Genomic DNA, 71,331 nt, shown 5'->3' with positions numbered 1-71,331 from the left:
ATATATACACATATATACATACTAGAGGCCCAGTGCATGAAATTTGTGCATGGGGGTTGGGTGTGTCCCTCAGCCCAGCCTGCACCCTCTCCAATCTGGGACACCTCTCACAATCCAGGACTGCTGGCTCCCAACCGCTTGCCTGCCTGATTGCCCCTAACTGCTTCTGCCTGCCAGCCTGATCACCCCCTAAACACTCCCCTGCCAGCTTGATTAATGCCTAACTGTCTTCCCCTGTTGGCTTGGTCGCCCCTAACTGTCCTCCCCTGAAGGACTGGTTGCCCCCAACTGCCCTCCCCTGCAGGCCTGGTTCCCCCTAATTGCCCTCCCCTGCAGGCCTGATCGCCCCCAACTACCCTCCCTTGCAGGCCTGGTCCCTCTCAACTGCCCTCTCCTGCTGGCCTGATTGCCCACAACTGTCCTCCCCTGGCAGTCATCTTGTGTCCACATGAGGGTGGCCATCTTGTGTGTTGGAGTGATGGTCAATTTGCATATTACCTCTTTATTATATAGGATGTGTATACACATATATAACATGATACACAAAAATGATATGTATAGTTCAGCCCTGGCTGGTTTGGCTCAGTGGATAGAGCGTCAGCCTGCGGACTGAAAGGTCCCGGGTTCGATTCCGGTCAAGGGCATGTGCCTTGGTTGCGGGCACATCCCCAGTGGGAGGTGTGCAAGAGGCAGACCTCCCACTGGGATGACAGAGAGCTAGAAACATCGATGTTTCTCTCTCATCGATGTTTCTAGCTCTCTGTCCCTCTCCCTCTCTGTAAAAAATCAATAAAATATATATTTTTTAAAAAATGATATGTATAGTTCAAAGAATAATAAAATAACACACCCATGTTGTCACTGCCCCGTTTAAGAAAATGAACATGACCTTTCAAGGCCTTCAGGGATGATCCCCACCACCTCTTCCAAAAATAACTGCTTATTGTAGTCTTCAAGTTCCCTTTCTCCCCATAACAGTTTTATCTACAAATGAGTGTGTATTCCTAAATCATATTGTTCAGTTTTACATGTCTTTGAACTTAGATCATGCTTATTTGTCTATAATATGCTGTTTTACTCCACATTACATATCTGAGGGTCCCTAAGCTATTCCATCTGGTTATAGTTCACTCATTTTTCCCTGCTGTGTAATAGTCTGTAACTTGAATAAACGATAATTTATATGACCATCCTTGTGTCAATGGACATTTGGGCTATTTTCAGTTCTCATTTTGTTTTAGGGAAATTTTTATGCAGCAATAGATAAGGACTTCTGCTTGCTCTGTTGCTGTTCAGCTTATCTACTACAGCATAAAAGTTCCCCCAGAACTTTGTGGTTAAAACAACTATCATTTTTATTACATCGGATGATTGTTGTAAGTCATAAATTCATGGCTAGCAGGTTCTTCTGCTCCATATGGCTTCGCCTAGGCAGATTGGTGGTCATCAGCTGATGGCTGAGCTGGGCTAAAGGGTCAAAGACAGTGAAGCTCACTCATCTGTCTGAATGTGGATGGGCTGGGCTTAGGTGAGCCCCCCTCCATGAAGTCTCTTCTGAAGGGTAATCAAACTTCTTGCATAGCTTCTCAGGGCTCCAAAAAAAGAGAGTTTCAAGAGGCCCAGACAGAAGCCCCCAGACTTTTTATGACTCACGCCTCAGAAGTTCTAGTGTCACTTCCACCATATCCCATTAACCAAGTAAGTCACTAAGCACAGTCTAGATTCAAGAAGTGAGGACTTAGACTCTGCTTCTCAATGAGAGGAATGTCAGAGAATCTGCATCCATCTTTCACCCACCACAGTTGAGTTCTGTTTGCTTTGTCAACGGGCAACCCTATTCACATGGATCCTCTAGATCTAATTTAGCTTCCCAATCTTATGTTCCTAGGCATCTTTCAACTTCCACATTTTCCAATTTTTCACTGTAAACCTTTTCAAAATTCAATCACCTGACTTGGGAAAATCAGATTCTGAACTTCCCACCCAGGTTGAGGCTATTCTCTGAGTAAGTGATGGGTTAATTTTATTTTATTCTCCACCACTTCCCCCAATCTGGCTTGTAACACTTGATTTAAATTTTGCTTTTTATCTGCCTCTCCAGTTACAATTTTACAGTCATTATATTACATCCTTTATTGGGAAAGCTCAGAGGTTGCCAGATCCCAGTGTGTCAGCACGAGGCATATCAGACATCGGAGGGCATGCCAGTAGACTGGACTGAAGGCATAGGATCTACTAACTTGCAGAAAGGTCCTATCCCCCCAGCAGGCAGCAGAGTGCCTGGGTCTAAAGGGCTGGCCATGGGCTGGGGGAGCGGTTATTTTAGTAGTAAAATAACCAATAATGAATGAGCCAATAAATTAAGTCCAGGTGTCTCGAGCGGCCTCCACAGTAGTGGCCTTTATACACAATTAGGAGGAGGAGGTTAGGGAGCCCCCAAAATGAATTAGGCTCCAGCTTTATTAACAGACAGCTCATAGGTAAATTTAAATTAGCTTTTAAAAAATAGTGTGGTATTTTCTCCAGATTGAGTTTGTGAACAAAGATTCACACTGGTCTCAGCTGGAGCTTCAATACTATTTGCCAATCCTCTTACTATCCTTTGGTGAAACGCCCTCTTACCCCACCTACCATCCCAGTAACTATTAATATACTTCTACCATTATCCTCAAGGCCTCTGCTCTCACATTTGCAACTGATGGCCTTATTTCCTTCTTCTCAAAGAACTCCATTTTCTCTCCCTCTGCCTCCCAAATGGAGCTATGTCCACGTGCACTCTTCCCTCCAGGGTCAGAGGGCATGGGGGCTGAGGCAGCTTCCAGTTAATGCAAAAAAACATTTAGATAAGAGGTTGAGGCTGTAGGGCAGTTTGCTGACCACAAAGTAATTAGAGATAATTTTAAGTTTTCCTTTTTGCTTATCTTTATTTTCTAAATCTCCTATAATGAAAATAGATTATTTGTGTTAAAATACATCAATGTGTTTAAAAAACCATGCCATGCTATGTGGTGTACCTAAAAAGGCTTGCAAAATAAATTCATTATGAGTGAACTTGTCAAAGACAGACTTTGAATTAGAAATGGCTGCTGTCCAAGGCTCTGTTTTCCCATCTGTAAAGCGGAGTAATTAATATTCATCAGTCATTATATTGTATAGCTTGATACTTGCAAAATTCTTGTAATTGTGAGTTGCCTATGCTCCCGCTGGGTAGTCTGTTATTTAAGTTGTACTTTTGTTCCCTGCTCTTGAAGCAGATATAATGCACAGCTGTTTCTTCACCTATTCAGGTTTCTGTGAAGGAACACCTGCGTAGAATGTACCTAAGGAGTTATTTCTTTGTTTTTTGATAATTACAGCACTGCTATGGTGATGGCTGACATCTGGATTCACTTTTGAAGACGTTGCTGCGTTTTCCTGGCTCCTGGGAGATTCGTGAACTATAATGCGTGAGATGGAAAGTGGTGATGTGCTTCCTTTTGCAACAGCAGTTTCACTCCGGCTTACAACTGTTATTTCCCCATCGCAATGAGTGAGAGCTGCCACTCTGTTACTGCTGCTGAGAGATCAGGGGAACTGACTTGAGCCCCAGAAATTTAATATGCCATATAATGCCTGATTTATTTTGATTCTGGCTTTGACTTGAACTGATAAACCCACCTGGGACTGCTCTGCAGAATCAATATCCAGGGATTCAAACATTTTTATAAACTGGTTCTGAAATAATTTCTATTTGGGGAGCAGGAAAGCCCAAGCTCACCTAAGTATTCCCACTCTTCATAGAGACGGAGAAAGTTGGCAAAAGCATTCTAATATTTATATAAATCCTCAGAACTATAATCCTCAAACTCCGCTCGATGATAGCCCAATAAGCTTCTCTAGGATTTGCTTTCTAGAATTATTACATTATTACTGCCTCTTCCTTAACGTTCTTCTTGACCTGTTACTCACAGGTCAAAATACCAATGAAGACCCATACATCAGTCAGGGCTCACAGGGGTGGCTATTTTAGTAGTAAGCAGAATGAGCCAATAACTTAAGTCCAGGTGTCTTGAGGGGCCTCTATAGCAGTGGCCTTTGTACAATTAGGAGAGGAGGCGGTTAGGCAGCCCCAATAATGCATTGATCTCCAGCTGCCACTCCCGTGCCCAGCGAGGCCCCTTCTACACTAGGAGGTTAACCTTTCAAGCACTGCCATCCCCAAATGGCAGATGCCTTTCTCAGCAAATTGGTTTTCAAGCAGAATCTTTCCTTCCTCAAGCCAGTAACTTCCAAACCTATGTCTCACGCAGGTGTGCTGAGTGTTGAAGCCTGGTCACGTGTGCCCTCGCTGTGAGTCTGGAGGTTTTGTTTTCAGAGGTCACCTTGGGAAAAGCATTTACTGTAGATGAAGATTGGAAATGCCCTAAACATAGCAAAATGTTCACATCCTGGGCAGCCAGAAAATAGGAAAACGTTTACAACGGGAGAGAATCAGTATTTGTTGAGAGTATGTGCTAAGTGCCAGGTACTTTAGATATTATTTAATATGCAACAAGAGAGATTTTAACCCTATTTTAGTAATAGAAAAACTGAAATTCAAATAAATTGTTCCGACCCCAGTTCGTATTGTTGGTAAAATGGAGGACATAGATTCACATCCAACAGGCTTTTTTCCTTCAGAATTCTTCCTTGTGTCATAAGGTGAGTCTAAGTTTCCATTTTGTGAGCTCTGATGGAATGTGAGCAGTGGTGTGCCAGCAGTGGGGTGGAGGGAGAGAGGAGCACAGCTCTAGCAGCAGGCAGAAATGGGTACTGAGCTACAGGAAAATTTAAAGACAAAAACGAAACAGACTAAAAATATGTCCACCATATAATTATTACCGTCATCAACACCATTGTCATGTGACAGCAATTCTAGAGAATGTCAGCAATAAAATATTCCTTTTTGCTGGGACATCCCCTCTTCTTGGTACACAAGTATATATAAGAAGCTGTCAACTTAATTTTCAAGTTTTTTTTAAAGAGCATGTTGTTTAGAACTTGTAATCGAAATGCCACAAAGTTTCATGGCCTACTTAAGGACATTATATACCAAAGTCCTTATCTTTTAATATTATTTCTAAGGAAAAATGAGTTCTAATTTTTACTTCAGAAGTACATCTCTCCCAAGTTTGGCAGTGTGAGCAGGGATCTTTTATCTTCTGGTAGCAGCAGAGGCTTTGGTAGTAAGAGTCCTTTTGGTAGTAGGGGCTGTCTGGCAAGATGGCTGTTAATGATGAGGAGGAAAGAGATAGATCCCAGAAATTTATACAGTGGGAGAGGAAAAAGTATCTCTTTAAATTGGCATGAGAAAGTTACTGTTTGGATGAATCCCCAAGTGTAGAGAATGAGATCTTAAAGAATTACTTTACCCCATCACCAAGTCTTATAAATTCTATCTCCTGAATATCTTTCAAATATGTTCTCTTTTCTCCTTGGCTGTTCAGATCCTAATACTATTTTACTAGACTACTATAACATCCTGCTAGCTGGCCTTCCTTCCTGTCATTAGTCTCAGCTAATTCCAATTCATGGTCGCTACAGCTGGTCAGTGATCCACCTAAGCATGAGATCCCAATCCCAGACTTCCCTTGCTTAAAGACTTACTTTGACTTTCATGCCCACAGGATAACAACGCAAACTCTCTTGCAAGACTCAGAAACTTCTTTAAGATATACCCCTTCTGCCTGGCCAGCATGCCTCAGTGGTTGAGCGTCAACCTATGAACCAGGAGGTCACAGTTTGATTCCCAGGTCAGGGTACATGCCCGGGATGTGGGCTTGATCCCCAGTGTGGGGCATGCAGGAGGCAACCGATCAATGATCTCTCTCATCATTAATGTTTCTATCCCTCTCTCTCTCCCTTCCTCTCTGAAATAAAAACATATTTTAAAAAAAGATATTCCCCTTCCCTACCTTTCTTTCATCCTTTGCCATACTTTTACTCAGATACTGTAGTAGAGCTAATCTGGACTACTTGCTCTCCAAATGTGTGATGCTCTTTCAGGCTTTTGTATATGTTTTTAATTTAGAGGACATAACTTCTATGTGTTTTCCTCTGATAAGTCTTCTCTCTTTCCCAAACTCAAACTGCATTAAATACTCCATACTCTGCTCTGTCACATAATACTAGAGGGTATACATTCATATTAAACTTAAATTACATAAAAGAAATTGCATTCTGCTCTGGCTTCTCCAACTAGACTAGAAGCTTTTTTGAATGTCTTTTATCTTTGCCACTCCAGCATTTGGTGATGTTTTGGTACAGATATTATGTGCTCAATAATTTTTTAAGTGAATGCTAGGTTCCACACAGCATACAAGATATCAAGAAGGTGACAGTCTAGTGGTAATGACAAGTCAAATTCACATAACTGAAAAGCAAGGTATAAGATGTGACACAATTGAGGGTGAAATGAAGGAAGATCTCAATTCCAGTTTTAGGGTGAGGTGGGGGTACACAATTGAGAAAGCTGAGGGAGAAGATGACCTTTGAGATGACTCTGCCCCCCAAAATTCAATGCTTGAGATGCAGCAAGTATAAGGAACAGGTTAGGTCACATGCTGTTATAGTAAATGGTGGGAGCAATAGAAGATTACAGAGTATTCACACTGAGATATAAGAGAGTATTGTGAAAAAGATGGAGATGCTAGGCTTTAAATGTGGCTAAGGAGTCAGTATTTATTTTAGAAGACAACTATAGTGTAACTCGTGGCCCGGTGTACGGATTTGTACACATTGAAAGGAAATTAATTAGAAGAAATATTTTAATATTGCTATTTGCCCTTTCTCTATATAGAAGTGTCAACCAAATTCACAATCAACAAAGACAGATGGAAACACACGCATGCGATTGGCGCCAGCGAGAGCTTTATATGTATTGCACATGTGCGAGTCAACTTAACCCTTTATATATATAGAATAAACTTGCTTAATTAGACCTGCTTCCTAATTTAGCTAAACTTTTTCCAGCCCAGTGAAGCACCTCAAGTTCTCTTTCAGGTAATTGTCAGCAACACAGCAGCAAATTATCAACATGAAGCAGATTATCATTGTAGATCATGCAGGGAGAACAAAGGGTAAAATATTTAACTGCAGCAGTGTTTGACTATATTCTGAGCAGTGAGAAAACCTGACGTTATTTCCAAGGTCCACCATTTCTTCCTTTTTTTCAGTTGCCAGGCCTAAGCCTCCACTCAAGCTACAAAGTTTCAATTATAGAAGGTAAACAAATTCAAACAAATGGCGGCAGAATGGAGCTTGAGAGAGCAGGCCAGGGTTGCCGCCGGCAACAGGGGAAGCAAAGCTTTCTGAACACCCTGGCCGGGCCCACCCGCTTAAGGCAACCAAGTTTCAATTATAACCCCAACACAAATGGCTGCGGCCTCGGAGGGAGCCCCAGGCTTGGCTCCACTCCAGGCTACAAAGTTTCAATTGTAGAAGGAAAATAAATTCCAGATACCAGGGCCTCCGCTTGCAAACCACCACAGGCCCCTCGCTCAGGCCGCCCCACACCCCAAGGGAACCCCCACCTGATCCGGGACACCCTTCAGGGCAAACCAGCTGGCCCCCACCCCTGTACCAGGCCTCTATCCTATCTAATAAAAGAGTAATATGCAGATTGATCATCACTGCAACACACAATATAGCTGCCCCCATGTGATCAAAGATTCTGCCCCCATGTGGACACAAGATGGCCACCACAAGATGGCCAGCAGGAGAGGGCAGTTGGGAGGCACCCGGCCTGCAAGGGAGGGCAATTGAGAAGGACCAGGCCTGCAAGGGAGGGCAGTTGGAGGTGATCAACCCTGCAGGAGAGGGCAGTTAGGGGTGACCAGGCCAGCAGAGGAGGGAAGTTGGGGGCAAACAGGCTGGCAGCAGAGTGGTTAGGGGGTGATCAGGCTGGCAGGCAGAAGCGGTTAGGGGCAATCAGGAAGGCAGGCAGGCGAGCAGTTGGGAGCCAGCAGTCCTGGATTGTGAGAGGGATGTCCGACTGCCCGTTTAGGCCTGATCCCACACGGGCAGTCGGACATCCCTTGAGGGGTCCCATATTGGAGAGGGTACAGGCTGGGCTGAGGGACAACCCCCCCCTTCCGTGCACGAGTTTCGTGCACCGGGCCTCTAGTATAAAATAAGTACCTATGCCCCCTTTTGGCTGAACTTCCCTGGCCCACCCTCGGACCAGCGAATTTCACCCAGGGAGCACAAGAGTAAAACCTCCCCCCTTTTAATCGCCTGGACTCTCTGTGTCTGGTCTCCTGCGTGGCAAACCTCTCAGTCTAGAAACCCCTCACCTGACAGGCGAGCCTACAGAACCCGCCCAGGGTGCACTCAAAGCCCTGCTCCCTTCACCGGACAGCGGTCTTCGGGCCGCTCCTGCTGCCGCGCATGCGCCACACCTGCCGCGCATCTGCGCAGTGTCTTGGGTTCCTTCTTTCTTTGCGGTCCTCCGGCTCTTTCCCAGACTTCCGTTCGAACTTCCCGGCTGTGGCAGAAGCCACCAATCAAAAACGTCCTTCCTCAAGCCACGCCCCTCCACCGTCTCCTCCGGGAACCCGGGTCGGATTTCACGCACACCCGGCCTTCCAGACGCACGCTGCGCGCAGACGTAAGCCTCGGACGCCGTCATCGCCCCCGCGCCCGCTCTCGCCGGGCGCTCCCGCAGACCGTTGGGCGGCCCGCCGAAGCCCCTCCCTCAGAGCCTTTCCCCCCCGCCCTCCCGCCAACCGTCCCTGCGGCGGCGACTCATGTGGGGGTTCGGGCTCCTGCGGTCGCCGCCGCTGCTGCTCCTGCTGCCGCAGCTCGGGCTCGGGCTCGCCGCCTCCCGCTCTCAGGCCGGAACCATGGACTTGAGCGGCTGCGGCTCTGCGCGGAGCTCCCCCGAGGCCGAGGGGCGCCCCCGGTGCCTGCAGCTGTCCGCGGTGCCGGGGTCCGACCCGCAGCGCAGCAACGAGCTGCTCCTGCTGGCGGCGGAGGGGCCGGAACGGCGGGATCTCTCGGGGGACCGGGCGCCGGAGGAGCCGCAGCCGTCGCCCCAGCATCACGTCGTCTACTTCCCCGGGGATGTGCAGGTAACGGGCCTGCTGGCACCTGCCCTGCCCCTAGGCTCCCTCCGCGCGGCCGGCGCCGGCTCTGCCCTCGCCTGAACGCGGGGTGGCTCTGCACTTACTCCACGGAATCCCCCCTCCACACCCCGACCCAGGAGGAAGGTGTCCTTGGAGAGCTACGGCCGCCGGAGAGCCAGCAGTCAGTCCAGGTTTCAAGGGAGTAGAATTTGAAACAGAAAGGATGGGACATAATATACGGAGTGGCCAGATTATGATGATCTCTGAACGCATAATCTGGCCACTCACTGTATATCCTATGTAATAAAAGGCTAATATGCAAATTGTCCCCTCCACCAGGAGTTCCACCAGTAGGCAGGCCGGCCAACCGCTCATGTCCCCTCCCCCTGGCCAGGCTGGCCGGACCCCACCCATGCACGAATTCATGCACTGGGCCTCTAATATAGATAGAGATAGAGATAGCGATAGATACACACACACAGAGTGGCCAGATTATTATGCGTTCAGAGATCATCATAATCTGGCCACTCAGCGTATATATTCATTCTGTGACTTGGTTTCTCAGTGGATTGTGTGTGCGCGGGTGTCCTGAGCAGGAGACAGAGATGGCTTTTACATTAACGTAGCCAGAGGGTGCCAGGGGCAGTTATTAAAAAGCAGACAAGTCAACAACAAAAATAAACGTCAAGCGTATGACACTCAGTAACCCTCAGAAAGGGGGGATGGGTGGAGAAAAGGGACAGGCATTGCCAAGCATGTCAGTATTTTGGTGCTCACCTAAATCCTGTGCTTTCCTTTTTTGTGTGATGGCATCTTTATTACTCATTTTATAGCTGCAGGCAGATAACCGTGGATATGTTGTCCTGGAAAGCTGGGTGTCAAAACCTAGATCTTAATCTAGAACTGTGTTGTCTAATACGGTAGCCATTAGCTATATGTGGCCATTTAAGTTAAATAGGTTAGAAACCCATTTCCGCAGTCACACCAGCTGCATTTCAGGTGCTCAGGTGCAGCTAAGGTTTGTGTGCTGCATAATGAGTAAGGCAAACAAGAACGGCTCCATCATCAAAGTTCTACAGGACACTGTAGGTGTGGACGGGTAAGCTAGAATATGCCTAGATGTGTTTCTTATACCATGAAAACTATTAATTTAGTTTTTGAAATTGATGCTTTAAAATGATAGAGCAACAAACTTTGTGCCTCCAGTCAAATGGTGATGAAGGTATCTATAGTTTTTTTTTCTTGTTCTCAAAGTAATCGACTGATCTAGTTGACTGCTAATATCACTATAAAAAAACTAATATTTAGATTGAAGAGAAGTTTAATTTACTCAATCAATGCTCTATTGGTCAGTTTAGGAAAACAGCATGGCATTGCTAACAGAGACCTCCAGATTGTGGACCACCTATAATGCGCCTCTATTAATGATGATGATAATATAACCTTTATTGAACACCCACTAAGTTTTTTTTAAGTGTGCCAGCCAGAATACAGTACAAATCTTCAGGTGAGGTCTAAAAAAATGCTAAATACACTTAGAGTAAGACCTTCTTTTGCTTTGACACTATCCATTTATTTTATGTAGCTGAGATTCCATTAGATTTTTGGACAGAGATATACTGTTGATTTATTCAGAGTATGAAGTGCTCTGAAAATCCAGGTCTTTTATAGAAGAAATAGAGGATAAAGCATTAAAAGGCTTTAGGCCAGATTTCCTAGATTTTAACCCTGATTCTGCAATTTTTAGCTATTAAATCTTCTGACCAATTGCAGCTACCTCAACCATAAAATAGGAATAATAATTTATAGGATATCAATGATAATTAAATATGTGAATACATAATGAATTACAGTGTCTTCTCATCTTTCTGATGACCTCTTTAATCATGGGGTACCCTTGTACTCAGTTCTTGGGCTTTTTCTCTGTGTACCTTTATTCCCTTAGTGCTCTCGTTCGGACCTGTGGCTTTACATACTACTTGTACTTTGACAATCTTCAACATTTGTGTATATAACCTGGACATATACCGCAGACTTTAGACTTAACAGCTGCATGCATAATTTCATTTTGGATATTTCATAGATATCTCAAACCTAAAATCTATGGGTCTTTGCCCCTAAACCTGTTCTTCCTGTCTTCCTCATCTCAGTTAATGAAGACTTCACTTTTAGTTGCTCAGGTTAGATATCTTGCAGTTATCCTTTAGTCCTCTCTTCCACACCTCCGATCTTAATCCATTAATAGAGTGGCTTCACGTTCTTCATGTATCTAAAAGTGATCAGAATAATCATTGAAAAATGGAAGTCAAATCAGGACACCCCTGTCTGCTCAAAACTCCAATCGTTGCCTATCTCACTCAGAGTAAAAGCCAGAGGGCCTCCGGCCCCTTTCCACCTTGCTGCTTTCCTGCCTGTGTCCTTTTTCTCTTACTCCGCTCCAGCCACACCAGCCTTCTTCAAACTGCTCAGGGCAGGCAACTTCACCTCAAAAGCTTTGAAGGTACTGCCTTGTAGGAACAGTCTTCATGCAGATATTTGTAGGATTCGTTACCTTACCTGTTTCAAGTCTTTGCTCAAAAGTTGCCTTTACAATGAAGCCTTTCGACCATCTTGTTTAATAAACATATTAGTTACTCATTTTGATTTTTATCTGTCTTCCACCACTTCAGGTCCTTCTCAACTATCACTTTATTAAATAACTAGAGGCCCAGTGCACAAAATTCATTCACAGGTAGGGTCCCTAGCCGCTGCCAGCCAGAGCCTGCCTTCTTTCTGTGCCGCCCGATGGTCAATACATGACATAGCTAGCGATCCAACTCCCGGTTGGTTGAACTCACTAGGGGACACTTTGCATATTAGGCTTTTATAGAGAAAGAATAATAATCTGTTTTTTAAAAATAATCTTCCACTCTCTCCAAAACCTTATATTCCTTTTTACCTGCTTCGTTTACTATGCTCCTTTGCACTTATCACTATATAATTTTTTGTTTTTTAAATGTTTTATTGTTATTTTTCAGAGAGCGAGGAAGGGAGAGGGAGAGATCAGCTGCCTCCTGCATGCCCCCCACTGCACTGGGGATCCAGCCTGCAACCCAAGCATATGCCCTGTCTGGGAATTGAACAGGCCACCTCTTGGGGCATGGGACAGTGCTCAATCACTGAGCCACACCTGCTGGGCCTCTCTAATGTTTTGTACTGTCCAGCCAGCCACTAACCACTTGTGTCTGTTGACTGCTTGAAATGTGTAATCAAGGAAATAGATTTTTAATTGCATTTAACTTTAAATCTAAAAACTGATACTCAAGTCAGTTTCTGGAAAATTTTTAAATATATTTGAACAACTGGGTATGTGAATCTACTTTTTCACCTGTAAATTTTATGAAATCTAAATTCAGACTAAGTATTTCCAATGAAAATGTAGCATCCAAATTGAGATGTGCTGTAAGTGTATAAAATATACACTGGACTGCAAAGACTTACTAAGAAAAATAAATGTAATAATATCTCAGTAATTTTTTATATGAATTACATGTTGAAACAGTAATATTTTGGCTATATCATGCTCAAAATGTATTTTTAAAAATAATTTTCATTTGTTAACTTTTTAATGTAGTTACTAGGAAATTTTGTGTAGCTCGTATTACATTTTTGTTGGGCAGTGTTGCTCTCCTTACTAACGGAGTTGTGTGTTGTGTATCTCCGTACTTAGAATGGGAGCTCCATGTGGACAGTAGTCTGTCCTGATCCATACCCAATCATTAGCTATCCAATAAATTTTATAGAATAAGTGAATAAATTTGAGTGAATTTCCCTTTAAAAAAAACAAATATGAATGAAAATTAAGAGGAAAACAAAATTTACCTGCATGTCCTAGAACCTAAACGAATAGTTATTAGTACTTACAGAATGCTTATAAAGAAACAAGATCCAATTTTAAAAGGGCAAAAGATACAAACTTGCAGAAGTAGAAATCCAGATGCCTAATAAATAAACAAACATTAAATTATGAATATTCTTTGATGTAGTTTTTCTATAGCTAGGAATTTATTTTTAAGGATGTAATCAGATGTTTAAAAAGATTTTTCTGTAATGTTCATTGCAATTTTATAAAACAAGAATTGAAATCAAACATTTAGCATTAGGTTGCTAGAGTAATCCAAATAGGAAGGGGTTCAGGATAGTAGCTTTAATAGGAAAGTATTTTTAAATCCTGTGCTCAAAAACTCTGCTTAATAAGCCAAATTTTTATTTTCAGTTAATGTGTTAGGAATAATAGATTGTATGTATATGAAATAAAATTTACTAAAAATATCTATAATCCTTCTGAAGTTTTTTATTATTTAAACTCCTACATGCTATTTAGCTATTAGGTCTTATAAACTTGTCTTCTCAGGGATTTGAGGCTTAAACTGAAGAAGTAATTTGTTCAAAATTTTATAACTAAAAAGTAATGACAGATTTATAGGTTTCATTTATAGTATATTAACCATAGGTTATAACATCTCAACTTGCTCTACAATAAAAATAGGGAACTATTTTGTGGAGATAGTTTTGTATAAATGTGTATTTAATGTTTGTTTCATCTTTCTTACTTTTCAGAATTATCATGAAATTATGACTCACCATCCTGAGAATTATCAGTGGGAAAACTGGAGTCTAGAAAATGTTGCCACCACTTTAGCCCACCGATTTCCCAATAGTTATATTTGGGTGATAAAATGTTCCCGAATGCATTTGCACAAATTCAGCTGCTATGACAATTTTGTGAAAAGTAATATGTTTGGTGCTCCAGAACACAGTACTGACTTTGGAGCTTTTAAGCACCTTTATACATTATTAGCTAATGCTTTTAACTTATGTCGGAACAGTTTGCTATCAAAGAAGAATGTGAAAGACTTGAATAAGGATTCCAAAGCATCTAATTGTAGATCCAGTTCTTCTCATACTAATGGTTGCCAGGGAGAAAAAGAGAGCCCCTGTGCAAACTTTGATGAGGCTGCCCTGAGTTTTTATCCACCATCACTAAATGGCGCTTCTTTTACTTTGATTGGATTCAGCAAAGGTTGTGTTGTTTTGAATCAGTTGCTTTTTGAATTAAAAGAAGCTAAGAAAGACAAGAACATAGAAGCTTTTATCAACAGCATAAGAACAATGTACTGGCTGGATGGTGGACATTCTGGAGGAAGTAATACTTGGATTACTTACCCAGAAGTCTTGAAAGAATTTGCACAAACAGGGATTATTGTTCACACCCATGTAACACCTTACCAAGTACGTGATCCAATGAGATCTTGGATTGGAAAGGAGCACAAGAAATTTGTTCAGATACTTGGAGATTTTGGTATGCAGGTGACTAGCCAAATTCACTTTGTAAAGGAAGCTCCTTCCATAGAGAATCACTTCAGGGTTCATGAAGTATTTTGAGACTACGAGAATATTAATGTAATACTTGCTCAGTGGAGGAGAAAAAGCACTTTGAGTTTTAGAAATTCAGATAATGAGATGTAATTCATAGATAATACATCCATTTTTAGGGGGGAGGGAACACACATTCCTAAAATATGCGTATAATGTGCAATAGTATTTCTTGCCTCTGAATGTGAACAGTTTTTAATTTGGACTGGATCAGAATTAGTTTGAAATCTAAAAGGTGGTTTGTGATAATCCTATGAAGAGATATATAAGACCCTTAATGATGAAAGTTACAATTAGTCCTTATTAAAGGTAATTAAAATTGTTATTGTTGGAAGTAGTTTGTTTTCTGACGAATGTTTAAAACTGATTTTGGTGGCATTTTAACAGTAGCTGGCGATTTTGGCACTGAAAACTTTTGAGTAGAAACACTCCATTTCTCTTCAAACAAAGCCAAAGCCCATGGATATTTTCCATCATTTTGGAGTAACAACCCTGCCTTTTTGTTTTGTAAATTCATGGAATCATTCTTTAGTGTGCCACCAAGTGGTTTTTTTTCAAGACTCAAAATATATTTGTTTCCAAATATCCAAGAATGTGCAGTAGTTAAAAGTTTGGTTTTTAAAAACATTACACTTAAGCATTGTGGCTAAATTTTTAATTGACAACTTTTGGCTAAGACATTTTGGAGTTTCTTAAATCTTGGCTGTAAACCAGTTCTTTGGGGAAAATTGTTTTAAAATGAACATAATTCTGTATATTGGGTAAAAATATATTACAGATTGTAATTTTTTTCACATCAGTCTTTTGAGAGAGTTCAACTTAGGTGAAATAAATATATAACACTATTTGTTAGTGTTCAGTTGACAAGGGGATGGATTCTATAGATCTAAGTCAGTGTTTCTCCAAAAGCATGATTTTGCCTGCCAAAAGAAAGCAGCTCTCTGGCCAGAATGCAAAAATTATATTGCTATAAGAAAAGTTACAAGGGAAAGTTTGAAGACACGATTTAATTTTGGCTCAAAAAGTGAATTTGCTTAACACTGCTACATAGTTTGGGTGAGGTTTCCTTCTTCCTGTTTCTCTTGACCTAGATAAATACATTTTGAGAAACCAAGATCTAATTAATGTCAATCAACATTAAAACATAGCTGTGTGATTAAAAGGTGAGTAGTCACTTTATTTATAATTAGCATTTCAGGGAATGAAAGCAGGGAAGTAACACTGCTTTCAGAATGGAAAAAGACTGAAGCTTAATATCTTAATAAATTTATAAAACAATATATTGAAAATGTTAATATTTTGTGTTTTTCCCCCAGAATTGTATTTTAATGACTATAAACACATTCCAAATATTCAGGGACTTATTTATCAGAAAGGATTCTTACCAAATGTGTAAAAATAACATCCTTTAATTATATAAATTACAAAATAGTATCAAGGTGGTTGTTTTTTTGTTTTTTAAGGACAAAATAGTTTTATATTGCTTCAATTTCTTTAAATACCTGCTGTTTCTTTTGAGACCAAAAATTTATAACAAGGAAATGAGTCAGCCTGATTCCAGCCTTTTATTACCTTAAAGCACCATAATTGATTGGTTTCTTTTAATGTGTCCTAATCCTTGGTTAAGTTAATGTGTATCTGATGTAAACTAAGTTACTGAATGCTCTAATGAGGAAGGAAAGGCATTTCTATGATTAAAGTGGAAAAAGTAGGACTTTCAGCAGGATTCATTACAAAAAGCTGAGATATTTAAAAATATGGGTTCTTTAGCTATCCGCTCATGTGAGTGTTTGTTACATGTTCAATGGACATTAAAAATAAGTCACTGGACACCTGGAACTATCATCACATCAAAATGAAAGTGTTGAAAAGTAGAGTTTTTTTTGAATTAAAATATATTCAAGTTGATCCATATTCAAGTATTTTAATACTTCAAATTTGTTCTTTCCACATCTGTTTAAAACTATTGTTACATGTTCGTATATTCTTTTGGATTGTGCCTTTGTGTTTGTGTCATGAGTCAACTGAGAAAAGTAGTCATACAAATAATGTGAAAGTTACTGCCACAGCATGAATGTACAATTATATTAAATTTAATCCACAGAAGTCTGTTTTGATGTGTTTTATGTTATTAGATTTGTTAAAACTTCAGATCATTATTTCTCTCCACTTTGCCAGTTGGGTTTGTATGTATTTTCATTAACCCCCGTGGTTTTTTCAAATGAGTAACTTTGAACATTTCCTATAAAAGTATCACTTCTGTATATTGCTCTATAAAAAGTAGCATAATTTCCATTTCTCCTATTGGATTTCCTAGAGAACAAAATCAAAAATAAGTTCTTCCTTTTCTGTGCTAATTATTTCAGATATCTGTATTCCTTTAACTGTCAAGAGACTTGATTAGAATATGGTATTTTTTTTTATTTCATTCATGTAATATCCAAGCACCCACCCAAGGACAAGGAAAGTCTAAGCACTAAGGATATAATACAGACAAAACAGTCCTAGCTTGTGAGTACAGCTGTGTATACTACAGATCTAGTATAAGGTCTAAGAGGTAAAATATGAAACAAAAGGTATTCTTAAAATAACCATTGTTACATTGTACTTTAAGAGCCTTTAAGAGAAACATGCTTTAGACAGGTTAAGATACACAGGTAGATTGACCTCATATGTAAATTTAGATTGCTTTTTAAAAAGGCGAGAGATCTAGTAGCCTTAGTAGAGTCAGGCATAATTTAGGTGGTCATTTTGGTATCATTGAATGGAACTTTAAAAAGGAGAATACAACTTGGGTGCATTTAAGACATCCAAACACTTCAAGGCCTGTATGCTTAAAATAAGACTTGAAGGTAGCACCGTATCTGTGGCTGACTGCCAATCTATGTTAGTTCCTCCTGACTACATCTGTTTTTCAGCACAGAGGAGTCACGGCAGTACAGTTCCTATTCCATCCAGACCTGCATTCCAGCTTCCTGCATTTTTTTTTTTTTTTTTTTTTTTGGTCAAATTCAGCTCAGATATCTGTTGGCAACTTTAGATAGGTGAGAGAAAAGCCTTGTTAGTAAAGTTCTTTCCAAATGTTCGCATAACTGCTAGTCAAAAGAACAGAAAGATACAAAATAAGCCTGGTTGATTTTGTCTCCCTTGTTTTGTCCATGGAAGTGACCAAATTTGAAAACAATTACTGAATAAAGAGAATTCCAGTATAATTATGTACCAAGACAAATACAGTTAATATTCATGAAAAGCTAATAATTACAATCTAACTTCAAAATCTCAAAGATGCCTAGAAAGTTCAGAGTAATTTTTTATATACTTTTTCTTAACTATTTATTGTAATTTGCTTTTTATACCTGAAATTAATCCAACTCTAAACACAGGATATGAGTAAATGAATTATTTCTCAAAAGTGGAAATTATTTTCTCCATAATTAAAATGCACCAAATTTATATACTCAGATTGCTTTAGATGGGCACATCTGTGTTCAGTAAGTACATTGTCAATGACAGTGCAAATAATTACTAGGTCCAAAACAAAGAATGGCACAGATCTACATATAATGGCTCATTGTCTCTAATGAGGACATTGGGATCTCGCATGTATTTGTTCTTAAAAATTCTTTTTTAAAATAAGGAACAGATGGAAAAGCATTTAGTGGGGAAAAGCATTTAGGTGAAACTTTAGCCTAAATTAAAACTGATTTATTTTATGACATTTAAAAACTGAGAAAAGGGGCAGGCCTGATTTACACTGGGTGCTAAGAAAAACCAGGATCAGATTAAATATTTGGGGTGAATCACAAAACTATTCATCCAAATTATCATCATTTAATACACTTGTTCTCAATCCTGACTATGCATCAAACCCCAAACACACTGATTCCAAGACTAAAGTTGGGATCCAGGCATCTGTTTTAAAAATCTCTAAAGATTAATGTAGTAGACATTGTTGGTTGCCCACCTTCTTTTTTCTTACCAGAATCCTGACTTAAACAATTATCCATTCTGCCCACATGTGCCTCAGAGGACAAGAATTCTACTTGCAGCTCCAGTAAAGCAGACTGGCTTAAGGGTCATTTCAGGATAGGTCCAAGCCATTTTAGATCAGTAAGACCCAAGGATTTGGTGGCAAATTTTGGGAAAGCTTTCTTATACCAAGAAAAGGCTGCTGGAATACAGCCTGACTCCTCCACTGCATGTAAATGAAGGTGTCGCACAAGGCCTGAACTGCTATTGGCAATCATCCCACGAAGGTGGCCAGCCTCAGGATGATGCCAGTGCTGCAGTTGAAAACAGGAGGAAAAACCCAAGAGATTCTTAATGACACTACTGAGTCACTGGGCCACAAATACTGAAGCCCGCCCTAGCTGGTTTGGCTCAGTAGATAGAGCATTGGCCTGTGGACCGAAGGATCCTGGGTTCGATTCCAATCAAGGGCATATACTGTATTTTTCCATGTATAAGATGCCCCTCACTTTTCCAACCCAAATTTAAGAAAATCAGTATTTTAAACATTTTGCTGGTTTTCCTCTTAAGGCCTTTTTTGGATCTTAAGTTGTTTCTGTATTCTCCACTGTCTGATCATATACTCAGTGGGAGGAGGTCCAAATTCTCTCTCTGCAGCTCTTTCCATACTCTTTTGCATAGTTGATTACATTCAGTTTGAATTTTGCGTAAGACAATCGCTTACTGGTATTTATCTTTTTATTTTTTGACATCTTTATGGGCTCAGAAAGCTCCGGTCCCTGTTGCATCTGTGCATTCTCCACTTCCACCTCCAATCACGGCATCAGTTGATGTACAATAATAAGGTGACCAGATTTTAACATTGGTAAAGCGGGACACCATTGACCGGGGGTGGGGGGTAGGGGTTCTTGATTAAAAATTTGGTCTATATAGAGCAACAAAAATTTTCATAGAACGCAAAAATAGTATTGTAATATATTTTTTAAATTTCAATGTAAGTACAATTTACAAATATTATAAATAAAAAATTATGTATAGTATTATTTATTCTTTGGCATATTTCTCATTTGAGTGAATTTTTTTTTAGTAGATTGCTGTCATTGTTTAAAAGGTCATGAATTTGCCGTAACGTAAGTCGTGTCACTTTCAAGGCCGGCGCTAGACTTTTTGCCACCACTATAATATAAATAATACGAGTACTGTCTGCTAAATTCAAGAAAATTTATGTATTTATGAAATAAATTACCTAAATTATCTGAATAGCTGATTTGTAGTGACATCACTTGTTTAACTAGCTTACTAGCACGCAGTACGATGTGTATCGTCTGAGAGATAGTTACAAAATGTTTTCGTTGTTGCCAATCCCCAAAAATGCCATTGTTCATTAAGTCCAAACAATGGTGGTCGAATTCTAACAACTGATCAACAATGCAAACTTTGATAAGCAGTTCTCGATAATCAGTTCTCAACAATTATTTGTTATTATTAAAGTTTAACATTATAAAATTAATAAAAATAATACAAAACTCATATCCTGGCTAAATAGCCACATGGCCGCCGAAAACCGTATATTCCCTTCCCGTTCTCCCACCGTTCCCTAGCTTGTCATGCATTCTTTCCAAAAATCGGGACTTTTTTAAAACGCCGTGGGACGCGGGACAAATTGTTAAAAATCGGGACTGTCCCGCCAAAAGTGGGACGTCTGGTCACCTTAAACAATAAGCTTGTGATTGGAGGAAGCCTGTTTGACAAGGTATGGGCAGCTACGCACCTGCGCGGCTCCTTCCTCAGCTGACTTCCGTGTATAAGATGCCCCTAGTTTTTCAGTCTAACGATTTTAGAAAAAATAGCATCTTATAGACAGAAAAATAGGGTACCTAGGTTGCAGGCTGGATCCCTGGCCCTGGTCAGGGAGCATGCAGGAAGCAACCAATCCATGTGTCTCTCAAATTGTATTTTTTATCTGTCTCTCCCCCTCCCTTCTCTAAAAATCAATGGTAAATTTCCTCAGGTGAGGATTAACAACAACAAAAAATATCGAGGCCCAATGTATTAATACATTTTGTCATTTTAAGTTAAAATTTTAGTTATTTGAATCTGAAAGCAAGAGGGATCCCAGAACAGCAATCTGTGAACCATAACAATCTGTATAAAAACCACACAAACACTCCTTTGAACTTATTTAATATGCAAATCTGAAATTGATTTACCTTTACTCTTTTAACAACAAATCTAATTTTTCTTGTTATATTTTTCTAATATTTGAGCTGAACTGTATTTAAAAGTTTATATTCATTGCATTCACTTCATTATTTACTCAAAGTTTTTGCTATAGGCTTTGTCTTGAATGTGTAAGACCATTCGCCGTGCATAGAAGTCCCTGTATTCCTCTGGTAATTCAGCCAGTGTTTTTAAGGCTCTGTCCAAAATTTGTGCAGCTCTTGATGCTGCTGTGAGATCTTTGTTTCCATAGGTATCTGTTTTATCATAGCATTCAGATGGAAGGTGTTTCCAAAAGACATTCACTCCCACTCCAAACTCTTCAGAAATTACATTATGGAACCATAAAGCTGAAGAAAAATTTTTAAAAAGTTAAAAATAAAACCTACAGTTAAAAAAAATACACCACCAAAATGTCACTGAAATATCACAAATTGCATACAACCAATGTAAGAAATAATTCTTGTAACTAGACCCCTTCGTTAGCACACTCCCAGCTTTTAACAGAATCATTGTAACTTTTATGAATTGCCAACCAATTTAAAGTGTCAATAGCACAAACCTACATTTAAAATCTTTTCAAATAGCAATTTTTCCTTTTTAACTTGAAAGACATAATAAAGTTATATTTGTTTTACAGATCTGTAATTTGGAGCTGTATTTTGTTACTTGTTGACACTTCCTGAGTCCCACAACCACATCAAATGTATGTTTTGTACACAGAACATTTCAATTATTTGAGGAGTATATTTGACCTTTTCTGACTTAGCACAATACCTTTGTTCTCAAAGACTTCCTATTCAAGCTGCATTTGCTTTATAACTTGCTTAAATTTGCATTCATTCGCCGTGCATAGAAGTCCCTGTATTCCTCTGGTAATTCAGCCAGTGTTTTTAAGGCTCTGTCCAAAATTTGTGCAGCTCTTGATGCTGCTGTGAGATCTTTGTTTCCATAGGTATCTGTTTTATCATAGCATTCAGATGGAAGGTGTTTCCAAAAGACATTCACTCCCACTCCAAACTCTTCAGAAATTACATTATGGAACCATAAAGCTGAAGAAAAATTTTTCTTTCATTGTAGCCTCCCCAGTTTTATATTTCTAATGCAATCATAATCGTATTTTTTAGTTCCTTTACAATCTATATATATAAAAGCCTAAGTGACCGTTATGACCGGTCAACCGAACAATCAGTTGCTATGACCCACACTGACCACCAGGGGGCAGACATTCAATACAGGAGCTGCCCCCTGGTGGTCAGTGTGCTTCCCTTTGTCCCTACGCCCGGCCAACCTCCCATAGTCCCTCCCCGTGGTGGGCCGGCCCTGATCGGCCCCAATCAGCCTCAATCGCCAGCCAGGCCAAGGGACCCCACCTGTGCCCAAATTCGTGCACTGGGCCTCTAGTAAGTATATAAAACTAAAGCAAATACAGAGGTGGGCAAAAGTAGGTTTACAGTTGTGAGTATGCGAAAGTTTATTCTTGTGTTATTTATTACTAGTGGCCTGGTGCACGAATTTGTGCACATTGAAAGGAAATTAATTAAAAGAAATATTTTAATATAGCTATTCACCTTTTCTCTATAGAAGTGTCAACTAAATTCACCGCTTTTCTCTATAGTAGAAGTGTCAACTAAATTCACAATCAACAATGACAGATCAAAACACACGTGCAACTGCCACCAGCGAGAGCTTTATATGTATTGCACATGCGCAAGTCAACTTAGCCTTTTATACATAGAGAATAAACTTGCTTAATTAGACCTGCTTTCTGATTTAGCTAAACTTTTTCCAGCCCAGTGAAGCACCCCAACTTCTCTTTCAGGTAATTGTCAGCAACACAGCAGTAAATATCAACACAAAGCAGATTATTATTGTAGTCTAGAAGCCTGATGCACAAAATTCGTGCAAGAGTAGGCCTTCCTTCCCTCCGGCACCCAGGATCCGGGCTTCCCTCCGGCCACCGGCAGGCACCTGGGACCTGGGCTTCCCTCGCAGCCCCAGCTTTGTCCGGAAGGTTGTCCAGAAGGATGTCTGGTCTAATTGGCATATTATACTTTTATTATTATAGAAGATTATTCAGGGAGAACAAAGGGTAAAATATTTAACTGCAGCAGTGTTTGACTATATTCTGCGCAGTGAGAAAACCTGAAGTCATTTTCAAGGTCTACCATTTCTTCTTTTCAGTCAGGTCAAGTTTCTAAACTTTCTAAATCTCCGTTTTCCAACTAATGAAAAAATAGGATTCCATTGAGTCTGCTATATACCTACTCCAGGACTTCTGTGAGGATGAGATGAGGCATGGGAAAATGCTTCACAGACATTTGGTTAGTGTAAAATGTTTGCACCTGGCTATAAAATAAGTCATGTTCCTGGGCTGAAGAAACTGCAAGGAGGCTAGTCGCTAGGGAGAGGAAGCCGGGCGTTGCTATGTGACATCATTACCCGGTGCCCACAGCGACCGTTTCTGGGCTGGGCTGGGCTGTGGGCCGCATTTTGTGCCATGGGGACTTGGCAGCGTTGGCTGCGATTTGGTGGGCTGTCGCTCCAGGGTGGTGGCAGGGCCTTTGTCCCACTTGGGGGAAGCCCAATGTTGGTTTGTAGGCACCAGGTCCATGGTGCCATTTCTTTGTAAATGGCCAATGCACGTCATGGCAGCTCCTGCATTGAGCATCAGCCCCCTGGTGGTCAGTGTGTGTCATAGCGACCAGTCGGATGGTCAGACACTTAGCATATTAGCTTTTTATAGATAAAAATTGTATTATAACTGTAAACCTACTTTTGCCCACCCCTGTATTTTAGTGATCTTTTTCATATATAGCTGATTACTTTTTTACTTCATTAGAAAGTTTACATCTTTGTCTTCAACTGAGTAAACATTTCAAAATATAGGTGCTACAAGAATATTAAAGCAATACCACACTATAACAAAGATGAAATAACTAATCACATCCAAAAAATGTCTCAGTTAGTGAAAGGATGAAAGGAAGAAAGGAAGATATTTAAGATGTTAAATTTTAGAAACAAACTCAACGAATGCTCATAGGAAAAACAAAACCTTAAAGTGTTTTGATTTGCAAAACTAGTTTTTAAACATGGTTTTAATATTAACCACTCTTTCTTTCAGAACCTTTTTTCTTTATTCAATATAACAGGAAAAATTATAACCATTCTGTTAATTTAAATCCAAAGATGGGGCTTTGCTTTATTTCAAAATATATGCAAATGTTTATTTTTATTTCCCTCTTTAAAAAGGTTGTACACAGAATAAGGGAAAACTACACAGCCCTTAATCATGCTCTAAAGATAAAAAATTAAATAATGGCAATAGACTTACAGACTACTGTGCTGGTTGTTCAGTAAATATAAGAATCAGAAGTCAATGTATCAAACTTTATAGACAATCAATTATGTGAAGGACACTGTATCAAGCCCCTTGGGGAATACAAAGATTAAAAAAACATGGTTCCCTGTCTTCAAGGAATTTATAATCTATCTGCAAGTGAGATCAGCATATTTTTAGTAATACTTTACTTAATTCTATCAATAAAGAGAGGTATTAATGATTATAAAAATATTAACTTAGAAATGGGAAAATTATATAGAGAATTTGTTAATACAACCATTTAATCTTAATTATGATTTTTCTAAATTTCAGGTATTTACTTCAGAATAATCCTATATAATAAAAGGCTAATATGCAAATTGTCGCCTTGGGAGTTTGACTGATCGGGAATTTGACTGCTCACTATGGCGTGCGCTGACCACTGGGGGAGCAGTGCGGAACGAAGGAAGGCCCCAGCCGGCAGCCGGCAGCCGGGGGAAGGAAGGCCCCGATTGGCCGGCCCTGTTCGCCAGCCAGGCCTAGGGACCGTAACTGTGCATGAATTTCATGCACCAGGCCTCTAGTGATTATAGACATTAATTACATCACTGGTTAGCAGCAACAACTAATGTCTACTTATAAATAAAGTAATACATTCAAACTGTAGAAAATAATGCACACAAGATATCACAGGTGTTAAAGATTATAACATTTTGATATTTAATAAAATCTCTAATCTATTTTGGCTTTGAAATACATTTTCATTTCTTGGTAAATACTTAAATGACAGTTCTAAAATACATAAATATTTTAAAAATAAAATGATTAAAAAGAACAACCAGACAGAATCTTTTCCCAGATATAAATCATCTTCCTTGATGTCATTTAGTAAGGTATAATAATATATTTATAGGTTGCCTTCAAAAAATAAGATTTAATTTTATAAGAATTTGCCTAAGCATACTTTAAAACACATACACACAATTGTGTATAAAAATCATCTTGTATAGGCCAACATACATATAACAAATATATTTTTGGACTAAAAAATCATATAATGGGTAATCAATAGAGCACAGATTTTATAAATAGTAAATTACAGAGGTCCAGAAATCTTACCAGGAATGAATAATACATCTCCAGCATGAAGGGAACATTCATACCTTCTAGCCTTGGAAAACAGTGGGTATTTAGCTAAGTCTGGGTCATCTATATTCAGTACTTCTGATTTAGTACCTGAAATGTTCCAAAAAAGGATAATACAAGTTGAGCAAAGTTAGCCTTTTTGTAAAAGTAATTACAAATATAAATTTGAAAATTATTCTTTTCTGTATAATGACTTTCTATACCCATACTGTGAAAACAATTACTATTCTCCTGAAACCTAATACATTTTCCAGTGACTCATCCCTTATGTATGACCACTGCCATTCATGTAATACAATTAAGAAAATGTACAAATCTCATTCTTCATATAGCCTATCGTTACATGTATACACATACACAATGGAGTACAATACATTTTAATCAGGAAGAAGCCCTAAAATGTTTTCCTATGAGAACACAGAGATTTCTCAAAAAAAGTATTGAATAAACCAATCTTTAAAAACTAAAAACTTTATAAAAAAGAAAATACCTGATAAATATAAATACTGGGCATCTCGAGGACTGAACAGTACAACACGCTTTTTTCCTGTCACTTGTATTAAGAAATTATCCATTACCTGGAAAGCAATAAGAACTTATGAATAAACGGTATCTAAAATTCACATCAACAAAACCAATGGTATTCCAAACAGTGAACTATAAATCCTATCCTTCAATAAGATTTGGCTCACATTATGTAAAATCTTAAGAGTAATGTTCTAATGTAACAATGAAACATTTGTATTAAACACCACTGTTCATTTACAGTATTAAAGGTATTTCTGTAGCACTGCCCTAAAATGGAAGGACTGGCAAGCCGTTAGGAAATGTGAAGTCCAAGTTATGTGCCCTTCCTCACCATACGGCAGCGAGGGCAGTTACACCTAGCTGAGGCTCCCTCGTTGGTTTTATTACTTATCTGTCCAGGAATGCTGAAGGCCAGTATTCAACAACCAATAAAAGCACTTAGAAATATCAGGTGTTGGAAAAAACAAGGTACTGCGGCAACCACTGCTCTTTCAATAACTTAATATGTGGCCATAATTTGTTTATAGCAGCAGTCGCCAACCGGAGGTCCGCGGACCACTGGTGGTCCATGAGGTCTGAAAGGTTGGCAATCGCTGGTTTAAGGAAACCTTTGGAGCAGCAGTCACCAACCGGTGGTCCGTGAGGTCCGAAAGGTTGGCAACTGCTGGTTTATAGGCATCTTAATTTTAAATTATTTCTATAGGACTATAACCTTGCAAATTTTCTTGACATACTTATTACTGGAGTAATCATGACTCTTCCTGTGTATGCAAGGGTGCATTTTGTTGGTAGAGATTGTGAAAAATGTTAAAAGCCAGAGCTACATAATTTTCAACTAAGGAATTAAAATAAATACAAACACGATGTATTCATTATTATTTACATACTAGAGGCCCGGTGCACAAATTTGTGCACGGGTGGGGTTCCTCAGCCTGGCTGGTGATTGGGGCCGTTTGGCTATCCCTCTCACAACCTGGGACCGCTGGATCCTAACCGCTCACCTTCCTGCCTGCCTGATTGCACCTAACCACTCTGCCTGCCTGCCTGATAGCCGCTAAACCCTCTGCCTGCCTGCCTGATCACCCCAACCCCTCTGCCTGCCTGCCTGATCACCCCTAACTGCCTCTGCCTGCCTGCCTGATTGTCCCTAACCACCTCTGCCTGCTTGATTACCCCTAACTAGCTCCCCTGCTGGTCTCATTGCCCTCAACTGCTCTCCCCTGCCAGCCTAATGGCCCTCAACTGTTCTCCCCTGCTGGCCTGATCTCCCCTAATTGCTCTCCCCTGCCATACTGATCACCCCCAACTGCCCTGCCCTGCCAGCCTGATTGCCCCTAACCCCTTGCCGACCTGATCTCACCCCCAACTGCCCTCTCCTGCCGGCCTGATCACCCCTAACTGCCTCTGCCTCGGCCCCCACCACCATGGCTTTGTCCGGAAGGAAGTCAGATGTCCAGAAGATGGCCGGTTGACCCAGTCCAGGTAGCATATTACCCTTTTATTAGTATAGAATATATAGAATAGGATTGCTTAAATGCGGGGGGAGGGGGGAAGGAGCCTTTTTCAGCAGGAGAAGATGCTCTTGGCAGACAAAAATACATAATCCTTATATCTGGACCGATAGCCAGCCATATGCACTATAGTGCCAAACCGGTTATTAAAAAATTGAACTGTTTTCTTACACCTTACACCAAACAGCTGTTGCCCTTAAAACCCCTCCTCAGCCCCCACCTTAGGTTCTGCCTTTGCAGTTCACCCAGATTAGGTTCTGACTGGTTGGTTTCTATGACAGTCAGCATCTCTGGACCTATCTCCAGGCCTGATCTGCAGCCACTGCAGCAGCAGCAGGTAGTTAGGCCTCTAGCCCGGCCCTGGGACAGAGGCTAATGAGCTTGCTATGCCCGCCTTGCCCCACTCACCCACCTGCTGGCCTGCCTGCCCGCCAGCCACCAGCCTTGCTTTGATAGGAGCCTGTGGGCTGCGGGGGAGGGACCTAGAGGTGCTCCATGCACTTCCTGGTGACTGGTCGTCCATCTGGTTGTTTAGGTTGTGATGGTCCCTGGCCTTTTATAATGTAGATAGATCATTTCTACCTAAGCATTTTTCCTTTTACCATTAACCCGTATATAAACCTTGACTATATAATAACCGAAGGGTGTCCCAAAAATTGTATGCACACTTTAACAGCTGATAATTTTGAAAATGAACTGTATGTTAATAAACAGTGACTTTATAATCATTCAAAGTCTGTATACCAGTTGGTAGCTCAATTTTGAAAATAATCTGTATGTTAATAAACACTGACTTTATAACCATTCAAAGTGTGTATAATTTTTTTGGGGGGACACCCTGTATACTACTACTATCCTTTGACTTATTTTTAAGGAAAGCTTTATGATATTCCATAACTCGATATAAAAAGGATACTACTTAAAAATAAAAATATAATCCGAGAATTCAGTTAAAATGTATTTGAGTTATCACATCATTTTCTCATCACATCATAACCTTTAAAAAACAATATGCTAGGATTTTGCCTGTCTCAATTATAAAGTTACTATGTTAAAATCCTCTCAAGAGATCGTTAGCTGAATTACAAAACATGCTTATAAAAATTAATATAGTTGGTACTCAGAACTTTTTTAAAAAAGAATTCCTTTATCTTTATAAACATATTAGGTATTGCTTTAGCTTCTTCAATTTCTCCACCCAACAGCAAACTATACACAATACCAGATTTTTAAAGTTTGTAAAACATTTCTATCCATTAAGCAAATAAAATTATAATACCATAGAATAAATTATTAAGATCAATAATCTACACATCTTGCTACTCAACAAACAGATACCTGACATTCTCAGGGGATATATACCTAAGACCTTCTGATAATTGAAAATGGCTGTCCACAAGCTTCTTACTCATACCACAACCTTATCACTTTTTCTACTTCCACCATCTTCCTCCTCAGCTGGTGGCCATTTCTCACGTGTTAACAAAACAAAAACACCTAATAAAACTTTATATATGACTAGAGGCCTGGTGCACGGATTCGTGCACATTGAAAGGAAATTAATTAGAAGGTGACTGGCGGGGAGGGACTGGGAGAGACGGGCCGGACACGCCCTGGAGCCAACCTCCCACGGTCCCTCCCTGGTTGGCTGCACCTGGGGCAGTGCCAGGGCTCGAAGGGCGTCTAAAGAGTGAGTGGAGTCCCTCCAGCAAGTGGGGTCCCTCGGCCTGGCCTGCAGGGATCGTGCCAAAACCAGCAGTCCGACATCCCCCAAGGAGTCCCGGAGTGCGAGGGCACTCTGCAAAGTTGCTGTCGCTTGGCGGCTCCTGCGTTGAGTGTCTGCCCCCCAGTGGTCAGTGCGCATCATAGCCACCGGCCAGTCAACTGGTCACTTAGCCTTTTATATATATAGTTGGTGAATCAAGAACAAGACCACTGAGAAGGCAAATGTGATAAACTAGGCTTTGGTGTTAGCTAACAATTCACTTCCATACCACCACCTTGCAGAGCACCGGTTTTCAACCTCATGTTTAGCAAATTACATATCAAAGATATTTAGGGTAGCCCACAGAGCTGAAACTGTGACTGTTAAATCTATCAATGCTAAACATCTATAGTAGCTTAGGTTTCTTATCTGTGTAGCATACATCATAGTGGGTCCAAAGTTGTAATCCCGGTGAGCTAATTCGAAAAACACTGGAAAAGAACTGCTCCTCTTTGAAGAATTTTGGAAACTTAATATCTCCTTCCAATAAAGGAAACTGCTTTCTGATATCTGCAACATCCTGCATTGAGAGGCACACAGTAAGAATTTTAATAAAACAACATTGGCACAATGCTTATTTTATCTAAGACTGCCATCAGAACCCATGATATAAAAGAGAAATGGAGTGAAACTCTGCTCACTGCTTTAAAATACTAGGACATGACCATAGCCACCAATTAAGTAATACACACTGTGTAAACAAGACTGCAGATTTAACACTATTTAGCTTAATATGCTTCATTTATAGATAGGCTCTTCCTACTTTAAGCAATATTCATACAGTTGTATCTAATATTAAGTATTTTAACGTTAGGAGTCATCAACTTGAATGTTATCAACTATGTAAACCTGTGGTCTAACTGAGGAAGGAGAACGAAGGTAAAGAACTAATGTAATCTTACTTAATCATTTTAGGGATACCCTTTAGCACTACAGCCATATAAATTACACTCTGAATGCATGTCAAAGCTGATTTAATGAGTTATTCAGAATTTTTATAATTATTTAAGATTATATTTTATTAGGTGAATTGCAATCTGTAAAATATACAGTAGAAAGAATTTCTTAATTGTGTACAGATTACCAGTAGATGACTTTAAACACTAAGATTCTATGGTCCTACTTTAAAAACTAAATTATCAACTTTTAATAATCATACTTATTCAAATCATTAAGAATGAAAAGGATAAAACAGATCATATGACAGGCAGCAAGTATAAAAATTATAGTGCCAGTTTTTATATATACATCCATTTAAGCTTGAATCAATTGTTTCACATTCAGAATTCTTACCTTTCTAGGGTCTTCCCCAAGTGACCGTAAGTAGTACTTTTCATCCTTAAACATCCCAAAGAAAAATAACATCAATACTCACTTAGAAATATTAGAAAGTAAAGATGAAAGGAAAAAGGTATTAAAATCTAACCCAGTGAAGTCATTTTCCATAAAGTTACATTTTCTTACCCTTTCTACTAATGCTCTCTGGTGGCCATATGAAGAAAAATCTTTACATGCTGCTTGTAATAATGATTGAATCCACAAAATATAAGTAAAAGAAATTCTAAAAGCAATATACACATACCACATCTAAAGCCACATTGTTCAATTTAGACTTTATACTCCAAATTATTTAGACTCAACAATGTCTTACGACTTAAAAGAATTCCCATTTGGACAACACACATGATCTCAAGGTATTGCTGAGTGCCAACAAAAAAGTTCTTTAATATAATACAAATGTACAATAGGGGATAAGTAAAATATACTTTTAATAATTTTTTTAAATTTTGAATTGTATTTTATCAAGCTAAGCCTATCCCTGATTATATAAATTCTCAAGCCAAATTCTTAAGAGTCAGCTCATGTATGTGAATTAGAAATGTCACTTTATAGCAGTAAATTTGATACAATACAAAGTCACCAATTATACTGCACCGAGTAGCTATAATAAGGAATTGTTTGAATTAGAAAACATTTCTGTTGCCTACATTTCCTATGAGAATTAGATAACTGAGATATACTGGGTCAAGCACAGGGGCATTCTGCCGTTTTTATATCCACATTGACTGTTAATAACACAAACTTCATTTACTTCATTAAACTTTATTTACTTTTATAAATGTACCAGAGGCCCGATGCACAAAATTCGTTCAAGGGGCTCGGCCCTCGCAGCCCCAGCTTCGTCCAGAAGGACGTCTGGCCTAATTAGCATATTACGCTTTAATTATTATTGATCAGAAATTTAAACTTTCAAATTCATTGTTTTTATATTTTTAGATAGTACCATATCAAGTAAATTCTATGAATTTATTAGTGGCTAGACAGGTTTCAAAATATGTTCTTCAAAATTCTAAGAGTTTTCTACCAGTTCTAGTATTTCAGAATTTAAATAAATTCATGTGGCAGATACAGAGACACACTTCTCAGACCCCCCTTCAAGAAAGAGTGTGACACAGCTGCCAGCTGTTGGCTCCTTCAGGTCCACCTCACTTTCTGAACCAACGTCCTGCTCTTCTTGCAGTTCCCCCAACTAATGACTGAGCACAAGGGTAAACGCCGAGACGCTGCTACCCGACAAGGACTCCTCCAACAGGCAGTCTGGCTCGGGAATTCCATGATATTTAAACTGAATTAAAGGTGGATTATAGTGTAAATAAGTAGACTTTTCTGAATAAATGTTAAATTTTAAAAAAATCACACAGACAGTAACTAATAATAAAGAAATAGTTCTCCATTAGCATTTGAACTTGGTATATCAAACCAAGCATTTTCAATGGAAGTAATACTAATAGCTAACATTTAGTGAGCAGTTTCTAGTCAGCACTGTGCTAATAATTACTCTACGGATTAGATTTGGTGGATTGTACTGTTATGATTCATATTTTATAGCTGAGTACACTGAGGCACAGAAAAATAATTTGGCCAAGGTTTGCGACCTAATAAATAGTAGAACTAATATCTATGGCATATACAACCAAGTTGTGAGAGGCTATTAGAGAATGATACAGCTCTTGTATATAAAATATTCTCTTATAAGAAAATCCACTTAGTATATAGACATTAATGTTTTCTAAAGAAAATGTTAGAACCAATTACCTCTGAAATAAAGAATTCTTTATGCTTTTCTTCAGCTGCCCTCTGAACCAACTTGTCAAAAGGTAAAGTTCTGAAATAAACACAAAAGAATCCTTGGACTTAACAATAAATTAATTAATAATACTCTAATCATTATACATTATAGGGATTTGTTGTAGTTGGATATGACCTGTTTTACAATATTCATAATTTTTATTATGACCTATTATGTGGAATTCTAAATTTTCAAAATTCATTTAGCACTGTGCTTATTTGACCTAGGTTGTCTGATATTCCTATTTCAAAAATTAAAGATTTTTAAATCTATGGTACAGATGGATCCTTCTCATATGAGAATATCCTCCTATTCCAAGTTTCTGTTAGAAAAATGTTCCTATGGTGTTTGGTACCTTTGGAAATACACACTTTCAACCTCTTGTGATGATGGGCAACTACGAATACGGCTCCTTTGGAAGAGACTAAGCAAAGGGTTGATGAAGGTCAAGGGTCCCCCCTCCTCCCTCTCCCCCCTCCTGGTCTTCCCGCCTTTTGGCGTCTGCACAGAACACAGAAGCTTGTAACACTACTCTCATCCTCCTGAACCACGCTCTGTCATTTTAAGCTTCTGGGGAATATCTCAAGAATTCCAGTGAAGTGACAATGTTTTATTCTTCAATATTTCTACCCAAATGCTTGGCTTTGTCCACCTGGTTGAAAAGGCTGAACATTGTAAAAGCAGTGTGTTTCCTTGACCTCACATTCTTGAGCCTTGAGTTATTTTTTCTCTAGGTCCCATCCTATCCCTTCAAGAATCAAAAGTACTGCCCCTACAGAAAGATGATCCCTTATCAGTAGCATTAAGACAATCAAGTCCTCAAAAGCATCCAGGTCAAAAGCCCCTCTCCTCCTCCAGCAATGAACTCCAGCCTCCAAACCTGATTAAAAGTTATAATCTTTTCACTTTTACTTCCCCCTGAAATCTGTACTGGCAAGATGGGGAGAAAGGGTTGGGCCTACTTTCTCCTAGCAATGTTTTCCTACAAACATTAGGAATGTTTTCCTTAACATACTGGTTAAGATAAATGCGGAATGTCAACTGTGACATCAGGTAATACTGTTTATTGGTGAACTATGCCTGGCTAGAGAGCTGGTGGTGGACTACAAATATTGGTAGGAAGCAGGGGATTTGGCATCCTTATGTGCAGTGTAACTCTTGCAACCGAGTATGTCCTTAGAGAAACCTACATAAGTTCATGAGTTGTTTGTGATACTGGTGTCTAAACTAGGGCTCACCTCTATAGTCTTGTTCCCTTACAACAAAGCTGTTATATTTGGTGAGCCAAAAAATGGCTCCCGGATTGGCATAAGGACTCCTACTGATACTATCCTGCTAGAATGCTTTTTTTCTGAAAATCCAAGTGAATCTGATGCCAGATTATGGACTCGTGGATCCCGTGAGCATGAATGTCAAGTGAACTCGAGGACACTGCTGGTCCTGTAGAGTGAGCACTGTGAGGCAAAGGAGTCTGCCATCTACCCAGACCAATCTTCCACTATAGTGTCTGCCTCACGTTATAAACAAATTTACTTATCATCCTCCATTCAGTTTTTCCATCGCTCACCTCACCATATACCCTTCATTCCTACCAAAGCTTCTTTGAAGAGTCGGGAGGAATGGGGGAGCCTCTCTGGCCCAGAGCCACCTCTGTAACTGGTGCAGTTGCCTAGGCTTAGGTTTTTACTAAGGAGAACCCAGAAATGTTTCCAGACCTTTACAAGGCCAGGGCAGATAGAGTGGTTCAGGCCACAGTAGAGCAGGGGTGCCCCAGCCACTTTCTCCCTTAGGCACTGGTACCCGTCACAGGTTCTGCAGAAGCAAAGCTGAGAGAGGGGATATGAAGTGTATGAACTGGCAAGTGCCTTGGCCTTGAGATCTTATCTACCTCATGCACGTTTCAAAAAAACAAAACACCTGCTACTCAAGTTCCATGTGTCTGGACTAACATAGAGACTAGGAAGGGAGGTAGTATCAAAGAGGGGGTAGAAGCAGGGCTCTGTGGAGGCAAGCAAGTCTGGGTGTAAGTCATGGTTCCATCATTTCAACCTATATGATCTTGGGTAAGTTACTTAACATTAAACCTCCGTTAGCTCATTATTATTAAATTGAAGTGAAAATACTGATAAATGGATGAGAATTTCTTACTTTCTAGTCTGTGGCTTAGATGCCTTCCTTCTTTCCTACTCCCATAACTGCCAAAAATAATCTATTTTTTTCTTGCACTAAGAAAATATTCTTGTAGCTTTTTAGTAGCTCTAGTGAAAGGTTTGGAGGAAGCTGGGATAAGAACTATTACATAATGTATGTGCTTCAAAAACAAGTTTTGAAAAGTTTATAGGACATGACAAAACATCAAGGCAATTCAAGAAGAAGTTTCAATAACCACTTGCTATGGCATTGGACTCTCTGGAAAATAAACATCATTAACTGCAGGCTGAAAAACGCTTATCATTCCAGCACTTTCTCCCACTTTCTTGATTTAATGAAAGTTCTTAGACTTGGGAAAACTCATGGCAATTAAATTCAATTCATGGTCTATTAAAAACCAACACTATAATGGTGAGTATTCAAAGGATAAAAAACTGAGAAATGCTTTGGCAAGCTGTTATCTGAGTTTGGAAAACTGAGAAAAGAATGGCCTTGGACATTAGAAACTGTTTAACTCATCTCTACTCTGGAAGAAACAGCTAACTCCCTTTAAAAGTCAGGCTATTGTGAACTACACATGTTTTTAATAGACTGAATTAGTTGGGAACTGCACATGCTCAGAATGTGAAAGTTGTTTGTTTTTTAATGTAACATTTTTAACAAAACTCATGGGATTAAATAGTAAATTAAAACTATGAGATCACAGTATTTAAAGCTTTCAAATTTAGAAATCCAGCAGCTTTTAACTATTTGCTTTTAAGAGATCGTAAAACATAAAATTACAGCCATAAGGGAAAAAAAAGTATTAAGGTTATTTTTTAAAAAGAGAAAATTAAGTATGATTTTTTTTAAAGTTACCTGAATTGATGAAAGTTTATATCAAACATAGCAACTACTTGCCCTACATTTCTGGAGAGGGCAGAAAAACAATGGCTTTATACTTATCAAAAACAATCTGATTTAGAAAAATTTCCAAAACTAGGGCATTAAAAATAAAAATAGATCATGATAGGCAACTTTAGAATTTATTACTCTAGATAATAATTACTAATGTGGTAGGGTCAATTAATTAATGAAGCATTCAGATGTAACCTCTCTAGTTATGGCAATTCTCTGTTCCTTCCGTGGTTCCGGAAGGCATCAGGTATACACCCTGTGTAAAAAATGGTGTTTGGAAATGTCTTTGTATAATTATGTAAACTCAGAATTCTTGTCTTTTAAAAGCCATTCTTTAAAAATTAGTAAGCTATTCCATGATTATATCAAGCTAGCCAAAAGATGATGTGCCATGTGGATTTTGTATAAATATTTTAAAGGTTTAAAACAAGTTATTTGTATCCCGAGAGTAAACCTGAGAAGAAAATACCTATATACAAAGTTCTTACTAATGAAGTCCATCTGGGCAACTGCGGCAACATGAATCTTCACTTCTTTCTCCCCTCCAATTTGACTTAGGTAATCCACCGTCCATTTGCTTGTGCATGTCCCCAAATCAATTCCTTCCAACACTACAGGTTTTCTCTACAAAGGGGAAAAGTACAAAATAAAACAAAACAAAACAAAAAACCCCAACAATATATCAGGAGCTGTATTTGACAATAGAGGGATAAAAAGAAATGATTCTTTATCCCAAGATGCTCAAACTCAAACCTTTTGACAATTCATGCTGTAACTAAAATAGGAAAAGGACCCATCCAATATACTTAGAACAAAATTTTAACATTAGAACAAAACCAAACAAAACAGTGACATCATGAATAGCTAAGAGATAAAAAAATCTAGATAATCTAAGCATTATCTAAAGCGTTTTCAGGGGTGTTACTTATGACTAAATGATTAAAATGGGTATTTATAGTCAAGTATGTTTGTAACTTTTTATTTTGATACCCTTTCAAACTTATGGAAAAGTTCGAACAACTGCCATATACCATCTACTCTGGTTCACCATTTGCTCTCATTCTCACTAATTGTGTCTAGAGAACAAGATAATGATTCTCTGAACTAGTCAGGGTAAGTTGCTGCTATCATGCTCCTCCATCTCTAAAAATTTGAGTTATGTTTTCCTGAGAACAAAGCCATTATTTTTTTCTCTGGGTTTTCTTTGAAAGAACGAAGGTTCGAATTACACACATAAGAGATTCCAATGTTTGAACTAGAACCCGGATTAGTCAGAATCCAAGACCAAGACCAGCGGAAGCTTCCTGAGGGAATTCCCATTGATTCCCTTTGGCTCCTTGAAATCCAGTAACCCAGGTGGACTGACAGGCGCCGATCACGCCAACAGGGGAGCCTCGAAACCTCTAAAATGTAAGGAACCCAAAGGAAGATAGACAGGCGGGCGCGGTGGTGGTGGTAGAGAACGCTCCCTTCGTTGCCAAGGCAACGGCGGAAGGCTTCCGAACGGGGCTCCCACGAGGCGGCTCTCCGCAGCGAGGGCAGCTTTCCTTAGGCCAAACGTTTCTCGCACTCAGCTCTCCCCGCTGCTCCCAGGAAACGTGGAGCTGTTCTCTCCTGAATGGATGAGCCGGCTGACATCCCCATGCGCCCCCTTCCTGGGCCGCGGGGCCGACCAGCCCTTTATGACGCCCGCCGCCTTCGCCCCACTCCCTCGGTCGCGAGGAACAGGTTGGGAGCCAGCGCGAGGGCCTCACCTGTGGGTAGAGGTGCTGCAGGAAGTGCTCCTGCGAAACACCCTCGAGCCGGGGCACCGGGAGGCGCTGCCCGGCCATGACCGCTCCCGCCCGTCCTCTTCCGAGTCTCGGGAACTAGGCCCACAACACGTTCTTCCACAACCGACCCGGCCGGAAACTCGACCCCGCGAGAAAAGGCCCGCGAGGCCGCTGAACTCGCGAGAGCGGCGGGTTTCCGGCGGGGCGCCGGCCCCTGTGGGTTGTGTGCTGGAGGGGGAGCGGGGGAGGCGGCGGGCTGCCCTGCGGTGGCAGCAGCGGGCCGGCTTCCCGCGCCAGTCGCTCCCAGGAGCCCAGCGGAAGGGGGTGGTTTCCCGCCGGCGTGCTTTCGCTGCAGCACCGGCAGGCGCAGGGGTGAAAGGTCACAAGATGGCGCTGGCGGCTCGCCTTTTACCCCGCTGGCTTTTGTCTGGGGCTCTGCCCGGAGGAGCCGCCAGACCGCGGTCCCCCGGCCGAGCCGAGGGGAGGCCGCCCTTGGCCGGACTCTGCTGCCTCTGCCGCCGCCACCTCGGCTGGACCACGGCCCCATTTCCTCCAGCTCCTTGGGCCGCGGCGCTGCCGGCCCGGGACCCCCGGCGTCCCCTGCTCAGCCCCGCGGGCCTCCCCGCCGCCCTCCCCGCGCTCCCCGTCTGCCCCCGGCGCAGCTACGGCACCGAGGAGCAGCCCCAGCAGCGCCAGAAAACCAAGATGCTCATTCTGGGCTTCTCCAACCCCATCAACTGGGTTCGGACTCGAATTTTCGCCTTCCTTATCTGGGCTTATTTCGACAAAGAGTTCAGCATCAAGGAGTTCTCCGAGGGAGCGAAGCAGGTCTGTTGATTTCCCCGGGGTTGACCTGTACGCCTCTGTGCATTCACCCCGGGCACGTCCCGGTGTGGAGCGGAGAGGTGTCCCCCCTGGGCCCCGGATGACCGTGGGCGGTGACCCAGGCGCCCAGCCCTCCGCCGCTTCTTGACGGTAAAGGGAGCGTCTGCTTCTGTGTGCGTGGTCGCCGAGGTCCCCCGAGGCCCCATTGAGACGCGAGGGTGAAGTCCCCCAGTTACTCTTTCCACTCTCCACTCAAAGCCCATTTCTGCCCCTTGAAAGGCACGTCGCTTTCTTTTCTGGACGTGATTTTCTGCAAAATGGAAAAAGGCCATGTCTGGCACCTGGTCGCTGAATAAGTGAATTAGTGGGTACAGTTGTTTTGAAGAGCAAATGAGATGATGTTTCTAAAGCGCTGCGATGCCATTTGGGGAGAAAAGACGAAACTTCCTGCCAGCTATTGCCAGAGCTCCTTTGCCCTTTGTTCCTCTTGCCCTCACTCCCACCGCTCCCCGTCATACTCCCAAGGAATAACCTGGGGAGGAGCAGTTTCCCCTTTCAGAGACCTGGCTGAGGCCGCCTGGTTGCTGACAAGGGCCCAGCACCCGGTCCTGACCCTGACAGACCTGTCCCTCTTCCTGGGTGGCTGATAATATGCCACCTTACCCTCGCCACATGTGGGTCATCTTGGGCCCTGAGATTTGCAGATTTTGTGTATACCAGTACATGCATTTTTCTAGGATGAACGTTCATCTGTATCTCTCTCTCGAATCTCTTAGAAAGTTTGTCATTCCCAAACATTTCAGAACTATTGTTCAACAATAGAAGTCATAGTTTATTTCCCAGTTCATACCTCCTTGTACCTGGAAATTATGCCATCCGTGTAATCATTTTACAGTTGGTTGTATGCTGCTATTGATATATTTGCCCCTAATTTATTTCAGATCATTTCTATAAACAGTCATTTGCATGTATCTATCAGACCTGTCAGTTACAAATTAAATGTTAGAATCAGTGTCAATATTAACTCCTTCCCTGAGTCAACTCTTGACTGACTGATTAATGTGTTTGTTAAAAAAAAATAAAAAGCAAAGAGGATTTGATTAACAGCATCATAAGCGGTAAACCTCTGCTCATGTCGGTTCTCAAAATCTTTTGGCCATGCAGAGGTAAATTTGCATGATCCTACTGTTTTCCACAATGCCCACTGGTGACATGGGAGTTTGTCTGCCTCATGACACGTGACCGCTCATTTATGTGTTGAGAAATGGAAGGGATCTCCCTGCCATGAGCAGGAGTCAGGCTTTGAACACGGGAGCATGGGCACTTGTTAGCCACTCTCTGATCTTAGGAATCCTTTAGCTCCTCTCCCCCTTTGCTATTAAGTAGCATCTCCACCCCTTCATCAGCTAGTCTGTATGCAGCTTTGTCTCTTATAAGTCAGTTTTTATGTCTTTGGCTCTTCTGATGTCCAAAAGGATGTTCGGTCATCCGTAGCAAATGTTTGGCAGTTCCGTTAGATTAGTGGTTACTTGACATATCTTTCAGATGGAGAATTTCAGTTTTTAATGATAGAATATGAAAATGAAAAGGCACCTTACGGTTTATCATTCTGGTCTAATCCTCCTTTACAGATGAGAAAACCAGGTTCCAGAAAAGTGAAACGATTGGTTCAAGGATGCATAGAACTACTGACTGCTGGGGCGCACCATCCTGTGACCCACTCTACAAGCAGTCTTGGTTCTGCAGAGTCACTAAAATGGTGATGGTTAAGTACCACCTAGACAAGCTATTCATCACCTGAGTCACGGGCATAGGTGATCCAGTGCTATCAATGGCTGTATTAGCTCCACCGACCCTGCTGTCCATTGATATGTATACATGACATGCTATCTTCCCTAAAACTGCCATCAAGTCACATTAATCATATCCTGTGTTTTTCCCTATATCTTGGTGCACATTTTAGCCTTTTCTGTGAAAAAGAGGGTAGAGCTGTTTCCTTGAAGACTTCAGGTGAGATATTCCTTATCAGACCACTTACAACAGTTCGGCACTAACTCCCCAGATTTAATGCAGCTTCCACAGGTTAGGGACTATTCCCACAAGACGGCCTCCACTTCAGACACCGCCCAAGTCCTGGCCTCCCACACTTTTGGTCTCCTAAATCGGGAGTTCCCACATCACTCAGTAGTTTGCTAAACGGCTCACAGAACTCAGGGAAGCGCATCACTTGCTATTTCCCGTTTATTTGAAAGGAGCAGCCTGATGAAAGACGCACATGGCAGAGTATGTGGGAAGGGGGGGCGGGTCCATGCCCTCTCCAGGTGCACCCATTTCCCGCATCTCCGAGGGTCACCCACCCGGAAGCTCCTAATCCTTCCCTTAGGGCAGTGATAGGCAACCTTTTGAGCTTGGTGTGTCAAACTTTGCCAAAAAACTGAGCATAACTCGGGTAGTGTGTCACTTTGAGGAAAAAAAACATTATTTCACGATATTTATATTTTAAATAAGATAAATGTTTCATCCTCAGCATGCGGCCGCTCGGCCGCGTGTCATCAGAAATGGCACTGACACGCGTGTCAGAGGTTCGCCATCACTGCCTTAGGGTTTTACAGAGCTTCCATTGCAGAGGTGTGATGGATTAAGACGTTGCTCTTGATGATTAACTCAATCCCCAGCACCTGTATCCTCCTTGAAAGCTTGGAGGTGGGGCTGAAAGTTCCAAACCTCTCATTCCATAGTGGGTTCCTCTGACAACCCCCATCTTCCCAGAGTCACCTCATTAGCCTAAACTCAGGGGTGGTTGAAAGGGGTTTCTTCAGGAGCTCTGCCAGGAACCAGATGAAGACCCAATACAGTAAACCCTCGATTTTGTGGGCCTCGATTGTTGTACTTCAGATTTAACGAACAAAATTTCTGATCTGTATGTCATGTGAAAATTAACACCCTGCTAATTTTAAAATGCTTTTAACCAAGATTTGTTTAGAATTAAATTAACAGGTTATTTTTTTGTTATTAACTCACTGTTATTTATCTATTTATTTATTTTTAAGTATATATTTTATTGATTTTTTACAGAGAGGAAGGGAGAGGGATAGAGAGTCAGAATCATCGATGAGAGAGAAACATCAATCAGCTGCCTCCTGCGTACTCCCCACTGGGGATGTGCCTGCAACCAAGGTACATGCCCTTGACCAGAATCGAACTTGGGACCCCTCAGTCCGCAGGCTGACGCTCTATCCACTGAGCCAAACCAGTTAGGGCTCACTGTTATTTTTAACAAAGTTTAGCAAATTAGGCCTGTGTTGGAAAAAACACTGACAAACATTATATGTCTACCACTATAGTCTCCATATTTAAATCCAGGAGTCACCACTCGAAACAGCGTTTAGCCAGTGGTTAACACATGGTCACGCTGCATCGCCTGCAGTAATAGGTTCTGTTGTCTCGTGGTGGGTGAGGCTTCCTGCAGCAGTTTTAACGGGTGCAGCTGATGTTCCTTCAGCCCCGCCCCAGCCGTGTGCTTTCGTTTACTTGTGGTGACTGGTGAATGCATGCTTTTCCTAGACCTATTCAGTGTAAATTTAGGATTACGTGTCTACATAAGTAAAAACAGGTAAACTAAGTTGTCAATTTTTTAACATATGCATACGGAAAACCTACTCTATTATATAACGGACTTTTGACTTTAACGTACGGCCCCTTACCCAAATTAGTCCATAATATCAAGGTTTTACTGTATGTATTTCTTACGTCACAGTATCTCACCACTGATATGTGCATATTGATCATCTTCCCTATTGTCCTCAAACCACATGAATCATATACTCTTTGTTTTCCTGTATTTTGCTTACACCTTTTAGCTTTTGCTTTGAAAAAGAGAGCTATTTCTTAGAAGCCTCTTCAGGTTAGACAATCCTGTATCATCAAAGCCTTCCTTATTAGGGCAGCCTCCAAATGGTGTGCTGTTACCATATGGAATAATTTGTTCAGGTGTAATCTTCCTTGGCCACATAAAGTGGAGTCTAATGGTTGGGTTTCAGTATGATGGTTACGGTCTTTGTTTCTTTTTACCAAAATATCACCCATTTTCACACATGAAGGCTTACTAAAACATAGGGTCTCTGAACCCTGCGGGACCCTAAGGTGTTTGCAAGAGGTCCTTGAATTCAGTTAGATTTGTACATTTCCTCAAACTTCAGCTTTATTATACTAGTTTGTTACAGCTGCCGTAACAGAATACCATAGTCTGGGTTGCTTAAACCTCAGAAGTTTTTTTATTCACAGTTCGGGAGGCTAGAAGTCCAAGATCAAGGGGTTGGCAGGTTTGGTTTCTTCTGAGGCCTCCTTTCTGTGTCCCCACGCGGTTTTTCCTTCTGTGCACGTGTGCCCCTGCTGTCTCCTTGCGTATCCAAGTTTCCCCTTATAAGAGCACTAGTCAGTTGGATTAGGGCCCGCCTTCTTTTATTTCTCACCTCTTTAAAGACCTATCTCCAGATAAAATCACCTTCTGAAGTTCTGGGAGTTAGCGCTTCAACATGGGAACACAGTCCAGCCCCTAACAATTAGGTAACGTCATCTCTCTGACATGCCTGTGCATCCGCTCTCCTCCAGTTCTTCCGATTTCACCTTAGGTGGTACTTCCTGCAGACAGCCCTCCTGGGCCTCCAGGGTGGCTGAGGCGGCTCTCCTGTTTGCTCCCACAGCGTCCAGTTCTTACCCCTGTCATCATGCTTGCCCTTTCAGTTTACTGCCTTCCTCTTTACTTGAAGACGGATCGCGTTTTATGCACCGTTTCACTTCTCACTGCCAGGCATGTGGAGCATTGTAGTTTGCTCTCCCCACTTTAAAATGGGGCCTCTTACTTCAAAGTTGAAATCCACTGTAGGAGAGTGCAAACTCTATCTTTCCTGCCACTTTCCCCAACCTGCTTTCCTGGCTTAATGGCTCAGACTACAACCCAGATCTTTGGACTCTCAGTACAGTTTAGATTTTACTGCTTCTCAGCTGCTGTTTATGTTTGATTAAGCAGGAGGTGGGGAGTAATATAACACTCAGAATGGTTGATTACTCCATCATTATTTTAAAAGGAAATATATAGAGGATTTTTATTCAGATCCTAGTGTGTACACCACGCACTGTCTTTTCCCAGGTCCTGAGAGTGGATACATAGTTAGCAGTCTGCCCACTTACTACTGTATATGTGGGAAGGCCATATGAGAAAAGCCAACCAGCCAACCAACTAGAAGGAGTTGTGCCTAACATTGGTATATTAGTGTTGACATTGTTTATCACCTTTATCATAAAACGGTCTGTCACACTTGGCCATTTAAGTTTGAGCATTGAAATAATCACCACCCTCCCTCCACTATTGTTTTTTTTTAAGGCTTTTGCTCATGTGTCCAGATTGCTATCACAGTGTAAATTTGATCTGCTGGAAGAACTTGTGACTAAAGAGGTAAAGTATACTTTTAATTTTCCTTTAAAAATAAATGTATTATTTCCTTGCAACCAAGTAAAATATACAGTACATTATCCTTATATATGCTTAAAAATAGTGTGTGTGCCAGCAGTCAAAACAGAGTCCCTGTATCATTCCTTTTGGATAAAAGCATTGAATGACTTGCTGCTAAGGCATAAGGAAGTAAATGTGAGCTCTCTCGATTATTCTTATATAGAATGTTCTGTTATAAGTTACCTAATTGAATGATTGGATGCTTTTTAGCCTTGCTTTTGAAGCTGAGTAAATATGGTAGTAAATTTAAAAATGGGAATAGAAAAATTCATTCCATGAACAATTTATTGAGCTGCTTGAAAAGCTTTCGAAAACTTGAGAGGTGAATTACAGTTCGCTTTTTTCAAACGTAGCTGCTGCTTGTGTTGAAAGAAAAGGTTACTTCACTACCTGACAGCCACAAAGACGCCCTTGCTGCTGACATGGATGAGATTGTGTACACCTCCGCAGGCGACATCTCCATTTACTACGACGACAAAGGTAATGCTGGAGCGTAGGCGGCCTTAAGTGATCCGCGGTTGTCCAGGTAAACTAAACTACTGGATGGAAGATCACGACATAGTGGGAGTTTGTTGGTACAAATGGATACTCATGGGACTTCAGATAAAATAGTATGTTCATTTTTAAAGACCCAGCTCTGGAAGAGCTGAGATATGGTAGTAGTTTCTTATGCCTTTTATCTGGAACTTGGCCTACCGCTATTGAATTCACAGGGGAGAGCATCGTCACAATGATGAAAACAGTCTGTCTAGGACAAGCTGCTCCCATGTCGCAGTTAAAAATATCTGTATGTCAGATTTCCGAACTGGAAGGAAACAATTGAGAATTTTAAATGTCCAGCTGTACGTTACGTAGAAGGAGTAAGGAGTAAAAGAAAAAGTAAACAATACCAGCTAAAGACTGTTTTGAAAATAAGATCAACTGTAGAACTCCCAAACGGGGTTTATTTGGAGACAATGAAAAATATTGAAAGGAACGTTAGTGGTTATCTGGTTCATCTTGTCCAATGCATACTTCTGAAGATTGATTGACTTATTTATTCCTGCTACACATCTTTGCATATGTGTTAATGTGCCAGGCACGTAGGAGATCTAGCCTTTGCTTATACATTTCTCACGGCAATTCTGGTTTGGACTCTTAATAGTTAAAATTTTTTCATTTTCATACACATGCTAATTTGAAACATTTGTAAAGGTACTTTAACATATTTTTATAAATACTTTTTCTTCCCTAATATTTCAGATTGCATCTCAGCACAGTAGTCACTACCTGATTTTTACACAAGCCGTTGTCATAATCACTAGGCATAGCCAAGTGAATTAGGGTGGAATAGAAGTCTTCTTTCTGGCATTTGGGGTTAAGTTAATTACTTAGTAGCAAGAAGTGTTTTCCCCCCTCATTTTTCGGTTTGACAACAGATACCTGTTACAGTTTTAGATAATGCCACAAATTGAAAATCTATGTAGTATACTTAGTAAACAGTACATGCTCAGTAAATAGTAACTGTTATTGTTACAATGCAAGAAGAGGGCCAAACTGACATTACCCTAAGAAAATAAAAAGGTAGCAATGTAGGTATGTTAAGTTAGACTAGAAGAAGTGCAAAATTTGATCTGTAACATCTGTGTAACTACTGCCAATTTCTGTTTCATTTTGGATATATGGATGATAGATTATTGTGATTTGTATTTGTGTGTGTATGTGTATGTTTTTTCCCTAAGGAAGGAAGTTTGTTAACATCCTGATGTGCTTTTGGTATCTAACCAGTGCCAACATCCCCAGTGAAACTTTAAGCGGAGCGGGTGTGTTCCAGGTTAAGTTGGGGAATCAGAACGTGGAAACTAAGCAACTTCTTAGTGCAAGCTATGAGTAAGTCTGTCACATGCCATACTACGATCAGAAAACTAACGGGGCTTTAGGAAGAAAGGGTGGAAATTTGACAAGTTATTTATAAAGAGAAAAAGCCATAATGACTACTGGCCATGACGCGGCAATGTTCGGAAGTAGGAAAGGCGGTAGTATTTCTGGATGTAATTGCACAGTGTTTCAGCTGTCCATTGCTGCATTGCAAACCACTCCACAGCGCAGTAGCTTCAAACAGCCCTTGATTTTGCTGCTGTCTCACGGTCAGGATTGTGGAAAGGCTGAGCAGTGGGGATTCTCTGCTTCACCTGCAGCAGCTGGGTGACAGGAGCTGGAGGACTCGTTTCCGCAATGGCTTCCTCACCGACACGGGCGTCACCTGGGTGCTCCTTGGCCTCTCCACATAATGTCGAATTCTCCAAGGCCTTTCTGCGTGGCGTGGGCTTGTGGTGGTCTCAGGCTAGTCACGTGTTTTATGGTGGTTGGGGTTCAAGAGGCAGAAGTCAGAAGATGCTAAACCAGTAGAGGGCTATGCCCAGGATGGGACCACATCATTTCCACCATAGTCCACTTGTCAAAGCAGTCACAGGACCTGCACAGGTAAAAGCACCTGGGGAGACCACTCCTTACGGGGGACCTCAAGGCCACACTGCAGAGGAGCCTGTTGGGTGGGAGATAAGGTTGTGGCCCTTGTTGCCACATGGACTATCCCCTCACCAGACGTTTATTGACCATCTCCCATTGGCAGGTACTCTGGTAGGGGTTCAAATGCAAAGTTAAAGGGTTCTTGCCTTAAGGAGCACTGTCTAGCAGGTCAGCAAATTACTTAAAAGAGACACTATTGTGCATTTTTGTGTTAATAAAATTTGGAGCAGTGAACAAGTCAGTGGAGACATAATTATATATTTAAACACTTATTTAATTGAAATCTGAATTTGCTCTTTTGAGATATCATTGAGATATTGATCTTCCCTGCTAAGACACTGGGCAGCTCATTAAACACTGTTACTTTAAAGATTGATGTAACATATGTAAGCCAGATAACACTAGAGTGCTGTGTTCATCAACATGGTCCAATTTATTCCCCTCATATTAGAATATGTTATAGCTAGTATTTAATAACAAAACCCCAGTTTCTCTCAGGGTTGGCAGAGGTTGGAGTGTAGATCCTTCCATTAAAAATACTCATTTTAGTTGAGAAAGTACTTCTAATTTTGTGGGGATATTTTTGTGATTGAATTGGTAAAGTCCTTTTATTTACCATTGACCATTAGTTAATTGCTAAAAACTGCCTCTAACATTTGCAAATTAGTTACCTGAGAAGATTTGGACTGGTGTTTGCACTTCTTCCCTAGGTTTCAGAGGGAGTTTACACAGGGAGTGAAGCCCAACTGGATCATTGCACGGATTGATCACGCCAAGTTACTAGAATAATCTTTCTTGGAAAAATCAGCTTATTTGAACTTTCAGCAATTGCTGTGAAAAACTAAGGAAGAATTTGGATCAGTTGATCTTCACTTAGTCAAGTCTGTGGATGACTTTTGTATTATTCTGAAATACCCCTTGCAGTATACTGGTATGACACAATAAAGCATTTCCACCGATCGCTGTCACCTTCTGTAAAAGAGGTCAACAGCCCATTGTTGGTGTCACATTCACTGTCATCTCTAACGTTACACGTGTGTGTATATATGCACAAACTAATTTTATAGACAATAAAGAAGGTATTGAAAAAAATTACACATTTCTAACTCAATTCTTAAGTATTTTATTTGTGGTTAATACATTTAAACCAATAATTCAAGAATGTATAAGGTTTATTTTTTTAAAATCATTGCTGCTATTTGATTATCTCTGGTCACTAGCTAGATGAGGAATGGATGGATGATGGCTTGGTCACTGCACAGTGAACTTGAAGCTTTCTAAAACACAAAGAGAAAAAACCCCACATAGAACTATCTGTCAGCCATCTGTGAGGTAATATCAACTATTTTAACATACTTATACTTGGAGTCCTAGAAGTTGGGGTAGGGAAGATAAATAAAAGGGTAATATACTAATTAGGGCAGATAATTAGGGCAGATGTCTTCCGGATGTCCATCTGGACAAAGCCACAGGGCTGCGAGGCCTGGGGCTCAGGCAGCTTCGAGGCCCAGGGCTCAGGCAGCCTGGGCTGGCAGTGGCAGCAACAGCGGGGTGATGGGGGCAGCACCTTCCCCTGATCAGCCCGGTTGCCTCCCAAAGAGGGAGGCCAGACTGTGCCTTAGGCCCGCTCCCCCCAGGATGTCAGTAGGACATCCCCTGAGGGCTCCCGGACTATGAGAAGGGGGTAGGTCAGGCTGAGGGAGCCCCCCCTCCCCCTGTGCATAAATTTTCGTGCACTGTGCCTCTAGTTATATACATAACAAATAATGTCAAAATTTTCATAATTGATGAGAGCTATAAATCTACATATCCAAGAAATTCAACAAGCAGGATAACATGAAGAAAGCCTCACTGAGTACATCATAAAGTGTTGAAAACCAGAAACAATTGTAAGAGCAGCTGGAGAAATGAAAAACGTATTCTATACAGAGAATGACTGCATTTTTCTTAAACTGCAAGTTAGAGACCTTGGCATGATACCTTTAAAATGCTGAAAGAAAATAACCTGTTGACCTACAATTCTATATTCAGCAAAAATAGCCTTGAGAAAAGACTTTTTCAGACAGGGAATAGATGAATTTGTTGCCAGTAGACCTGTTTTATAAGAAATGTTAAGGACCGGTGGGCAGAATTGATTCAGAAATGGACCCATGCATATTGGGCCAATTGGTTATTTACTTTAAGGAATTGGCTTACAAGATGGTGGAGGCTGGTATGTCCAAAATCTGCAGAAGAGCCAGCAGGCTGGAGACTCAGAGAAGAGTTGAGTGCAGTTCAAGTCTGAAGCAAGTCTAGCAGAATTCCTTCTGGGGAAATTAGTCTTTTTCTATTAAGACCGTCAACTGATTAATGAGGCCCACCCACAAGATGGAGGGTAATCTGCTTTACTCAAAGTCAGCTGACTCAAATGTTAATCTGCTGCAAAGTATCTTCACAGAAACATCTAACAAGGTAGTGTATGACCAAATATCTCAGTACTGTGACCTAGTCAAGTTGAAAGGTAAAATTAACTGCCATAGCTTCGATACATGACTATATACTCTCCCCTTAGAGCCAACAAAGCTTAATGTTCTGCCATGTTGTTCATCTCTACATACACAGACTAATCTGGTACTAGATCTAGAGAGAGTGTTGGGGAGGGGCTCCCCCCACATGTCAAGCAATTCTGGGACACCACCTGAGTGCCCTACAATTCAACTTGATTCTGTCGCTATCTGGAGATGGCATCAGATTCACTGGTTGTGGGTTCAGTGCTACAGGATTCTCCCCTCCCTTCAGATGCCAATCACAAGTCCAGCCTCTCACCTGGCCTTCTGACAACTGGCTGTAGATTGCAGGTTGCAATGACCCCTTCCTGGGGTTCCGTTAATTTGCTAGAGCAGCTCATAGAACTCAGAGAACCATTTTACTTACAGATTACCCGTTTATACAAAAGGGTATAACTCAGGAACAGCCAGGTGGAATGGATGCATCAGGCAAAGTATGTGGGAAGGGGTGTGGGGCTTCCATGCCCTCTCTGAGCAGGCCACACCCCGAATCTGCAAGTGTTCACCCTGGGAGCTCTCTGAACCTCATCCTTTTGGGGTTTTATGGGGGAGTCATTACATAGGTGAGTGATTTCATCATTGGCTGTTGGCTGTTGATTTAACCACCAGCCCCACTCCCCGCTCCCTCCCCTGGAGAGGTCAGGGAGGTGGGACTGATTCCCAACCCTCTAATCATGTGGTTCGCCCTGGGAGCTAGCCGCCCATCCTTAGGTGTTTTTCAAAAGTCACCTCATGACTAAGCTCAGGTCTGGTTGAAAGGGGTTTGTTACAAATATCAAGACACCTTTATTGCTCTTATCACTTGGGAAGTTCCAAGGGTTTTAGGAGTTCTGTGCTGGAAACTGGGATAAGGAGCAAATATATAAAGTCACATATCATGCACACAGTTTTTATCCAAGCCATTTGAAAGTAAGTTTCAGACGTATATGGCTGTTTTAAGCCACTGAGTTTGTAGTAATTTCTTACATCAGGAACAAGAAATTAATATACATGATCCTTGCATAATAGTTGGAAAAAATTATCCTCTAATTCTATATCTACTGGCATTCTTCTATAAAACAGTGATATTTAAAAATATTACTGCAACTGCATAGGTTTTAATCATGTAATGTAGTTTAATAATATTCTTTTTGATGCTTAAATAGCCCCCTGTTTGGCAGTGGGAGCCCTTTGACAGGTTAAAGATGAACATGACCCTGTTAGTCTGAGTTTTTTGCACTTTCTGGCATAACAATATTTTCTAGGATCTTTTGTCCATTTTCTGCCTTGGCTGAAAACTCAGTGTTTTCTCCAAGGAGTCATGAATTTTATTACCCCAGGGCAGTTGCTATACACTGAATGTTTGTGCCCACCTTCTCCCTCCCCCCGAATTCATTTGTTGAAATCCTGCCCTGCAATGTGATGGGATGTGGGGCCTTTGGGAGGCATTAAGTGATGAGGGTGGAGCCCTCGTGAGTAGGATTAGTGCCCTATTTAAAAACAAAACAGCTTCCTCACTGCTTCTACCAAGTGATGACCCAGTGAGAAGATGGCTAGCAAGACCAAGTATCTGAGCCCTCGCCAGACACTGAATCTGCTGGCACCTTGGTCGTGGACTTCCCAGCCTCTGGAGCTGTGAGGAATAAATGTTGTTGTTTAAGCTTCCCAGTCCGTGGTATTTTGTTACATAGGAGCCTGTATGGACTAAGATGGGGATGATGTTTAGAAACCAAGGTTTGGGCATGCTGAAGTGTTTTGACACGATGTCTGCAAAGGAATGTTCATATTTATACATATTTGAGATTTTGGATCACTTATCTAAAGGAACATTGGGAGAACTAAATGTGGACTGTTTGCCTTTATTTCTGTCAACCTTATTTAAAACATCCTTCCCCCATCGCTCTCGATGCCCTGACCCAGATCTATTTTGGTTTATAGCACTTATCACATCTGACGTTGTAATGTGTATTACTGTGTTGATTTCTTCTGTTTATCTGGCTTTCCAACTAAGCAGGAACTTGTTCTGTCTTAGTCCTGGAACAGTATCTGGTACATAGTACAGCTCAGTCAACATTAGTTGAATGAACAAATAAAAGAGTGACCCTCACTCCTGAGTGTCCTGACTCACATTTCAGGATCCTTTTCCTTCTTGCTTGTGACTTGATGCCCTAGCAAGCTAGATGTGCTTTCTTTTGTCAGGGACAGTCCCCCTCTCCAGAGGAATGCAGCGTTACTGGATACATGGCCTTGCTTTCATGGTCCTACAATAAATGTCATTTACCCTAAACACCACACGGTGGCGCTGATTGAATACGGAATCTAAATACTGGAATCAGCGGTGAGTTTGCTAAGATCTGAAATTGCTGAGCAATGGGAGGGTTGCTTTGCTTACTGATTTCTGTAGATATAGGAAAATGCTAAAAAAAAAAAAAAAAATTAGAAACAAAAGTTGTTGATATTAAAAGGGTTAAGGCCTGGGTCAAATCAGAGGGAACTTTTTCCTACATCTCTTCTCTGATTGTTGGAACCACAGGTTACATCATTCAGTTCGTCAAGTATGTGATTTCTCCCACACGAAGAAGGCTGTTTCTGGATGGTGTGTGTGTGCTACTCAGGATAATGCAGATTATGCTGCAGCAACAATAAAAATCTCCAAATCTCAATGGATCTAGGCAAAAAAAAAAAAATTTAATAGTATGTTTTTTGTTCACCTTGCATGCCCAATAAGAGGCACCTGAGGACTCAGTGGGTGGGGTCATCACCTCCCTCCTGGACACAGCTGCTGGGCAGCCACTCCCGGATCCTGTGGCAAATGAAAAACAGCTCTGAAGGGTCTCACGTGAGCCAGTACACGCTCAACTTGGAAGTGATACAGCTCACTGGCCAGAACATGGCCCTGCTCAACCAGAGACCCAGGGTACGGTTCTGTCATGTGGCCGGAAGGCGGAGAGGGCGAAGCACTCGTGAGCAGCAATCATGTTGGCCACGCGCAGCCAGGAGCAACTTCTCTAGTTTTCACCCCAGGAATGGCTGTCTCAGAGCCACTCAGTGCTCGCTACTGCGTCCGCGTAGGATGCTCGGGGGAAGGAGGACTTCCGAGATCTGTTGGTGATGTATCACTAGCTGAGAAGGATGGGCTCCCCTGCCATCGACGCCTGCAGAGGAGGGTCTCTGCCTGTGAACCAATGACTGCAGCTGTTGTAAACCCTTTTAAATGGAAAAGGCCATAGAGCACCTGAATCCCATTCGCTTCTTGTAATGAGCTCTGCCGAGGTGCATTCAACACCCCTTGGACTCACGAGGGTGCCATATGAAATAACAAGTGCTCAGCTAAGACCTCACATACTGTTAATGTTATCATAAGTTATCTATGGCTTCAAAATAGTCATTTTAAGAAAGATAAGACTTTATGAGAGTACTTCATCCGAAGTCATTCAGTCTCACAATGTGGATAGATTTATGCAAATGGTTAGTGTGTCATTTAGGATTCGTTTTGAATGCATGAAGCAAACACTTTGAAAATCTGGACTTAAGTAATATAAAAGTAGTTGATTTCTCTTTCACATAACGGAAATCCAGAGGCAGGATCCTCTGGGCTCGTGTGACAATTCCACAATGTCCTTAGGGCCCCAGGCTCGCTCTCCTCACCACTGCCTTTCTTAGGATGTGACCCGTGTCCTCCTGGTACAGAATGGCAGGAAGCGCTCCAGCCACCACATCCGCATTCCAGGCAGCAGGACAGAGGGAAGGAACGAAATAGGCAAAGGGCAACACATCAGCTGTCTCTTAAAAGGACTTCCCGGAGGCCAGACAAAACCCTCCCACTTAATTTCATTGGCTAGGGATTAGTCAAATGGACACAAATATTATTGGCGGGGCAGAGAAATAGAAACAGGGTCTTTTAGCTGGATACCTTCTATGGTCCCCACTATAACTAGGAGTCCTAAGGCTCTGGAGAGGAGGAGGCAGCTAGCAATTTGCCCTCATTGGTTTGCGTCACGAACCAGCGCAGACTCTGGTAAACAGCTGGCAGCTGGCTTTGCCAGCTTCCTTAACCGAGAGCTTAGCTCTCAGAGAGCCCGGGGCCGGGTAATCACCCTGAGCATCGCCCCGCCTCTTGTTAAACCTCAATGCAATCGAGCACCGAGCAGCGGCCTTCTGATTTCAGGGCTGTTTAAACAAAGCTCCCAATAACACGTCAGGCCTCCGAGGCTCCCTCACTGCTGTTCACACCACACGCGTTTCTGCCTGGAGCGCCTGCTGTAGTTCATCCCACCCTCAAAAATAGAAACCTCCTCCTGCCCCCTCTCACCCCCTCATAAACCAGCCAGTCAGTCTACTGGACGTTCTATCAAAATTTACGCCACTTACTTGCTTCATAAATTACAATTCTGGCTCCGTTCCGTGAAAGTGGGCCAAGTACCCTGTGATAACCTTTGCCTCCGTGTACAGGAACCCACAGGACCAGTGGAAGAATTAAAAAGTCAGCTCTTTTCATGAGCCCTTCCTTGGCCTCTGCCGCCTGAGTGCAGTCACTGCGGGCAGAGCCCCGAGAGTGTTGCAGGGCCCCCGCCGGCCCTCCCCCTGCCCCCCGTCCTGCTCTGTGGGTCCTCAGGATGTGCACTGCAATACTGCATCCCACTCGGGGCCGCTGAAGAGCTCCAAGGAGCAAAGGGGAACCCTGGTCCGGCCTCCTGCCTTTGGACCCCTTTTCCGGTTCAGCATGGATAGCCCCACGCTGCAGGGAACAGACCCTGTGTGGCTGTTAAACCGGAAGTAACCAAATCCAATACCTGACTTCCTTAAACGCAGTCATTCATTCCTAGAAAAGCGGCTTTCTAATATTGCTTCCTAAAGGAAAAAAAACAACACCCCACGTTTACAACCAGCTTAAAATCCATAGCACATAACAAATTGTATGTTCTAGTCATCGTCAAGCACTTTGAGCAAGACTGGTTTCTAGGGAGCAAAGCAAAAGTAGCATTGCCCAAAGGACGCCATTCTGGGGGCCTTATTTGACTCCCCATCCCCACTCCCCCCACGAATCGCTAAGCTCCCATTCTCTCTGCTCCTCGGTCGCATCAAGGTTGCCCGATGGTGGCACTTTAGCAGGAGCTGTCTCTTCGCCGGGATGCCCTTGGCTCTGACCTGCAGCGGCTGGTCCCTGGTCATCCAGGCTCCGCTTTAAATCCAGCTCCTCTAAGGACACTTCCGGTCATCCGATCCGAGGCAGCTCGACCCCATCACTCCTTATCCGCCACCATCTTTTACTTATTTATATTTATTATTATCATTACTTTAAATACGTTTTTATTGGTTTCAGAGAGGAAGGGAGAGGGAGAGAGAGAGAACCATCAATGATGAGAAAGGATCATTGATCGGCTGCCTCCTGCACACCCCCCTCCCCCCCACACACACACATACACACACAGGAGATCAAGCTTGCAACTGGGAATCAAACCATGGCCTCCTGGTTCATAGATCCACGCTCAACCTCTGAGCCACACCAGCTAGGCCACCATGTTTCATTTTTATCGCAGCATTTATTGTCATCTAATAACTTCTCATTGCTTGCTTGCTTATCTGGCTTCCCTCTGTTAGGATGGGAACTTGCAGTTTCAAAATAGCACCTCATCATATCTGGCGAACTATTCTCTCCCTCACTGGTGTTCAGTTCAGGCTGGAATTTCTCAACTTCCGCACTATTGACATTTGGGGCACATAACCCTCTGTGGCGGGGAGCTGTCCTGTGCCCTCTAGGGTGTCTAACAATATCTTTGGCCTCTGCCATTGGGTGCCCCCTAGCTGTGACCATCAGAAATGTCTCCAGACTTTGACAGATGCCCCCGGGGAGGAACTGGGTTAGGGACTGGCTGCCCGGTTGCAGCTTTGGCACTTCGGAGGCAATGGCATCTGGGAGTAACAGTAGCTACACTTATCGAGTGCCCAGGTGTTGGTTGTTTCACTTACTCTTTACAACAGCCTTACAACAGGTGCTAGTTATCCTCATTTTACAGGTAGGGAAACTGAGGACACAGAATGCTGGACCAACTCGCCCAACGTTACACGGCTAGCAAGTGGTGAGGTCAGGGTTCAAACTGGACCACAGGCTCCAGGTCTGCTGTGCGGGCCTCACTGAGGCCTCTGCTGGCAGAGACTGCACATCGGGTGGGCTCTCACCCCCAGCCCCAGTCATTCATTCGGGGTGACCACGGGCCAGTGACATCCCCCTCCCCAACCCCGCGTTGCCTCTGTAAATAACGAGGACGACCATCATAGCCATCATCCTGACTTCCGGGCAGAGCTGCCGTGGGAACTGACTGCCGTAGTGCATGTGGAGATACTTAGCCAGCTTCTGGCACACAGTCAGTCCTCAATCCGTTTCTCCTCTCCTTCCTTTTCCATGGCTCTGAGCTCCCAGCTCCCAACGCAGCTCCTCAGACCTTGGGCAGGGAAGCCCCTGGGAGGATCTAACCTTTAAGTCATCTGCAGGGGGTTTGTTTCATTGAACAGGAGCGGAGGAAGAGGGGGCGGGGCCCTGCTGAAACAGCTGGAGGCTGGCATCGTCCCTGCTAATGCCCACAGCCCAAGCCCATGGTCGGCAAACTGCGGCTCTCGAGCCACATGCAGCTCTTGGGCCCCTTGAATGTGGCTCTTAAGCCAGCTTAGAAGTACCCTAATTAAGTTAATAACAATGTACCGACCTATATAGTTTAAGTTTAAAAAATGTGGCTCTCAAAAGAAATTTCAATCGTCGTACTGTTGATATTTGGCTCTGTTGACTAATGAGTTTGCCGACCACTGGACTAGCCTTGAGCACATCCCCGTTAGGCCAGTGGGGCTTTGAGATCTGGGCTGATTAGATATCCCGGAGGCCTGGCTGACAAGCCTGCCGCTTCCTTTCTTGATGTGAGCCTGCGCTTGAATGGCCTGACCTCTGGTTTTCTAACGCGGCCTATTCAAGGAGGTGCTGGTGGAAGAGCATGAGCCTTGTGGCCAGCAGGGGGCCCCCTTTGCTAACAAAACTGACTTGGTGCTCAAGCTGGCCCTCATCCCCCCACAAAAAACCGGGTGCTTCTGAACAGTTGGCTTGGAACCGGGGTTCTAAATTCGGGGGCCACCAAGCTCCGTGGATAGAGTTCTGTGAACTTCGATGGGGAATAAACTGTTTATTTTCAGGAGCCTCCAACGGACACGTTGCGTTTTCTTTCGTTATGAACACAGGCAGGGAATCACAGGTGCGTGTGGATCCCACGACGGCTGCTGCAGAGATCTTGAAATATTGTTTATATCGTTCATAACTTCAAAATCACAGCAGCGAGAGGACCTGCTGCTGGATCTTGTTGTTTAATGCATTAATAAAGAAGTGCATATGGGCCATATCACAAATTTGTTATTCTAATGATTGGTACTTTCAAAAGATTTCTTATTGAGTTTTAGAGAGAGAGGGGGGCAGGGAGAGGGAGAGGAATTGTTAGAGAGAGAGAAACATCCATGTGAGAGAGAAACATCAATCGGCTGCCTCCTACGTGTACCCCCACCAGGGATCGAGCCCGAAACCTGGGCATGTGTCCTGACCTGGAATCGAACCAGCAACCCCTGGGTGCACGGGACCACACCCAACCAGCTGAGCCACACTGGCCAGGGCTTACCTATTGGAATTTCAATGGCTGTCATCTGATCACCAGTGTGCCTTGTAATCTTACGTGTTTCATTTAGTGTAAAGCATCATTCTGGGAAGGGGCCCATGGACTTCACCAGGACGTCACGGTGTTCATGGCACAAAACAAGGGTTAAGAAAACCGGGCTGAGAGGCTGCGAGGCTGGTCTCTGGAGGAAAGAAGCCACATCGTCAAGGGAATCTTACGCTTCATAACTGCTAGCCGTCATTCATTCACCTTTTGCCCTGCCATCTCCTCTGGTGACATGAAGAGGTGTCACATTTACATCCGAACCATTAGCTGCCAGGCTTGGTGTGTACAACGACGTCAGAATGAGACTTCCGTGCGTTCAGAACTGTGTGGACTACATGTGAGAGCATCTCCGACGCCTGTCATCCTGGCCCGGGGGGGAGGGAGGGGCCCAGCTTTCCCTGCGGCCTCTGACCTCACATCGTTGTCATGCGGGCTAATTTCCAGGGCTCGGGAATCTTCTGCAGTGACAGGAACTTCGCTCCACATCGGCACCGTGACCCTTTACTTTCCAGGGAGAGGCCGGCGCCCTCCGGGGTGTTGCTTCCAGAATCGATTCTTCTCTCGCTCCCATAAGGACAAATCTGAAATACCTGTCCCTGTGGAGGAGGGTGTAGGCACGTAAGGGGTTTCTTTCCCAGATTCTTCTGTGCCCTCTCCCCGCTCAGGAAAGTCCGGCCACCCTAGGAGATGGCCCAGCAGGCCAAGTTCAGTTGTACAAATTCCTGACCAATGCTGGTAGCTTATCCCTGGTGTGTGATGCAGAAACGTCATCTCTTTAATGGGACCTTCTCTCCCTTCTTTCCTTTTGACGCAAACTGGCTCATCCAGCCTCGCCTGCCTCCTCCATCCTTGCACGTCTTCTCTCTTAATCGTGGAAGCCCTCAGGACGACGAGGTCCTGGTCAGCATTAAACAACCTCAGGAGCAAAGCCTCAGGCCTGCTGACCACAGAGTCAGAATGTCTTTCGAACTGGAGATGGCATCTGGGCCTCAGTTGTGTTTCAGCTCCAGGCCCAGAAAAGCGGCAAACCCAGAGGAAAGGAGGCCCTGGATGACATCAGGACCAGATGCACCGACCACTCAGAGCCCACAACCCTGGCCGGGCGCTAACCCCCTCAGTCACCACGATTCAGGGTTCTCCTCCTGTACGCCTCCCCTAGGAGCCAAGTGGGAGCCAGGTCTTTCAGCGACCGTGCACCTGTGACTCCAGGCATCACGCCACTTCTTCAGCGAATAAGCCCTGACTTTCTTGCCCTGGTCCGTGTTGCCCAGTGGTTAGAGTGCCGGCCTGTGCACAGGAAGGTCAAGGGCATATACCTGGGTTGCATGTTCAATCCCTAGCCCTGGTCGGGGTACGTGCGGTAGGCAACCAATGGATGTGTCTCTTGCACATTGATGTTTCTCTCTCTCTCTCTCTCTCTCTCTCTCTCTCTCTCTCTCTCTCCCTCCCTCTCTCTCCCTCTCTCCTCCCCCTCCACTTTCTACCCTCTCTAAAAATCAAATTCATGCCCATCAGAACCTTAGACGTGTGTGTTCTTTAGAGATAGGGTCTTTGCAGAGATAATTGGTGGAAAAGTGAGATTAGATAATCCTGGACTAGGGCTGACTCGAAATCTAATGACTGAGGTCCCTTTAAGAAAAGGAGAGGACACGGAGATGGAGAGAAGATGGGCGTGTGGAGATGAGGCAGAGACTGCAGTGATGCTGCCATAAACCGAGGAACATCGGGGCCCGCAGAAGCTGGACGAGGTAAGGAAGGACGGATTCTTCCCTAGAGCTGTAGAGAGAATATGCCCTGTTCATACCTTGACTCCAGTCTTCCAGCCTCCAGACCTAGAAGAGAAAAGTTTCTGTCACTTTAAATCATCTAGTTTATGGTGCTTGGTTACCACAGCCCTAGGAGATGAGTGCACCAGCCAATGACACAGGGATTATTACCCCATTTGTCAAATTAGGAAACCCCGTGTTAGTGGGACCCCGAGGTTTGAGTCCATCTGCCTGTGCACAACGGCCAAAGAACTGCCCGAGCAGGAGTTGAAGTAGAGAAAGAAAAATAGTTTAATATAGAATTGGCCAGTCCAGAGAATGGAGAGCTAATGCTCGAAAGACCCAACGCCCTCATGGTGTGTAGGTTACAGATTACATAGGGCAAAATCACAAGACACTGTGGATGAGGGGGCTTGGGTCACGCTGGGAGGTGATTGGTCAACGGTGAGTTAAGAGTAATAAACCAGCCTGGCCGGCGTGGCTCAGTGGTTGAGCGTCGACCTATGAATCAGGAGGTCAGGGTTTGATTCCTGGTCAGGGCACATGCCCGGGAAGGAGGCAGTTGATCGATGATACTCTCTCATCACTGATGTTTCTTTCTCTCTCCCTCTCCCTTCCTCTTGGAAATCAATAAAAAATATATTTTTAAAAATAGCAATAAACCATTTCTTCAGGCCTTGAGGTCATTTCCAAGGTCATCCCTCTGTCTGGTCTCATAGGAGAGGAGCCTGGGGGTCACCTCACCTTAGGGCTCAGGAGCTGAAACCTAACTTAGGTCACGATGTAATCTGTGCTTCAGCAGCACCCACTGGTGAAAGCTGTGGCAATCAGAGGTCTCCCCGTGCCCCCACCTAGGTCGGGCCTTCATGGTTTCTGCTCTGAGCCCCCACGAGTGGGCATCAGGGGGCATTTGGGAAGGGGCAGAAGCAAAGGGTTTCTCAGGGAACCCCCACATTCTCTCACTGAAGTGTCTCACCAGGATGGGCCCATGGCCAGAGCCCCTTGGCAGCCCCTCACCCTTGAGCCCCCTCAAAAGAAGAGGCTCGGGGTCTGGCTTCGTGAATAGCTAGTGGCCTGGGTTGTGTGGCAGGGCTGAGGCCCACCTGGCCCCACTGTGTCCCTCTCCCCCGGGTCTGAGGTAGGGGACTCAAACTCCCTCTCCCATCACAGTCCCCACCCTCAAAACCCCCTTTGGAGAGTTAATTGTCTGTGTGAGGTGCTAAACCTATTAGCCCCAAGAACATAAAGCAATAATCTTTGTTACTGAGATGCATGGCTGTTGAGTTGTTGTTGTTGTTGTGTTTAATGTCCCTAATAAAAGAGAAGCTGCAATTTATATGTTATCTTTAGTCTGCCAGAGGCCAGACCTTGTGACCACCAGTCCGGTCTGGTCTGCTGTCTTCAGCTGCCTCAGGGGTTGCTGATTCTCTAAGGGAAAGGCTAGGTCTCTGAGGGGTGTATACCTAGAGACAGATGATTTCTAGAGCTAGGATTTAAAACTAAAATCAATCAAAGTCATAAACCTTTGCTTTCACCAGGCTCAAAGAGGATGAGTACTTGCTTGGATTCGCACAGCCAATGGGGGACCTGGGATTAGAACCCAGACCTTAGAAACCTCCACGGCCTTCCAACTTTTCTTCAGTAATCTTGAGTTTAATTGGTTGTTGACTTGGATAGTTTTAAAGTACAGTCATGTGCCACTTCCCGACAGAGACACATGATGAGAAATGTGTCACTAGGCAATTTCATCATTGTGAGAACATCGTAGAGAGCACTTACACAAACCGAGATGGTGTACTAGTAGCCTACGGCTCACCTAGGCTGTACGGCATAGCCTACCGTTCTGCAGGGGAAGAAAAATAATCTCCCCTCTGTCCTTCTGGGTTCTTTGCTGAGACATCCCTGTAATAAAAGACAGATTAGCAGGAGAAAAACAAACAAAAGTTTAATAACATGTCTACCTTCTGTATACAGGGGAGAGACCCAGGGACCTAAGGCTTTGAAATGACTCAAGTTATCCCATCGCCCGATAAAGACAAAAGAATATATTGGGGGGAGGGAGGAGCCAGTTATGAGAGGCGATCAGGAAACGCGAAGTAAACAAGGGTGAGGTTGTTATGCAGATTTAAGTCTTTGTCTTAGGCCTTGATAAGAGTTTCTAGAGATAATGTCATTTCCCTTTCCTGGTACAAGGAGGGAGACAAATGGAGAATTCCCTTACAAATGTAAGTGTTTTTGACAAAGGGTAACTTCTACTTGGTTTTCAGAGCTTATCCCATGCCTGCTGTTTCTTAAAATTAGCCAGCCTGAAATAATCCTTTCACAATGAGACATGTTTTGGGTGACAAGTTCTCTTCCCCTCAATTCCTGTGCCACACACCTGCGATCCGTTGTAATAACCCAGTTATTAATTAACTGGAAAGGAGCAAAGGAAAGGTCAGATTTTATAGCCATGTCGTTTGTACTGCAAAGCCACTGGTCTGTCCCCCCACTGGGGGACGGGACTGGACAGGGGAAGAATGGACGCATGCCCAGTACAGTCTGCCTGATGTTCAGAAGGTACTTGTCTGTCCGTCACACCCGGAAACAGGTCAATGACCAGAACAGACAGGACCACGGCGAGTGTGGGAAGACTTTATATTTAAACTCCAGAACAAAGGCGTTCCCTCTTGCCTGAGTCCTGGCTTTCGGCGCTCTCGTGCTCTGCATTTGTCCTCATGACCACAGCCGTGTGGCCCCCCCCACGATGGGCTGGGGGCCTGGAACCAGTCAGCTGTGCCAGACCCAGCTCCTCCACGGGGCGGAGACGCGGGCACTGGCTTTGCCTGTAGCTCTGCTGATCCCCAGCTGCACATCTTCCCGGATGGTCTGGGAAATGGGGCTTTGGAAACCCAGGGACCTAATGCCACACAAATGAAGCTTCTGCCACCTCGCATCCTCCCGTGGGGCCTCTGGAAATGCTTATTCCAGCGGCAGCCCGGGAACCTGCTCTCGTCAGCGAAGGAGAAGGGCAACCCTCGCACCTCTCCGGTAACACCTGGCCGTCAGGGCTGCCGAGGGAGGAACGCACGGGGCCAAAGGGGTGAAGAATTACGAATTTGTTAGGCCAGTGGTCGGCAAACTCATTAGTCCACAGAGCCAAATATCCACAATACGATTGACATTTCTTTTGAGAGCCAAATTTTTTAAACTGAAACTTCTTCTAACGCCACTTCTTCAAAATAGACTCGCCCAGGCCGTGGTATTTTGTGGAAGAGCCACACTCAAGGGGCCAAAGAGCCGCATGTGGCTCGCGAACCGCAGTTTGCCGACCACGGGGTTAGGTCATCTGGATACCCAGATGGGCTGAGCCCCCACATGGCGGCAGCACCCAAAGGCGGGGAGTCTGAGGTTTTTAAAGGACCCTAGGTGGGCTTTTCTGGGGGTGAGAAGAAAGTTTCATTTGCAATATGCTGGGAGGTGGCCTCAGGAGGACCATGTCTCTTTCCCAGGACAGGCAAGGTGGTTCTCTATCATTATGTCCAACGTGCCATCCAATTCCTTTTCCAGAGTTCTGACCATTAGTCCATTGTCTGTCTTTCCCATTCAACACTGCTCAAGGCCCTCTCCCACCTCAACCCCCCCTCCCCAAACTCTACTTCCAACACACACACACACACACACACACACACACACGAAAATTTTACTGTTTTATTCACCTGAACTCGCAGGCCCCGGCCTTACATTCAAAGCCAGGCAGCCCTGTTGCCTCATCCTTTGCAGCCCCTTCAGATTCTTCCTTAATATCTCAATGAAATTCTCTCATAAATCCCTTCTTTGCTGACCAAGAGCTGTGCGGCTGCTGATTTTGCAAGATACGTGCTAATGTGAAGTATGTCTCCTGTGAGCCTCTTTATCACCTGGCTGCTCTCTGCCCCACCTCCTCCGTATGTATGTCCTTATCAGAGCTGCACACAGTCTTCCACTGAGCCTCAGTGTCCCCCTGCCGGGCCAGAATATGGGCTGTCATCCGACAGCCTGTCTCAGAATTGGTTTGGGGGATTCTTTTTCCCACCGTGGTTCAAACGGCTCGCCTTGTACATGCCGGAATGCATATTTTTGCAGATGAGGGTTTTGACAAAGAATGGTGCCAAATGCTTTCCGGAAAGGTGTGGAAGGATTTGGAGAGGCTGCGCCAGGCGTTCCCATTTCCCGGTGCCCGTTAACCTCGCAGGTGCGCAGGCCAGTCTCCTGGGGGGGAAGCGTGCGCCGCTCCTTTGTAATTAAACGGGACGTGCTGAGCGGATCGTGCACTCGGGCTGTGGTCTCCACGCTCAGAGCACGTTCCCCTGCTGTTGACATCATGAGGTCCATGCGCCCCCGGGTGCTTGCTAAAGGCCTCTCTGGGCCGAGGGGCAGCCTTCCCGGCGCCTGTCCTCTCCAGCTGTGGTCGCTGATCGTTTCAAAGACCTTCCCAGACCCGGCTCGGCACCGGGCAGCTGAGTGTTTGGGGTGCATTCGTGACTCCGTGTCTCCCTTCGATTTCCACGGGCGTGGAGGGTCGCCTGCTGGAGGAGGGCCTGTGCTCTCCCGGGCGGCGTGCCCCGGTTCCTTGGGAAGCTCTGCACTGGGATTGCTTTTCCGTTCCCGCTCCGGCCAGGCTGCTCCTCCTCACTGTTTGGATGCATCTCTGGGCCTCTGTGTGCATTTCCGCAATACAGCTCTGGCGTTCGTGTCGCACGGAAATGGCCAGAGCACATTTCACTGCTGTCTCATCCCCGTCGCTTCTCGCTCCTCAGTTTATCTGCGCACACGCCGCATCCTGCCAGCCCTGAGACCCGAGACCTCGCTGGCGCTTTGCTAGAGCTGGGGCGGGTGTCAAGATGATTTATAAAGCACTCTCATCCCACCGCCACGGGCAGATGATAGCATCGGTGTCGCGGCTTCGCAGAGGCCTCCCCGGGCCTGCCTATGGGTGAAGGGCACTGCCAGCGGCAGCTGCTCCCACCTGTTCGGCCCAGCAGGCCCGGCGCACCAGCCAGTCACTGATGAGGGGCATCGTTTCCGTCGCCGTGGCACGACGCGCCTTTGGCACTTTTCGGATTCACATTCATAGGCCGCAGTCACCGTAATTAAATCCTGTCGCTGTTGCATGAATTATTGTATCTAGTCATATTTAATTCACCCCCTTCTTTCGGAAATCTCCAGTGAGCTGCAGGCCTCATCCTGGGGATCTTTTGTCTATTGCTGAAGCCAGCGCTAGATTGATTACACATTCTGGCCTCCGAATACTTTGTGCTGGTCCTCATGCCAGGAATAAAAAGTGATCTGTTACCAATCTAGTTTTCTCTCTTAAGAAAAAAAAAAATGTTTTTGTTGAAGGGAGAAGGAGAGAGAGAGAGAAACATCAATGATGACAGAGAATCATTGATCGGCTGCCTCCTGCATGCCCCCTACTGGGGATCGAGTTGGCAAGCCAGGAATCGAACCGTGGCTTCCTGGTTCATAGGTTGATGCTCAAGCACTGAGCCACACCAGCCAGGCTAGTTTTCTCCTTTCTTTTTTGGGGATCCAAGGTTTTGCAGATCGCTGCAATCCACCGGAAGGTGGTAAGTGTCCCTCTAGATCAGTGGTTCTCAACCGAAATGACTTTGCCCCTGGGCACATTGGGCCATTTCTGGAGACACTTTTGCGGGAGTGGGGTAATGGGGGGTTAATGAGGGGAGTAGAAAGGGGGGCATCTGTAATACTTTCAACAATAAAGATAAATTTTAAAAAATAACAAATAACCGGGGCCGGGGGAAGGGAACCGACTTTAATTGCAGAGCTGAGCTCTGGGGAGTCCGCGATTATGTCCCTTTGGTCATCTAGACGTGACCTTTCCAAATGTTTTCATCCAGAGAAAATGGTTTCAATCTCTTTCTCCAGAGGAACCTAGTTCTTTTATTATCTTCTTTGTTGTTTCCGAGATGTGTAAGGTCTCCTCTGTGCTCAAAGTGGTTCTTTGGAAATCAAGCCAGACCATTCCCACTGTTGTTCCATAGTTTACACTCACAGGAGGATTCTTCTCTCGTGGCTCCAATATTCACTGAATGTGTAAACATCTTTAGACCCTTTCTGCATCCCATTCTCTCAGGCTCGGCCACCTGGTCTGCCTGAGCCCAGGTGTAATAGGTATCTGTGTGAAGGGGTGGGGGTGGGCAGGCTGCAGACTCAATCAAGAGGAAACTTTGCTTAGATTTCAAAGTCGTGACTCCTTGAGAACCAGCTCCACTGGATACCCGCTTATCCACAGGAGTTCTTTGGAAAACAACCAAAACAATTTCTCCAAACAGCTCTATCTCCATCTCTATCTATCTCCATCTTTCTAGATATCACTAGTAATGTAGGCACACATGGCAATATGCTTTTCTTCATTGGTGCACAGACCATGTAGGAAATGTGGAGTAAAAAAAATTGCTTTTTCCAACTGCAACACCCGGAAACGGCTCTACTTCTCGGGGACTGGACTCCTTTGCTGGGAGGAGATTGCTCTGTGTTTATTTGAAAGTTAAGCATTCCTTTTCTCCTCCCATGTTGTCCCCTCCCACCACCCCTCTGGTTTGAAAGAACAGGAAGAGAGCACTAAGCCGCTCTCCAAAGGAAGGGAGCGGAGCGGGGAAGCAGAGGAAAGGAGAAGAGGGGCCGAGAGATGTCACAAGAGGAAAGTCACCCACGGCAGGGTGCTGGTGGCGGGGACGGAAGGACTGTTGAGGACGGGGATGGTTAGCATTGAAAGGAAAGCGTTTTGTTTCCTAGTGCTGTAGTGTCAACACCCTCTTGCTTCCCTGGCCGCCTCTTCTCCATCCCGACCAACACTTCCAGAAAGTCTGCTCCATCCTCAAATGCCTGTGAGGGTGGTGTTTGGGGCAAATGAGAAGGAGAAAGCCCAGTTTCTCATCGGAGCCATGTTGGAGCAGAAAGCTAAGAACAGATGCATGAGAAGAGAGATGAGTGAGATGAAGCCTTTAAAGGAGCAGCAAATTAAAACCAGAAGTGCTCTTGAGAACATAAGACACCAGGAATGCACAGATACCCTGAGGAAGGCACTGGACTTCTGCAAGAAAGGGAGTTCCTCTCACCGCTAGGTAAAGCTGAAAGAATGGGTACCTCGGCTGATATCTGAGTTAGCGTTCAGATGGTTTTGAAGGTAGGACCAGATACCTTCCACGTGATGGATGAAGCCCATCTGAGAGATTCACTCCTTATTCAATCAGTAGAGAGAAGTGTTTCCCTAGACCCACATAAAGGTAAGGACAGACATGGCCCATGACTTTTTGGAGTTTACAGTAGTGTGGGAGGAGTGGGGGGAAAGGTGGGCAGAGATGATAAACACTTACACAAACAAATGGTCAAAATAATGATAGTTTCTATTCAGTGTTAACAATGGGAGGGCTGTAATAGAAAACGCCAAGGCGGGCTACTTCAGGTAGTTAACGAGGTCTCTGAGAGAGTAACATTTAAGCTGAAACCTAAAGGTTAAGAAAAACCCTCCATGCACAGAGCAAAGGGAAGAACTCTAGGCCAGTGGTCGGCAAACTCATTAGTCAACAGAGCCAAATAGCAACTGGACAATGATTGAAATTTCCTTTGAGAGCCAAATTTTTTAAACTGAAACGTCTAACGCCACTTCTTCAAAATAGACTCTCCCAGGCCGTGATATTTTTGTGGAAGAGCCACACTCAAGGGGCCAAAGAGCCGCATGTGTCTCGCGAGCCGCGGTTTGTCCGACCACTGCTCTAGGCAAAAGGAGCAGCGAGTGCAAAGCCATGAGGTGGAAAGATCCCCCTGTGCTGTCCTCATGGAGGTCATTGGAGGTCTTGGGAGCAGAGAGAAGGGCAAGGAAGCCAGACTGGACGGTGCTGTGGAGGGGACCGGAGTGAGGAAGTGGCGGCAGAGGACTGACCATCCTTCCAAGAGGTTCTGAGGAATGGGACCGGGGTTGGAGGGTGACAAGGGGCGAGAAGAGGGCCTCTGTTTTGTTTTGCTTGTTTGTTAAAGGGGAGATGACAGAACATGTTTGTGTGGAGCGGGCGATGATCCGGGCCGGAGGGAAGCTCTGATCATGAAAAGGGAAGAGGAGATAACGGAAGGAAACAGAAACAGACCTGGGACCTGAGCCCGAGCAGAGGGCTGGCTGTACACACTCCTTGCGCTGTGACAGGAGAAGGAGGCGCAGATACGACAGACGCAGTGCCCACCAAGTCCGTCTTATCGAGGAAACGAGCCAGGATCAGGAGCAAGTTCCTTTATTTCTACTCTGAGGCCTCCATTGTTACCTGAACCCCGTGGGGTGGCCAGGATCCTCCAGCCACTGCTCATGTTTCCTGGCCGAGAGGCAGATGGGGAGAGAATAAGGGGGGTTTGGACTGCAAACAGATGCAACAGCCAAGTAGGGAAGTTCTGGGGTTCCGTCTCTCCGTGTAGTCCCACATCCTGCCCTGACCCCAGGGAAGATTGTAGTCACTGTGGCAGAGGGCCCTGGAGTCAGGGACTATTCAGGCGCGAGGACGGCCTGTTTTCACAGCTGTGGGTTTTCACACCCAGGACGGGCCAGCCCCAGGTCATCTGGCAGCGGCGTCGCTTAGCCAACCAGCCGTTTTCCGTGGCAGGAGAACTGGACGCCTTCCTCCTCCGTCAGTCTCTCTGGGGCAGGGAGAGCTCGACAGGGGCCAGGCAGCTGTTGAGAAAGGACATTCTGTGACTGGTGAGAAAAGAGTTGGATGAGGCTAGGGTTCCACCTGAGAGTCTGGAATAGCAGCAGGAGGGAGTTCGTTCTGGGGAGCCCTGAGGGGTGGGCAAGGAATATTAGCTACAGCAGGTTTTCCTGGGCCGGTCCTCCATGTGCCTCAGAGTTCCCAGGAGGGGAGAAAGGAAGATGGAAGGAAATGATAGCTCATGTACCTGAATGGGCCAGAGCTGACCCAGGATTTCATGCATGCTATCTCACTTAAGCCTCCCCACAATCCTGTGAGGTATCTCCCCTTCCCCTTCATCTTACAGGTAGGCCAGTCAAGGCTCAGAGAGTTACTGTGTTTAAACTCCGTACCTAGCAAACAGCAGATCTGGGAATTTAAGCTGGAAACACGTGGCTCCAAACCCCATGTTCATGCCAGAACGGTGCTCTGTGGTCCTGAGTCTCCGGGGAGCGGTAGCTGGTGGGAAGGACAGAGGAATGAGAGAGCCGCTCTGGTGAAGAGTTACTGAGTGAGTCAAGCTAATGCTAGGATTGGGCCCGAAGAGCCTCTTGGCCCCTCCTCTAAGGAACTTGCATCACCATCTTTTCTTCCTGACACTGCTGGGTGACACCATCTGGAAGACCGCTCCTCAATGGGCTCCCTGGAAGTTGTTGACTTTGAGGGGCTAATCAGGAAGGTATGAAAAATAGATCCTGTGCTTCTGACTTTTTTCTTCTTTCTGCATTTTTAAAAAATCTTCATGTGAGGATATTTTTCCATTGATTTTTAGAGAGTGTGGAAGAGAGAGGGAAAGACAGAGAGAAATATCCATGTGAGAGAAACACATTAACTGTTGCCTCCTGCAGGAGCCCCGACCAGGGCTCGGGCCAGGGAGGAGCCTGCAACCGACGTACGCGCCTTTGACCAGAGAACCCTTCAGTCTGCAGGCTGATGCTCTATCCACTGAGCCGAACCGGCCAGGCCCCTCTTTGCGCATTTCAACACCCTCTCCCTCCCCAACTCGGCGACGACTGTGTTGGGTTGATGGGATTTAGAACGGCGCCTCCCCGACAGGCTGGGTTAAAGCCCTCCGGGACCCATTAAGCCAACCACACTCCATGCGAGTTGCCCATGCCACGCACATCCTCAGTGTTTACTTGTTGAATAGTTTATGATTTGCTCTACATCTGATCAGGCAGAGTCAACTACCAAAACTGCTGATGCGTGGAAACTTCCCAGGCAGGATAATGGCTACAGCTCCAGCTCATTCAAAGGGAGAAATAGCCTTTGATGAGCAGTGCAAGGACGAATTAAGACGTGACTCTCACCCCGTATCAAGATAGTTGCCTGCTGCCGCCGGTTTTACTTGAAAAGAAATGGGGCTGGGGATTTGGGGAGGCTGCTGCCACACCCTCCCCAACAGCAGTAGGAATGCCAGGACGGAAAGGTGGGTACACTGCGAGGGCTGGTCAGTCTATCAGAAGCGGAGAGCGGCTGTTGCTAAGGCAACTCTTTCTGTTATCTCTTCTGTGGCAGAGTCTGCTAATTGTTCCTAAGTTTCCATTACCAACTTCCTTTAGTAATAGGGTCCCAAACTTTTAGGGTGCAAGGGGTCCTATTTGACTGGAATACGTTTTATATTCCTAGCCTTTTGCACGTTGGATGTGGCTAGGTGTTTATGTTCTGGACAACGAGATGAAAGAAGAACTTCCCTGTATAACTTCTAAGAAATATCCTTAAAGCAAGAGGTATATAGTTTACTTACCTTCTTTCCTGCTGACTGGAACATGGTTGTGATGACTGGAGTTTGAGCAACCACCTTGAACTATGAGGTGCAAACTATTATTCGGAATGACAGGTTGAAGGAGCCTGGGCCCCTAAAGACTGTGGCATCAAGATTGCAGCCTGGCCTGGCCAGTGTGGCTCAGTGGTTGAACGTCAATCCATGGACCAGAAGGTCACCAGTTCAATACCTGGGGTTGCGGGCTCCATCCCCAGTAGGAGGTGTGCAGGAAGCAAACGATCGGTGACTCTCTCTCATCATTGATGTTTCTCTCTCTACCTTCCTCTCTCTGGAAAAAAATAAAATAAAAAAGATTGCAGCCAATGGCCCCTGGAAAGCAACAGCATAGCCTTCCCAGGAGCAGTGGTTTCCGGGGCACCGTGAAGCCCGCTCAGCAACCTTCTCTGATCTGTCAGCCATCGAGGGGAAAACCCCCACATAGTTTCCTTTCCTTCGTGATGTTCAAATTTCCGCTGGAATTTCTTTGATCAAACTTTACATCCACATTTTTAAAGTCCTGCAGGACGTGGGTTTCTTACCGGCTCCTCCTACGGGACACACCTAAAACCAAACTTCTTCATTCTCCCTCCGCACAGCCCTCAGACGTGGGCGAGAGAAGCTCCCACGCTGGCCCGCAGGCTGCAGGGGGCCGCACCCCCACCCTTCCCAGCTCACTACCAGTAAAGCCCACGGCCCCCTGGTGTAGACTGCATCCACCTGGGTGTCCAGGACCCTGGACCCCCCAGTCCAGGTGGCCCGGTCCTGCTTCCAGAGCCTGTGCGGGCAGCTTGGCCCGGCCGGCCATTCCACCTGGCGAAGGGACAATGTTCTCGGGGAGTGCGGGGGGAATTCGGGCGTGAGCCTGAGGTGTTTACACATGTCCTTGCGAGACCCCCTTCGCCACGTGCAGCAAAGCCAGGCAAGAAAGCAAAAAGGGTTGTGTCGCAGGTTGGGGCCAAGGACTGGGGACTAAGCCTCATCTGCCTTCGTGTTTTAGGATCCAACGCTGAGAAGGCCAGTAAATTAAATTTTCAGTCTGGACTTCAAGGACACTATGAAAGTATATTTGCCAAGGTTGGGGAATAGAGCATGTTTAATTCAGCAGTTGGTTGGCTTAATGTATAACCTTAAAATATTCAGACACTGTAAATGAACCCCCATTGGCTCTTTCAGGCCGGGCTCGGGTACCCCGGGTGACACTGCCTGGCACATAAGGGCTTGTTGCCCCAGGGAGGGCATCAGGAATCCCAGCTGATGGAGGGGTGGGCGATGGCTGGTCAGATGTTCCAACTGGGTAAGCAAGAGGGAGTTCTCGTGCGCAGGGCAGCATGGGGGCAGGGACAGCTGCTTCTGGAAGTGGGGTGCAGAAAGAGCAGACCAGATGTAGAAAGGAAGGAGCAGGAGAGCGGGATCCAGAAACCCGAGGTCGGAGGGTGGGATGAAAAGGAGCTCCTCCTCACAAAGGCTGAAGCCAAGGCTGGGAACGGGGAGGGCCGAGGGCAGAAGCACGGGCCCTGCTTGAGCCTGCCTCGCTCCTCTTGCCCTGCGTTTGCATCTTGTCTGTCTCAAGACAGCTGGCCCCACCGCCGCCCAGCGCCCCAAAGGTGAAGGAGAAGAATAACTCCCGAGGAGCTCCGGGGCGCCCTGGCGAGTGGGTGGATGGATACAGGCAGCAGTTCCGACCATAGCCAGACGGGTAGGTAGTTTTATTTCCTGCGGCATCCAGCACCTGGGAAAGGAGCAGGGACACACTTGGGGGGTGTCAAGGACACGGGGGGTCAGGGGAGGGTTCCCGTCCAGCAAGCGGACTGAGGCAGAGCATCCGTTGCGTGGACGCTGCCAGTGCCGCGGAGGGAGGGAGGGAGGGAGACACTGAGGATAGCGATCAGACAGAGGACAGTGCTGGTTCCAGGCAGAACCACAGCCAGAGCAATCACTCCTTGTCTGGGCCTATTGTTACCAGTAGAATGGCCGGATGGTGGGAGGGTGTCCGTGCCACATTCATTTTAAAGCATCTTTTAATGTCATCCCCGGTTGCCAATACACTCTCTTCTTGGGCCATGGCTTGTTTTTTGAAGATGGAAGGAGGGAGGTGTTGCATGTGAGAGCGAAAGGCCTCAGAGATTCCAGTAACGAAAGGCTGAAGCGTCTGCAGGGCCAAGGGGACAGAGAGTCCACGCCTCACCTTCTTGACCACATGCCAGGTGTCCAGACCCTGAAAGTCCCGCCCAGTGGCCTGTGCAAACCTCTGCTGCGTCTGTTTATGTGAGTGTGGCTCGCACTCTCCCAGGGACTCCTCAGCTTGGCCGGGGGCCACAAGGGCCATCGTCTTTGGGGAATGTGGATGGAGCTTGGCCATGAGGACCCAGGTGTCCACATGGGGTCCTGAGGCCTTTCACAGTGCAGGATGGGAGAGGAAGGGTGGGCCGCCAGGAAGGAACTCTAAGAAGTCTGAGTTATCCTGGATTTGAAACTAGCCTTCAAGGTCAGTGTCCTTTAAAACACACGCACACACACACACACACATATATATATACATATTTTATGTATATATGTATACATAAAAAAACAAACACACACACATATATACATATTTTATGTATATATGTATACATAAAATATATACATATATACATGATATATACATATATACATAATATATACATATATATACATAATACATATATATATATACACATAATACACACGTGTGTATATATATATACACACACACATATTTTTATTGATCTCAGAGAGGAAGGGAGAGGGAGAGATAGAAGCATCAATGATGAGAAAGAATCATTGATCGGCTGCCTCCTGCACGCCCCCTACTGGGGATCAAGCCTACAACCCAGGCATGTGCCCTTGACCACAATCAAACCTGGGACCCTTCAGTCCGCAGGCCGACACTCTATCCACTGAGACAAACCAGGTAGGGCAAGGTCGGTGTTCTCAAAAATAAATAAAGGGAACCTCATTTAAAATGGAATCGGGAACCCTGCAGGCGAGCTCTCTCACAATGCCACCCAGCCCTTAAGCAGGAGGACGTGCCACAGCAGGACAAAGGACTTTCTCCTTGCCCAGCACAACACCCGGATCCGCACCTGAGCCTC

The 71,331-nt window shown here is 44.0% G+C and overlaps 3 protein-coding genes across 4 annotated transcripts; 2 read left to right on the top strand and 1 right to left on the bottom strand.

Annotated features, from left to right (window-relative positions):
- Window positions 1-8,679: 8,679 nt before the first annotated feature.
- Window positions 8,680-16,604, top strand: C11H2orf69 (chromosome 11 C2orf69 homolog). The gene is made up of 2 exons (XM_008146485.3): window positions 8,680-9,089; window positions 13,683-16,604. The coding sequence occupies exons 1-2, from the start codon at window positions 8,766-8,768 to the stop codon at window positions 14,505-14,507; spliced, it is 1,149 nt and encodes a 382-aa protein (XP_008144707.2). The 5' UTR covers window positions 8,680-8,765; the 3' UTR covers window positions 14,508-16,604.
- A 3,484-nt stretch (window positions 16,605-20,088) lies between these two features.
- TYW5 (tRNA-yW synthesizing protein 5) lies at window positions 20,089-37,056 on the bottom strand. Its single transcript, XM_054723539.1, has 8 exons — window positions 36,892-37,056; window positions 35,607-35,761; window positions 32,056-32,125; window positions 30,253-30,297; window positions 29,342-29,479; window positions 25,646-25,733; window positions 25,129-25,245; window positions 20,089-21,037 (listed from the first exon to the last, which is right to left on the bottom strand). The coding sequence occupies exons 1-8, from the start codon at window positions 36,967-36,969 to the stop codon at window positions 20,781-20,783; spliced, it is 948 nt and encodes a 315-aa protein (XP_054579514.1). The 5' UTR covers window positions 36,970-37,056; the 3' UTR covers window positions 20,089-20,780.
- Window positions 37,057-37,176: 120 nt separating this feature from the next.
- MAIP1 (matrix AAA peptidase interacting protein 1) lies at window positions 37,177-46,713 on the top strand. Of its 2 annotated transcripts, XM_008146484.3 has the most exons (5): window positions 37,177-37,737; window positions 43,118-43,189; window positions 43,600-43,726; window positions 44,968-45,115; window positions 46,465-46,713. In XM_008146484.3, exons 1-5 carry the CDS (start codon window positions 37,297-37,299, stop codon window positions 46,541-46,543), a joined length of 867 nt encoding a protein of 288 aa, XP_008144706.2. In that variant the 5' UTR covers window positions 37,177-37,296; the 3' UTR covers window positions 46,544-46,713. The 2 variants fall into 2 exon arrangements, with proteins under 2 accessions (XP_008144706.2, XP_054579513.1); XM_054723538.1 differs by lacking the exon at window positions 44,968-45,115.
- Window positions 46,714-71,331: the final 24,618 nt, after the last annotated feature.

This window comes from Eptesicus fuscus, chromosome 11, assembly GCF_027574615.1.
Source record: "Eptesicus fuscus isolate TK198812 chromosome 11, DD_ASM_mEF_20220401, whole genome shotgun sequence".
NCBI lineage: Eukaryota > Metazoa > Chordata > Mammalia > Chiroptera > Vespertilionidae > Eptesicus > Eptesicus fuscus.
Note: the sequence above shows the minus strand (reverse complement) of the source record. Positions and strands in the feature narration are given on the sequence as shown.

Excerpts from the sequence above, each read along its gene's own strand:
- C11H2orf69 (XM_008146485.3), top strand. The coding sequence starts at position 8,766 with ATGTGGGGGTTCGGGCTCCTGCGGTCGCCGCCGCTGCTGCTCCTGCTG. Across the intron at positions 9,090-13,682 it reads ACTTCCCCGGGGATGTGCAG|AATTATCATGAAATTATGAC; the intron begins GTAACGGGCCTG and ends CTTACTTTTCAG.
- TYW5 (XM_054723539.1), bottom strand. The coding sequence starts at position 36,969 with ATGGCCGGGCAGCGCCTCCCGGTGCCCCGGCTCGAGGGTGTTTCGCAG. Across the intron at positions 29,480-30,252 it reads TTGGGGAAGACCCTAGAAAG|GATGTTGCAGATATCAGAAA; the intron begins GTAAGAATTCTG and ends CTCTCAATGCAG. Across the intron at positions 25,734-29,341 it reads AACTTTGGACCCACTATGAT|GTAATGGATAATTTCTTAAT; the intron begins GTATGCTACACA and ends ATTGCTTTCCAG.
- MAIP1 (XM_008146484.3), top strand. The coding sequence starts at position 37,297 with ATGGCGCTGGCGGCTCGCCTTTTACCCCGCTGGCTTTTGTCTGGGGCT. Across the intron at positions 37,738-43,117 it reads TCTCCGAGGGAGCGAAGCAG|GCTTTTGCTCATGTGTCCAG; the intron begins GTCTGTTGATTT and ends TTTTTTTTTAAG. Across the intron at positions 43,190-43,599 it reads AAGAACTTGTGACTAAAGAG|CTGCTGCTTGTGTTGAAAGA; the intron begins GTAAAGTATACT and ends TTTCAAACGTAG.